This window comes from Phyllostomus hastatus, unplaced genomic scaffold (assembly GCF_019186645.2).
Source record: "Phyllostomus hastatus isolate PE091 unplaced genomic scaffold, TTU_PhHast_1.1 phas_scaffold_385, whole genome shotgun sequence".
NCBI classification, from domain to species: Eukaryota; Metazoa; Chordata; class Mammalia; order Chiroptera; family Phyllostomidae; genus Phyllostomus; species Phyllostomus hastatus.
This window is the reverse complement of record NW_025334026.1, coordinates 15,640,366-15,711,014: the sequence shown is the minus strand read 5'-3', so window position 1 is coordinate 15,711,014 and position 70,649 is coordinate 15,640,366. Positions and strand designations below refer to the sequence as shown.

Genomic DNA, 70,649 nt, shown 5'->3' with positions numbered 1-70,649 from the left:
AGCTCGTGAGCAGAGGGTAGCTCAGAGTGGAGAATTACAGCCGAACCTCCTGTGAGACAGCGCGAAGCTCAGGTCCGGAAGGCAGGAGCTGAATGCCTACAGTCAGCCAGAACCTTTCACAGACAGGTGAACCCAATTCCCACCTGCAGGATTACAGGCTCGGTAGAGCTGAGAGTTCAGGCTCAGGAGTTTCTTGCCATGTACATTTCTTCAGGGAAAAGAAGAAAAAATGCTGATAGGGCCCTTTGCCAGACACTATGTACAACACAGCTCCTCGTCCCGATCTGCTAAAGTCAGCAGAGCAAATACAGACAGGCACAGCAAGGTGCTATCTTCTCTCCTGCATAGCTGTTTAACATTCATGTGATATCCTTCAAGTTTGAGCATAATATGGCACCAAGTCTTATAATATATTTTATTTTAAATCTCATATATTGTTCTTCCCTGCTCTTACTCCATACCACCTCCTTCCTCCCTCTTTGTTTTAAACTCTTTATTTTCTCTCTTGCTACGACTTGTCCCTATCCCACACTCTTACTATTGCTCACCTCTCCAGCCTCTCAAAACCATTTGTGATTGTCACTAGTCACCTCACATTCCTTTTGTCATTCTTAAAATACCCTTACTCTCTCTCTCCACCTTTATCAATCTTTGCTCGTAGGTTGTGGATAGTAGGTTGTTGTTACAGCTCTTCAATCTTATTTCTAGAGTCACTATCTTTGTATTTCAAATCTTAAATTTTACCATTCTCCTCTCCTACTCCATTTTGTCTTCCTCCTGCCCTTTCCTTTTTTCATTTTGAAAATTAATCTTTCCCTGTCTTAGTTGGGTTTTCACTCCATACTCTTATGTATTCCTTCTCCTTCTATCCTCTCAAAAAAACTTCTCTTTCCTCTAGACATCTCTTAAGCTCTTCTTTCTTTCCTTTTTCCCTCTTATTCCCATCCCACCTATATAAATCTTAGCCCATTGGTTGTTGATACTCCTACGGGTGAGCTTTTCCTACAATTAGGTGCATATTATTTGATTTTTTTTCTTGTTATGGTTGTCTGTTTTTCTCTCATTAGATGTATATTTTTTTCTTTAAATTTTTGTTTCAGCCCTGGCTGGTGTGACTCAGTTGGTTGGAGTGTCATCCCATAATCGAAAGGTCATGGGATCAATTCCTTGTCAGAACATACCTAGGTTCAATCCCCTCTCCCTAATCCCCAGTCCAGGTCTGGGCATGAATGAGATGCAACCAGTCTATACTTCTTTCTCACATTGGTGTTTCTCTCTCTCCCTCTCTGTCTCTCTAAAAACAATGAAAAAAAAATGTCCTTGGATGAGGATTAAAAGAATTAAAAATAAAATAAAATAAAACTTTCTCTAACAAGTGCACATTATTTTTTAAAAATTTGGTTTCAACCTAATACTATATGCTTCTCTTCTCTTACTCCATTCCACCTTCCCTCCTCCCTTTGCTATTCATGAAGTTAATTTTATTTTCTTTCCCTCTTTGCCTTGTCTCTACTCCATACTCCTATTATTGCCCCTCCCTGTACCCTCACAAAATCTCTTTCAGTAAATCATTTCATATTCATTTTTCCTTTCATATAATAGTCTTAATCTCTTTACACCTTTATTAATATTGGCAATTTGCTGTTGATAATGTAATTGTGGGTGATTATTTTTGCAGGTGTGAGTCTGTTTCCTGGTCTGCTTGGTTTTTGTTCTGGCAGCACCTGAACAACAGTATACAAGATGTGTATACTCTCAGAATGACTCTCAGTCAGTCAGCTAGAGGGAAGAACCCACCAAAGAATCACCCAACAACAACCAAAACCCAAATACAACCAGAGAGCCCACATAAATGGTATAAAAGGCAGCTTAAGGGCATCAAGCTCGGGTGATCAAGGAGACTGCACCACAGAGTCCCACAGGTCTCCTATCACAGAAGATCACGTGAAGACAGGGAGTCAAAGAAGATCAATCTAACACAGAGAAATAGACAAGATGAGTCACCTAAAATGGGGAGACAAAGAAACAACCTTCAATCAAAAGGGAAGGAGGAATCCCCAGAGAGACTGCTAACTGAAATTCAGACAACCAAACTATCAGACACTGAGTTCAAAAATAATGGTTATAAGGACTCTCAAGGAGCTCAGTAAGAACCTCAAAGAACTCCAGGGAAGCTTGAAGGAACTTACTATGAAATAAACCAGCATGAAAAAGGACATGAAACTATCAATAAGAGCCAGGAGCAAATGAAAAATACAATATCTGAAATGAAGAACACAGTAGAAGGAACTAAAAGCAAGATAGATGAAGCAGAGGATTGATTCAGTGAACTGGGGGACAAAGTAGAAAAAAATTCCCAGACAGAAAAACAAAATGAAAAAAGACTCAAAAAGAACAAAAGGGGTTAAGAGAGCTGCAGGAAAAGGTTAAACATAATAGTATCTGTATAATAGGGATACCAGAAGGAGAAGAAGAGGAGCAAAGGAGAGAAAACCTGTTTGAGAAAGTAATGACAGAAAACTTCCCTAACTTGATGAGAAAAAAAGTCACACAAGTCCAGGAAGCACAGAGAGTCCCAATCAAGATGAACTGAAAGAGGCCCACTCCAAGATACATCAAATTAAAATGGCAAAATTCAAAGACAAATAATCTTAAAGGCAGCAAGAGAGAAACATATAGTAACATAAAAGGGAACTCTGATAAGGCTAACAGCTGACTTCTCAACAAAAACACTACAAGCCAAAAGAAAATGGCAAGAAATGTTCTGAGTAATGAAAAGCAAAGGCCTGCAACCAAGACTATCTACCCAGCAAGGCTATCATTTAAAATGGAAGCAGATCCCTGACTGATGAGGTTCAGTGAACTGAGTGCCAGCCTGAAAACCAAAAGGTCACTGGTTCAATTGCCAGTCAGGGCACATGCCTGGGTTGCAGGTTAGGTCTCCACTTAGGGGCATGTGAGAGGGAACTAATCGATGTATCTCTCACACATCGATATTTCTCTCCCTCTCTTTCTCCCTCCTTTCCCTTCTCTCTAAAAATAAATAATGTTTTTTATAAATAAAAAACATTACATGTAAACATTGTAAACATGTATGCACCCAATATAGGAGCATCCAAATGTATAAGAAAAACCTTGGAAGTCTTCAAGAAAGATATAGACAGCAACACACTAATAGTAGGGGATTTTAACACCCCATTGTCAACAATGGAGAGATCTTCCAAGCAAAAAATCAGCAAGAATATTGTGGCACTGATTGACACTCTAGATCAATGGACTTAATTGATATTTACAGAACATTTCACCCCAAAGAATGAAAATATAAATTCTTTTCAAATGCACATGGAACATTTTCAAAGATAGACCACATGATAGAACACAAATGAGCCTCAACAAATTTAAGAAAATTGAAATCATGTCAAGCATTTTCTCAGACCACAAGGACCTGAAACTAGAGACCATCTTCAAGGAAAATAATCAGAAACAGTCAAATTTATGGAGACTGAATAACATGTTATTATACAATGAACAGGTTAACAATGAGATCAAAGTAGAAATAAAAAAAGTTTCTGGAAACAAATGAAAATGAACACAAAATAACTCAGAATGTATAGGACACAGAGAATGCAGTTCTGAGAGGAAAGTTCATAGCAATACAGGCCTACGTAAAAAAAGATAAAAAATATTCAAATAAACAACCTAATCCTACATCTATAAGAACTAGAGGAACAACAAACAAAGCCCAGAGTGAGTAGAAGGGAGGAAATAATCAGATCAGACTAAAAGAACAATCCAAAGGATCAATAAATCCAGGAGCTGTTTCTTTGAAAAGATAAACAAAATCAATAAGCCTTTACCAGACTCATCAAGAAAAAAAGAGAGGACCTGAATAAATAAAATCAAGAAATGAAAGAGGAGAAATTACAACTGATACCACAGAGATACAAAGGATTGCAAGAAGTTACTATGAACAATATATGCCAAGAAGTTTGAAAACCTGGGTGAAATGAACAAACTTCTAGAAACATATAATCCTCCAAAACGGAGTCAAGAAGAAGCAGAAAGCCTGAATAGACTGATAGCAGCTAGTGAAATTAAAGCAGTAATCAAAGAACTCCCGCACACAAAAGCCCTGGACTGGATGGCTTCACAGGAAAATTTTACCAAACATTTAGGGAAGAGCTAACCCCTATCCTTCTCAAACTATTCCAAAAAATCCCAGAAGAGGGAGACCCCAAACTATTTTTATGAGGCCAGTATTATCCTAACTCCAAAGTCAGATAAAGACACAACCAACAAAGAAAACTACAGGTCAATATCACTGAAGAACATAGATGCTAAAATCCTCAACAAAATATTGGTAAACTGAATCCAGCAATACATTAAAAAGACCATACATCATGACCAAGTGATATTCATCCCAGGGATGGAAAGATGGTACCATATTCATAAATCAATAAATCTAATACATCACATAAACAAAAAGAAAGACAAAAACCACATGATCATATCAACAGATGCTCAAAAAGCATTTGAGAGTGGGAGTAGAGAGAGCATAACTTAACATAATAAAGGCCATATACAAAAAACCTACAGCCAACATCATACTCAACAGGCAAAAGCTAAAAGCTTTCCCCCTAAATCAGGAACAAGACAAGGGTGTCCTTTTTCACCCCTTCTATTCAACACAGTATTGGAGATTCTAGCCACAATAATTAGACAAGAAAAAGAAATAAAAGGCATCCAAATTGGAAAAAAGGAAGTAAAACTGTCAGTGTGTGCAGATGACATGATAGTGTACAAAGAAAATCCTATGCACTCCACCAAAAAACTACTTGACCTAATAAGTGAATTTGGCAAAACAATGGGATAGAAAGTCAGTATTCAGAAACTGAAGGCATTTTTGTATCAGAAACAGAAAATAGGAAAAAATCCCATTTACTATAGCAACAAGAAAAATAATGTACCTAGGATTAAACCTAACCAAGGAGGTAAAATACTTATATTCAGAAAACTACATAACACTGAAGAAAGAAATTAAGGAAGACACAAAAAAAGTGGAAGTATATACTTCCATTTGTGTTCATGGATTAGACTTAACATCATACAATGTCCATACTACCCAAAGCAATCTATAGATTCAATGCAATTTCTACTAAAATACCGATGGTATAATTTACAGATCTAGAACAAATAGTTCAAAAATTTAATGGAATCATAAATGACCCCAAGTAGCCTCAGCAATATTGAGAAAGAAGAACAAAGTAGAACTGATCACAATACCTGATATCAAACTATATTACAGGCCACTGTAATCAAAACAGTTTTGAACTGGTTTAAAAACATATACATAGATCAATGGAACAGAATAGAGAGCCCAAAAATAAACACATGTCTTTATAGTCAATTAATATTCGACAAAGGAGGCAGAAGCATAAAAAGGAGTAAAAATAGCCTCTTCAACAAATGGTGTTGGGAGATCTGGACAGGTACATGCAAAAACATGAAACAAGACCACCAACTTATACCATACACCAAAATAAACTCAAAATGGGTAAAAGACTTAAATGTAAGTCATGACACCATAAAAGTCCTAGAGGAGAACATATGCAGGAAAATTTTAGATATCCCATACAGCAATATTTTCACCAATATGTCCCCTAAGGCAAGGGATATAAAGGAAAGAATAAACAAATGGGACTACATCAAATTAAAACCTTCTGCACGGCAAAAGAAAACATCAACCAAATGAAAAGAGAACCAACCATATGGGAAAACATATTTGCCCATGATACCTCAGACAAGGGTTTGATCTCCAAAATATATAAAGAACTCACATGAATCCACACCAGGAAGACAAACAATTCAATTAAAAAATAGACAAAGGACCTGAACAGACACTTCTTTGAGGAGGACATACAGAGGGCCCAGAGACCTATGAAAGGATGCTCAGCATCACTAGCCAACAGAGAGATGTAAATTAAAACCACAATGAGGTACCACTTCACATTGGTCAGAATGGCCATCATTAACAAGTCAACAAACAACAAGTGCTGGTGAGGCTGTGGAGAAAAAGGAACCCTAGTGCACTTTTGGTGGGAATGCAGACTGGTACAGTAAGATGCAGACTGGTGCAGAAAGATGATCTCACCTATAAGTGGAACCTAAACAACAAGACAAACAAATGAACAAAATAGACCAGAGACATGGAAATAAAGAACAAACTGACAGTGACCAGAGGGGAGGGAGAGATAATGGGGGAAAGAAAGGGAAGGGTCTAGTCAAGGAACAGGTATAAATGACCCATGGACATGACGACAGGGTGGAGATTGACTGTGGGAGTGGGGGGAGGTTTGGCGGGGCAGGGGAGAATGATGGGGGAAATATTGGGACAACTGTAGTTGAACAACAACAACAAAAAGGCAAGCTCATCAACAACACTTTAAAAATCTCCTGAATTTCTTGCCTTCCCCTTACGTCTTCAGTCTGAGGTTAGTGCCTCACTTGCTTCACTGTGATCCTGGTCCCACATCTAAATATATTTCCCAGCCTCTCTTACAGATGGGTGGTGTCATCCAACTGATTTCTGGCCAATGTGGTGTGGGAGGAAATGATGTAACCCCTCTGTGGAATCTTCCACACTCTCTGTCTCCCCATTTGCCAGAGGGATGGAGAGGACCCTAAGGAACCAAAGGAGGTGAAGCTATGAGACAAAAAGAGTCTGGGTCCATGAATTACTGATTGGAGGTGAATGCCCAAGAAGCCCTGGACCGAGGACGTCCACTAAAATGTTGTACAATCCAGGACTGGACTTCCAAACCACGGGTATTGGGAGTTGTTTGTTACTGTTGATGGACCTAAGGTCCAAAAGTGAAAAAATATATAAGATAAATTTATTTGGTTGACTATAAACCCCCTTTCCTTCTGTCTACATTTCTCAGGCTACACTGTAGCTTTCGAACAAAGAGCCACTGAGCACATCTCCATTCTTAGCCACCACACTTCTGCCAACAGCACATTCACACTCCACCTGCCTCTGTCAGGTCGGGAAGCAGGGTGGGTCTTGACTGGATACATGACTCTCTCCACAAAGGCAATTAGAAGAGAGCCCGAGAAAGGGAGTGTTATAAAGGGGTGGGCAGGGTGCAGGAACACTACAACAGACAGTGTGGTGACTCAAGGCCAGCCCAATGAGCCTGCTCTTTTCATCTGCAGGCCTGAGAGAGTGGTTACCAGAATCCAGACACAGAGGGAGGGAGGGAGAGCTGTGCAGAGAGGGCTGCTTGACAGGCACTGGGAACAGAGTCAGGCAAGAGGGATCCTACTCTGACCCCAGGCTCTAGAAAGTCTTGAACATAAACACTCAGGTGAATTTATGAAACACACATGAACTTCCGGATCACCTGGATTCCAGCACTCCCATGCTGGCCCCGCAAAACTTGTAACCTGTAAAGAGGGCTCTCGTGACTAATATCCTTCCTGCCTCACAGAAGTGCTTCTCCTCACAGCCTGACCCATGTCCTGACCCAAGGGGCCTGGACCCAAATACTGTAAGGCTTGGGAAGGCTCTTGTTGATGGAGAAGCCTGTCTTTGCACAGGCCTGTGTGAAGGAAATGAGCAGAGGAGGTAAAGGTGTTACAGAAAAGACAAATTAATTAACTTGTTAAGTCTTTCCCTCAGATAACTGGAATGCAATAGAGTTTTGCAAACAAACAATTGTGTCCTGGTTGTGTCAGCACCCACTTTCTCTCTTCTCTTCGTGTTCCAGTTTATGGTTCCAGGTACAAAGCAGCATGTTCTTCATAACAGCTGCACATGGTACTGTAGCACTTTAAACAATTCTTATCACATGTCTACACATGTGCATGTGTGTATATAACATTATACATACATGTTTGTTATATATGGGTTTGACATATCATGCATGATGCATGCTACCAATATTGCTTTATAAAGTGGTTAAAATCATGATCTAAGTGATAACAAGTCAGGTCATGAAATTAAAATATTTTATAATATTTTCTACAATAATAAGTTCTCATACATAACCTACCACAAGTGAATATGTTGTGTAAGATGCATGACATTTCCAAATGTAAGTATTGCTGCAAGAATTGTATTCACAATTCCAGTTTGTGCCTTAGCAGAGATATGTTTCCAAATAGGAATTTATAATAGAAAACTACCTCAGAACTACAATGAACCAGGAAAGGTTGTCTAATTTGGCATTACTGTCAGTAAAAAATGAATTATATGAACATTTTTATTACAACAGCATATTTAGTGATTTTGCTGAAATAAGGTAAAAAGGTAAATTTTACATAATAAATATGTAGTAATTTAAGAATTCCTTATTTAAGTGTCCTGCAAATATCACCAGCCCATTAACAGAGAGAACATCCAAGCTCATGCAATAATTAAATACAGGCATCTTTATTTTGTTAATTTTCATTGATATAAAAACATGTATTTCTCACCCTGGCTGGTGTGACTCAGTGGATTGAGCACCAGCATGTGAACCAAAGGATTACTGGTTTGAGTCCCAGTCAGGGCACATGCCTGGGTTGCAGACCCAGGTCCCCGATAGGGGGATCATGCACAGCAACCACACATCGATGTTTCTCTCCCTCTCTTTCTCTCTCCCTTCTGCTCTAAAATAAATTTTAAAAATCTTTAAAAAAACATGTATTTCTCAATTTTGTATTATGACATATACCCCTCAGGACAGAGAGAGAAAGCATCTGTTTTGTAGTAGACAATGAGCTTCATTGATAATGCTTGAATATTTTGACACAAGGCTCCTGGGCCTCTGGCCCAGGTTTCACAGTGTAGGAAACCATTCTGCGTGACATGGGCCCAGCTCCCACTTGGAGATGCACAGGACCCACACCCATGGATAGGTTCTCCCGTGGGGAATCAGGCCTGCAATGTGCCTAGACCACTTTGAGTCTTGCTCTCTTGCTCTTGCTAAAAAACTCCCTCACTCTGAATTGAGGACATTTACTGCAAAGTAACTTCCTAAAATCCATGCTAAACCTTCCAAGGATGAGTGTAACCAGTTCAACTACTTTTCCCTTTTCATTTGCAAATATCCCTCTTCAGTGATGTGATTAGTAGCATTGGCTCCTTTGTTTTCTATAAAAGGTAACCACCTGAACCGAACTTGTGCATAGTAAATAAGGACCATATTGTAATGTGCTGAAAAAAACAAAAAAGGCTGGTCATGGCAAGGGCCAAGGCTTTTGCTCCCCTTGAGAGAAAAGCCACGCTATCTCTTTTCCTCCACCGGACTCAGTAGTCTGTGTGAATGTCTCATTTCATCCATAATGACATGGACACTGTGGACCAGTGTCTGCATCATCACAGTTGGTAGGAGCAGGCCCATCACCCACAAGGAAGGAGGTCTGCCTGCACTGAACTGACCACACCCCTGCAAGGCAGCCCAGGCAGGGGGCCTGGAGACACGGCTTTGGGATCTCACCATTCTGCCTCCCTCTCTCTATTCAGGATCTCACTGCAGCTCCCATTGTCTAAGCACAGTGAAACCTCAGTCAGTCAGCCTTTGGATAACAGCAGGGGGGAGCAAAGTGTCCTGTCCAGCAGGTCTTGGTAGTGTCATACAAGGCCCAACAGGAGCGCGTGCCTTATTTTGCTGCAGAAAGCACAGCTCTGTTAAAGTCTAGCTGATTCTTGCATCATCTCCTCTACCCTTAAAAACAAAATTCACCAATTTGCACTGAGGAACACTGCTTTGGCTTGTACCAAATAATTATCCACAGAGAGTACAGTTTAATAAAGGCCAGGGATAGATTATGTACTGGGGACAAGGACTACAAGTATGCTCACTCCAGATTTTCAGATCCCAGCCCCAACCTCCAAGAATCCTCTTCCTCCTTTGGTCCCTTGTGAGGAGTCATCCCACTCACTCACTCGTCTCAGCAAATAGAAACTCTCCCTGGGGTCTCACTCACCGTTACAAGCTTGTGCTATCTGCAGTTCAGGGCTAAATGTTTTCATCACAACTTTTATCTACCCTCAGTGAACCCCTCCAGAGCCAATGGTCCACGTTTGTGAACTGGGAACATAGTGATGCCCAGTCTTGCCCAGTAGGCGTGGGAGGTGGAGATGGGGTGATGCACCTACCAGCCAAGGAACCTGGGGCTGCTGGGGCTAACAGGAGCTAGAAGAGGCAAGGGAGGATCCTTTCCCAGAGCCTAGAAAAGGAGGACGACCCTGCCGACACCTTGATTTTGGACTTCTGTCCTCCAGAACCATGAGAGAGCACATTTCTGTTGCTTTAAGCAAAAAAAAAGTGAACAAACAAACAAACAAATACCATGGGCCGGGAACGTGCAATGACATGAAGTCTGTGGGCTGAGACGAACTGCAACCTGTGCTCAGAACCTTGGCTGAGGTATTCGCCCATTCATTATGTGCCATTGTTAGCACCTGCTCAGCCTTTGAGAGCAAAAACTACTAAAAACATATTTTTAAAGGAAAGAAAGAAAAGAAAAATGATTTGTGTGTCAATCATAATTCATCTTAAATTTGAATTCTGCGAAGTGCACACAAATTTCCTAAGCTATCTGAGGACCACTTGGGAGACCCCACAGATGGGGCATGTAGCATTGATTATGACATTTTGGGGAATGTCATGAGCCTATTGTCAAACACAGCTATTATTAAAAATTAAATAACATACACACAACAATGTAAAAGTATTTAATGCCAGTGTACTGTACACTTACAAATAGTTAAAATGGTAATTCTTATGTTACATATATTTTACCACAATGAAAAAATTTTAATAAAAAATAAATATAAAATTACAAATAAATTATATCAAAAATTAAGGAAGCTCATCTCTTCCTGTAACAGGGTGCAGCCAAGAGGGGGAGCCCCAGATAGGGATTTGGAATGGGGTCCAGAACTCAGGGTGTCCAGGAAATATTAGAATGTCCTCACCCCGCCCCCACAGGTGTGAGTTGGGGGAAGGGACAAATGGATGGGGCCAGTGAGAGCTGTTTTGCATAGCAACGGCTTTGCAGTTAACCTCTGGTGTGGTCATTTAACATATCTATAACCTTTAACTGGTCACGTAGATATGTTAAATAGTTGTGGCCCTGCTCTGAGCCAGGGGAATGGAAGTAACTTCCCCACCAAGACGTAACTGGGGGGCAGGCTCCCCAGGTTACAGCACCTGTGTGGGAGCTTGGAGAAGACTGGCTCCATGACATGAGGCCACGCCTGCCCAGACTTACAATGGCAGCCCAGCAAAGCTGGAAGGATATGAGAGTGCTGGCAAGTGTGGTCAATTGTGGGAGGAGTTGGAAGTGGGGCTGCAGAGGAAGATTGGCACAAGGATTTAAACCCAGATGTGGCATCCATTGGAGGGAGAATCACTCGGTCTTTAGCAGAGTGGGGACTCCCGCAGCCCTGTGAGAGAGAATCACCATGAGGCTTTAGCAGAGAACCGCCACTCGGCTTGGCAGAGTGGCGATCCCCCTCCTCGCAGCCATTGAGGGGAGAGAACCACGTGGCTGTGGCAATATAAAGGAGAGCCATGTGGCTTTGCCAGAGTGGGGACCCCCACAGCTTTAGAAGGGGGAACTACCACCTGGCTTAAGCAGAGATCCTGGCGACACAGCTGGTGGCGCCGGAACTGAGGGAGGCCTACCAGCTGAGATGGATTACTGGGAAGAACCAGGGGCTGCCTGAGCCACGGACTTCTATTTCTTCTCCTGATATATGGTACCCCAGACTGGGCAAAGGGGGAAGGAAGGACTGTGTGTGTTTGTGGGTGTTTTAAGGGACTTGGGAATTTTGGTGAAGACATTAGGTCACTACTTTAAGTCTGTACAGCATTAAATAAATATTTCCTTTCCTTTTCACGAATCTCTGGCATTGAGAGATGTCTTTCCTCTGGCAGCAGCCATAACGAACCTGGGGGGGGTTCCTTTTGGGTAATAGTACATCACCTTTGGGCCCCCCACTGTTGTTCTGTAACATTCCTACATATTTTACCATATGTTAGTATTATCTCTACACTTGAGGTTATTTACACTGTTGCACATGCATAGTGAGGACACTGTATAATGACTGCTGCATGCTTCTTCCCAACTCCACATTCAGTGACTTCACAGTGATAGTTATATTTGCCTGTCCCATTTATTCATCTTCTTTAACTCCCCTCAGCAATGTTTTCAGTGTTCAGATCTTGCACATCTGTCATATTTATTTCCAAGTATTTCATATTTTATACTATTGTAAATGGTATTGTTGTGAGTTCAATTTCCAATTCTCTGTCAGCGTATAGAAATGCAACTGATTTTTGTGTATTGACCTTGTATCCTGCAGTCTCACTTCACTCACTTATAGTTGTAGTGGCTTTTTTGTAAATTCCAGTGTATCTTCTACATACACAATCAGGTCGTCAGTGAATAAAGACAGTTTTTACCTCTTCCTTTCCAATCTGGTTGACTTTTGCCTTAATGGCTGTACTCGCAGGATTTTAATTTATAAAGATGACTGAATGACAGGTCAGAGAGGCTAATGCCATTGACAGTTTTTATTACTGACATTTCCCAAGAGGAGGGGTGGGCCAGGCTGTGCATGGGCACCAGTGTCAGTCAGGAGACAGGACCAAGAACAAGAGGAAAGCACAGGCCACAGTTGTGTTTTCTGCAGGAAAAGCAAGGCAGGGCAGGGGAATCAGTGTAGGATTGGCTAGTGTGTCTTAGGGCAAGGGAAATAGGGGCTTGATGTGTGAGAGTTAGATAAAAGAGGTAGTTGAAGATGGTGAGTTTGCTTATGAGAGGCATGCATCCAGAAGAACCCTTAGCTATCTCTAAGAATTGGCTAGCCCTGGGAGGGGCAGTCTCCCCCAGTCAGGGAGGCTGCAAATGACAAAGCATCAAGCATACAGAAAATAAGAAAATATACAAGGTCTGTCCAGAAGGTATCCAGACACATAATATGAAAAATAGAGACATTTACTGAAGAAGATACCAGATACAAGAAACATCATACATTGGACAATGATGCCTCAGTCCCCTTCAAAGTAGACTCCTTGGGACCTCACACAGTTCTCTCAATTGCCATCAGCTGTCCCATCATATTTTCATGAATCTCATCAACAGTCTGAAATCTCTTCTTTTTCAAAGGTGATTTTAGTTTTGGGAAAAGCCTCAAGTCACATGGCACCAAATCTGGGCTGTAGAGGGGTTGAGTCACCTGGGTGATTTCATGTCTCACAAAAAAACTTTGCATGAGATGTCATGCATGAGTGGTTGCATTGTCATGATGAAGCTGCTAATCACCAGTTGCCCATAGCTGTGGCCTCCTGAATCACCCAAATACTTTCCATGGAGGAATGTTTAAGCTTAACGCAAAACTTGATGCAAATTCATTATTCTACTCACTCAATCATTTTTAATGTGATGGCCACACAGTACACATGCTTCCTCAATGGTGTTTACCACCTCCACTGACTAGTACAGTGAAGTCATCATTGTTCACACATGTGCATTCCAATACACTCCTTGGTTTCTGAGTTACATCAGTGTTGTTCAAACTGTTCCCATTATATTAACACTGGCTGGACTTTTCCCAGACAGACCTCATAGTTAGAGCCCTGGCTGAATAGCTCAGTTAGTTAGAGCAGCAGCCTCCAATCTTTTTGGCACTAAGGGCTGGTTTCATGGAAGATCATTTTTCCATGGATCTTGGGGGTGGGGTTGGCTTCAGGATGACTCAAGTGCATTACGTTTATTGAGCAATTTATTTCTACTATTACTACATTGTAATATATAATAAAATAATTATAAAACTCACCACAATGCAGAGTCAGTGGAAGCTCTGAACTTGTTTTCCTGTGACCAGACAGTCCCATCTGAGAGTGATGGGAGGCAGTGACACCTGAAGTGCTTATGTCCAGTCTACTCTGTAATCTCATTTTGGTGGTTGTCACTACAGAAAACCCTGCTTCACGAGGATAGGGTGCTGGAAATGGAAGCAGGCTTTTCAGTACTTTTGTGGCAGTCTCAGGATATTCCGCCTTTATTTTAATCCAGAATGTATGGAGATGTGAAGTGGTCTCAAACATACTTTTAAGGCCACTGTCCTTTACGATCTCAAGCAGTTGATCCCCTTCTAGCTCAGACAAAGTCCATTCACCAGGCTTATTCACAAATGGGTTGTGGATCCATTCCTTCCCAGTTTGGGGGTCTTTTGTGTTTGGGAAGTAATGCCCACACTCTTGAAAGCTGGGATAGGTGAGCATGAACCAGCCAGGAGAAAGAAGGCCCTGGCTCAGTCTCTTTCAAAATTTCTGCTAATGTTTGAAACATGTCAGAAATCCCAGTATTCACTCATCGCCCCCATAATTCCAGTTTGGTTCTGAATGCAGCCACTTTATCTGCCAACTTGAACACAGTATCATTCTCCCCAGAAGTGACAGATTGAGTTCATGTGTGCTCTGCATGCATCTCTTCACAGAGCTGTGTGAACAGATGTGAGTTAAGGACATGTACTTGAATGTGGTTGATGATTTTAATCACATCCTGCAAATCATTTTTTAAGTTCAGGTGACATTTTTCAGCTAGCCAGCATTTCTCTATTGATGACACAGTGCGTAGACTCACATTCAGAAGCGACCTCTTTGACCCAAGCAGTGAAACCAGAAAGCCGTCCAGTCATGGCAACCACTCCATCTGTGCATATAACAACACAAAATGACCGATTCCGTTTTCCTGATATGAAAGACTTGAACAGTTCTGCAGCTGTGGTGTTAGTTGGCAACAAAAGTGTGCATATCCTCATGCACATCCTCCTGAAAAATATATCGCACAAAAACAAGCATTGTTGCCTTCTTGTCAATATCTATAGACTCATCAACTTGGATTGTGTACCACGGTGACTCATTAATCCTCTCTAACAATTGTGCCTCAATATCCTCTGCTATTTCATCAGTTTGTCTAGCTACGGTGCTAGCTGAAAGAGGAACATGGGCCTCTCCTAAAAGTTCACAACAAATGTCCGTAGCAGCAGGCAGGATCACTCTTCACCAACAGTAAAGGGCTTCTTAGCTTTAGCAATGCGGTTAGCCACTGAGAATGATGCTCTTAGTGCAGACACATTTGATGAAGACGCAATAATTGTGTCTGTTCTTTGTGTTCACATTTTTTTCTTTTGAAAAACTGCAAAGCCTTGTCTTTTAATGCAGGGTGTTTTGTCTCCATGCGGTAAAGCAGTTTTGAAGTTTTCATAGCTTAGTTGGATAGCTGGTCCCCACATATTATACATAGCAGTATTGAAGAATGTGAATCATCTGTTGCAATGAACCCATAATTTAAGTAGGACTCCTAGTGTTTTCTTTTAAATGCAGCTTTCTTCTTGTTGGCAGTCTTAGAGTCTTCTGCTGTGTCATCGTTGGGTCTTCCCCCTTTTCAAAGAAGCTCTCCAGTGATGTTTGTTTTTCACTCATTTCAGCTAGGGTTAGCATGTGGGCTCACCAAAACTGTGACTGAGACAAGTGCACGTGCGGGAAAGAGGCATGGACGGAAGTGGTCAATAAAATAATGGCAGGCCACGTGCAGACTAAAATAAGTGTCAGATTCTGACTTAAAGCCTTCCATCAGATGCAGCTGTACAATTGAAGCACATCAACTCACTTGCCACAATAAAGCCTGCCACCAGATGCAGCTTAATTGTCACTTGCCACTCACTAATAGGGTTTTGGCATGAGTCTACAAGCAACTGATTTATTATGTTCTCTGTGGTCAAACCTCTCTGCTAATGATAATCTGTATTTGCAGCCGCTCCCCAATGCTAGAATCGCCACCTCAGCTCCACCTCAGATCGTCAGGCATTAGATTCTTATAAGGAGCATGCAACATAGACCCCCTAGCATGAGCAGTTCACAGTAGAGTTTGCACTCCTATGAGAATCTAATGCTGCTGCTTATCTGACAAGAGGCAGAGCTCAGATGGTAGCGCAAGCCATGGGTAGTGGCTGTAAATACAGCTGAAGTTTCACTCACTGGCCTGCTGTTCACCTCCTGCTGGCAACCTGGTTCCTAACAGGCCATGGACTGGTACTGGTCCATGGCCTGGAGCTTGGGGACCCCTGAGTTAGAGCATGGTCTTGGTACACCAAGTTTATAGGTTTGACCCCCAGTCAGTGCACATACAAGAATCAACCAATAAATGAATAAATAAGTGGAACAACAAATCAATGTTTCTCTCTCTCAAAAAAATCAATAAATAAACATATTTTTAAAATATATATATAGCCCTGGCTGGTTCAGTTGGTATAAAGCATCATCCTGTAAACCACGAAGTCATGGGTTCAGGTCCCAATTGGGGCACATGCCTAGGTTGTGGGTTAGATCCCTGATCAGGATGTGTGCGAGAGGCAACCAATCAATCTCTCTCACATTGATATTTCTCTTCCTCTCTTTCTCTCTTCCTTCCTTCCCCTCTCTCTAAAAATCAATAAGCATGTCCCCAGGTGAGGATTAAAAAAAAAAAAGGAAGAAAATGTAGTTAGTGTACTTGGCCCTATGATGACTGGATGTAAAACAAATGCAGGATCTAAGAAAATACAGTTAGAACATTTTATTTACTTTTCTTTCCAATTGCAAGGGATGGAACCTCCAGCACAATGAGTGGGGTAGTGAAAGTAGATTCTTTGCCTTACTTCTGATCTTGGGGGTAAAACAGAAGGAGGGTGAGGTGGGATGGAGGGGCAAATGGTGGGACAGTGGTGGGGTGACCAATGAAGATGGGAGAATGGAAGCTCAAGAAAACTTGGGGAAGATTTAATGCAGTGGTCCTCAAAATGCGGTTCATGGCTCATTATGTCACTGCTGTCCCCTCCCCCATGGCCACTTGCTGCATTTAGGCTCTGCCCATCTTTGCATCACAAAACACCAGGCCCTCCTCCTCCCACAAGCCCCCTCTGTGAGTGGAGCCACAGCTTGAGGCTGACTCCCAGGCCCTCTCATTCTTGTTGAGGGAAGAAAGGATGAACAAATCTGGAGACCACATGCCATCTCTAAACAGAAATCACATCTCACAATTCCTAGCCTCAGGGTGATCCAACTGGGTCAGGGGACTGAACATGACAGGAAATGTGCAACTTGCATCTAGGGAGGCTGTACAGGGAGCCAGCATGGCCTGAGGGCACCTGCACAGCAGGTTCTCTGCAAAAGTTACAGAGTCTATTTTGTAAAAGTTCTGTGCTGCCCAATGAAATGAGCAGTGACACCCCTGATGGGGTCCCCCTCCTCAGGCAGCCTGGCAATGAGGAGACTGGCCAGCCAGGTCTTATAAGTAGAAAAGCAAGGCGAGAATGAAACCCAAATATCACCCCACAGACAAGGCAGGCCACCCTCTGGAGGTCCTGCCAAGAAGCCAGTGGGTCCCCTGTCCTCTCATCTGCCCACATTTCCAACTGTCATCAATTCACAAGCATCTTTCACAGCCCAGAGGACTAATGACCTTAAGGCTCTGTGGCCTCAACTTCCCCATGGGTAAAATGGAGATAACAGTACACCCACCACAGAATGCTGTAAAGTTGAAAATGAGACAATGGATGTTTATTGCCTGACTCAAATAAGAAGGCTCCATAAAATTTGAAACCCCTATTCTCAGGCCTCGGAGGAGGGTAAGAAAAGCAGACACAGAGGCAGACAGGAGCTGTCTGACTGGCCTTGGGAGAAGTGTGGGAGAAAAGTGCTACGATTGGGGAAGAAACTGATAAAAAAGGAAGTTGGTCTGCTGCTTCCATCCCCAGAAAACCAAGGCCACTTCCTCTAAAGAAATCATAGCCATTCACCCACATGGTCTACTCAGTAAGTTGATGCCAACCTCATTCTGGGGGAGGGATGGGCGGAGCCTCCTGTGAGTCACCAAAGCTCCCAGTCCCCAGTCTCTCACCCTGTTCACCACCAGTCATAGGCTGGCACTGATGGTCCCAGGACTGTCCCTGGGGTGACCCATTTACTGCTCTGAGTCTTAATCCCCTCTGACCAGGGACCACTCTAGATTGGCCAGGGTCTCACAGCTGTGGATGGAATCACCTAAGGAATATTACAGAAATGCAGCCTCCTGGAGCTCAGCCTCCAGAGCTGTGCACCCTATGCCCAGGCCTAGAGATTCTGTGGTGCAACCATGTAGAAGCATCCAGAAGGGACAGAAGGTTCATGGACTTCACAAGACTGGAGTTTGAGCCTTAGCTGGTGCGGCTCTGTTGACTGGAGCATCATCCCATAACTAAAACATTGTGGGTTCGATTCTTAGTCAGGGCACATGCCTGTGTTTAGGGTTCAATCACCAGTTCCAGGTATGTGTGTGGCAACCAATCAATGCTTCTTGGATCAATGTTTCTCTCCCTTGCTCTCTCTCTAAAAGCAATGAAAAGATGTTCTGGGGTGAGAATGAAAAAAAACAGAGACTGTAATTCATGTCCTGGACCCATGACTTGAGAGTCATGGACTTGGGGCACTCCCTCTCTGAGTCTTGGTCACCTCAGATGTGAAGTGGAGAAGACAGATGACCCTGCAGACCCAGATTTGAATTCTGTGGGTTAGGGCATGGCCTCCAGACAGCCCTCTCTGGGGAGATGGAAGGGTAAAACCACTCTGACCTCTTAACTTCAGAGAGGGCGTGAGATGCACAGAGGGAACAGAATGGGGGCTGTGGATCTTGTTTCTGCCTGGGGACTTCAGGGGAGGGCCAGAGGCCAAGAGCAAGCTGGATGCACCTGGGGCTGGAGCTGGGGACTGAGGGTGTCTCCATCAGCGTCCCTCCCTCCTACTCTCTCTAAGGGGCTGTAGCTGGGCAGAGACTTCAGGGCTGCTTTTCCTCTCTTGGAAGAACCTGAGCTGGCCCTGCTGCCACCACTTCCCCTGGATTGAGAGAGAGAAACAGAGGCTGAGAGGCACCCAGAGAAGCAGAGAAAAGGAGGGAGAGAAAGACAGAGCTGGAGACTGACTCAGGAGATGAGCAAGTCCCTGGCAGAGACAGGCAGTTGAGGTGGGAGGGGGGTGGCCCAGGCAGCCAAAGTCAGGACCACACATTTCAGTGTGAAGATGGGGACTGGGGAACCTTTATTATGGTTCTTTTTCACTGACAGCAAGGGAGGCCCTTTTGCAATATAGGAAAAGAAGAAGCCAGATGGAGGAAGGAAGTGCTTGTCACTCTGGGGCAGGGGTGTTTGAGGAAGGATCCCACCCTCCCTCAGCCCTCTGAAGGAGCCTGATCCCGCCCCTCCCAGTTGTCAGACCACCCCCAGGGCAGCCTCTCCCTGGGGCTCCCCTCTGGCCTAGAGGCTCTGCTTGTCTTCTCACCCCCAGGAGGAGAGCAAGGTGATGGGTCTGCCCCTGCTGCTGCCCCTGCTGCTGCCCCTGCTGCTGCTGCTGCTGCCAGCATCTCTGCAGGCTGGTGAGTGGCCAGGACCGCCTGGTTCTGTCCAGGGTTAGGGGGACAGGGAAGCCCCCCACCTCTGGCCTGTGGCCAGGCATCTGGAGAAGGGGTCTACTGGGGTAGCCAATTAGGCCTCCGACCCACAACAAGCAATGGGGTGGTCTGGTCTCACAGTGCTGGGTCCCCCACACCCCTCACTCTCCTTTCTACCCCAGGCCTGGAAAGGGGGACACACAGCCAGAGAGCCAGACATACCACCTGTCACACTTCTGCCCATGGGTGAAGGCTCCAGGCAGTCTGGGGTTATGTTTTGGTCTCTCCAAGTGGCTTCAAAGTCTCTCCCTCTTTCTCCTTACTCCAGGTGGCTCAGCAAAATGTAAATCAGGCCTTGCTTATGAAGTCGGCCAACCAAAGCACCTCTCAGCCTCTGTGGGTGGTTCCATCCACATCCCCTTCTCCTTCTGTTACTCCTGGAAGTTAGCCAGGGATCCCAGGGTGAGAATATCCTGGAGAAGGGAACACTTCCATGGGGAGTTCATCTACAACTCAACCCCGCCTTTCACCCATAAGGATTACAAGGGCCGCCTCTCCCTGCTCTGGACAAAGGGCCAGAGGAATGGCTCCCTCCAGATCTCGAACTTGCGGAAGGAGGACGAGTTTGAATACTTCTGCCGAGTTCAAGTTCATGTGAACACATGGACAGGACGACCTGTGGAAGAGTGGCAGTCCCGAGAGGGGACCAAACTCACCATCACCACAGGTGAGTCCTGCTGCCCCAGCCTCTGGTGGCCTCCTGCCCCAGGACTGGTCCAGGCACCTCTCTTCCTGACCCTTCTCTCAAATCCTCTCCCTGCTCTTGACACCTTCCCAGGCCTCTGCCAGCTTTACCATTCTCACCATAATCTCCCCAAACTTGGGCAGCCTTCCTTGCCCACCCCCCCTCACTGTCCCCTTCAGATCCAGCCCCCAGCCCCGTCCCCAGTCTTCAGCCCCTTCCTGGCTCCCTGGTTGTCCTCCCTTCTTGCTCCAAGATGGGGCTCCAGCCCTGCCCCCTGCCCTGGCCCCAAGTCCTGCAGGTGAACTTGACTTTTCCAGGATGTGGCCTGCCTTCCCTTTGTCATGTGCCTGTGTGTTGAGCCCCAGTGAGCCCCATGTCTATGTCTCCCCACAGCCATGAGCTCAGCCTGGCATGCACAGGAGATACCCAATGAGGGTCTGAGGACACCCCTGGCCTGGCCCCTGTTAACACCCCACCACCTGTTTCTCTAACCTCCCTGCTTCCTTTCCCTCCTCTGCTCCCCAGGACACGGCCCTCAGTGCTCTCACCTCAGTGCCATCTCTTTCCTCTCTTTCCCCATCTCCATCCTTTGTGCCCTTTTTCTCTCACAGTGACCCCCGAGCCCTCACCTCCCCCAAAGAAACCCCTGTGTGTACCCTTCTGCCTCTGTCCTGGTCATTAGAGGCCCCTCTGCAGCAGCAATAAGGGCAGCTCCCACTTACTGTGCACCGCATCCCGACTGAATACTTTGGCATGCATCTTCCTAATCAATCTGCACCACACCCCTCAATAACAGTAGGTACCACTATCGTCTTCCTGTACCAGAGGAGCAAACCAAGGTTCTCACCTGCACAAAGTCACCATCACAGCACAGGTGGAACCTGAACCCAGTTTAACCCCACAGCCTTCTCTCCTAACCATTAGCCTCTCAGTCTCACCTACTGACTTTATCATCCTGTTGTCTTGACCTATTTTTAACCTACTATGGGGTTGCTGCATTAACAGGTCTTCCTTAACTGCTCACTGGGGCATGGGAACTTGAACCTGAGCTTATCTGTCTCCAGGGCAGTGGAGGAGGGGCTCTCTCCAGGCCCAGGCATAAAGGGGTGCAGTGTAAGTTGATTTACTTTTTATAATTGCTCATGCTGGCAACTCTAAACTATGTCAGTGATGAATCACTCCTTCCAGCCTGGGTAAACCACTGCTATGTCTTGACCACAGAGCTGGTTTTAGATCAATTATAAAGTGGCTCACAACCTGAATTAAGCCAACAGTGTTGGATTTATACTTCCGGCACTTCCCCATAGCTTCTTAAATGGCCATTTTTAAGTGAGTTGGTCTCTTTTTAGATCCCTCCTCTTTCTTTCTTTTTTTTTTAATTTTTAAAGATTTTATTTATTTATTTTTAGAGAGGGAAGGGAGGGGGAGAGAGAGAGAGAGAGAGAGAAACATTAATGTGTGGTTGCTGGGGACCATGGCCTGCAACCCAAGCATGTGCCCTGACTGGGAATTGAACCTGTGATGCTTTGGTTCTCAGCTCGCGCTCAATCCACTGAGCTACACCAGCCAGGGCCCTCCTCTTTCTTAATTCTTCCTTTTCTCATTTTTCTGTTTGAGTCGCATTTAGTTTAAGTTTTTATCAGTAAATTAATTTTTCAGTTCATGCCATTAATAAGATATTCATGCTCATTATTTAAAAAAAAAACACAAGAAAGTAATTAAAAGAAATGTTTTTAATCCAAATACCATAAAGTAAAGACATCACACTGCCCTGACTGGTGTGGCTAGGTTGGGCATCATTCCTCAAAGCAAAAGGTCACTGGCTTGATTTCTGGTGAGGACACGTGCCTGGTTTGCACATTCCATCCTTGGGCACACAGAAGAGGCAACCAGTTGGTGTTTCTCTCACACACTGATCTTTCTCTCCCTCTCTTTCTCCCTCCCTTCCTCTCTCTCTCTAAAAATAAATGAAATCTTTTTTAAAAAACAGATATCACACTAAAAGAATATTTGCAGTAAATATAATTGATAACTTTGTGGTTGGCTTATTAATTTTATTACATACAGATGTTTTCTTTTATAGTGAAACCTAATAGTATTATCCTTTGTAATTTTTTAATTTCATTTCTAAGCCCAAAATCCCATATGCCTCTATGGGTTGAAAATATTTTAATTTCTTCTAACTTTTGTATGTTTTTTTTCCACAATAAAATGCTTTAATATAGTGAGAATTTATTTGGTATATTATGGGAGGCAAATAATTAAATTGATCTTTATACCAAGAAAGTACTCAATTGTCCCAATCTAATTTTTTGATTTATTGAATATTTTTTTCTCTTTTTCATTGATTCATAGATCTGGCTTCTAAATTTGTTTGTGGGATAACATGCATTTCTGGTCCCACCATTCTGCTTCACTGTTTGTTTTTTGACAGGGTCATTTTTTTAAATTTATTTTTTAATCATTTTTAAATTTTCATTTACAGTTGACATACATTATTATATTAGTTTCAGGTGTACACCTCAGTGGTTAGATATTACATGACTTACTAAGTGATTATCCTGATAAATCTCACACGCATATGACACCATATATAGTTATTAGAATATAATTGAGTGTACTCCCTATGCTGTATTTTACATCCCCATGACTATTCTGTAATAACCAATTTGTACTTTTTATTCCTTCACCTTTTTCATCCACCCTACCAACCCTTCTCCCATTTGGCAATGGTCAAAATGATCTCTGTATCTATGAGTCTGTTTCTGTTCTGCTTGTTCCTTTATTTTGTTTTATACATTCAATTTTGATAGATATGTATTTATTTCCATTTTATTGTTCACATTTTTTATCTTCTTCTTCTTCTTCAAGAAAATCCTTTAACATTTTACATAAGACTGGTTTGGTGGTGATGAACTCCTTTAGTGAGGTTCTTTATCTGTCCTTTGATTCCAAATGATAGCTTTCCTGGCAGAATAGTCTTGGTTGCAGGTCCTTTCTTTTCATCATTTTGTTATTGTTGTTTTTTATGATGAAGCAAATATCAATTTAATACAATCACACTTTAAGTTTTTACTAATTTAAAGAGATATCATCTAAATACTATAGATATTATGTAAATACTATGGATTTTTTTAAAACTTTTTGTTGTTGTTGCTCAGTTACAGTTTTTCTGCTTTTTTCCCAATTGGCCTTTCCTGCCCTGTCCCCCCAACTTCTACAGTCAACACCCTCCCATTGTCTCTGCCCATGAGTCCTCTATCCACGTTCCTTGACTTGCCTCTTCCTCTTCTTTGCTCCATTATCTCCTTCTACCACCCTCTCTGGTTATGTCAGTTTGTTCTTTATTTCCAAGTCTCAGGTTCTATTTTGCTCATTTGTTTGTTTTGTTGATTAGGTTCCACTCATAGGTGAGATCATATGTTATTTGTCTTTCACTGTCTGGCTTATTTCACTTAACATAATGCTCTCCAGTTCCATCCATACTGTTACAAAAGGTAGGAGTTCCATCTTTTATTCTGCTGCATAGTATTCCATCATGTAAATGTACCAAAGCTGTACCACAGCTTTGTGATACATTCATTTACCGAGGGGCACTTAGGCTGTTTCCAGCACTTGACTATTATAAATAAAGCTGCTATGAACATTAGGGTGCATAGGTTGTTTTGAATTAGTGATTCAGGATTCTTAGGGTATAATTTCATCAGTGGGATCAGTGGATTGAAAGGCAGTTCCATCCTTAGTTTTTTGAGGAAATTCCATACTGTTTTCCACAGTGGCTGCACCAGTTGGCATTTCCACCAACAGTGTACCAGGGTTCCCTTTTCTCCACAACCTCACTAGCACTTGTTCGTTGATTTGTTTATGATGGCCATTCTGACCGGTATGAAGTGGTATCTCATTGTGGTTCCAATTTGCATCTCTCTAATGGCTAGTGATGACCGCCAACTTACACCATACACCAAAATAAACTTAAAATGGATAAAAGACTTAAATATAAGTCATGACACCATAAAAGTCCTAGAGGAAAACACAGGCAGGAAAATTTCAGATATTCCAAGCAGCAATATTTTCAGTGACACATCCCCTCGGACAAAGGATATAAAGGAAAGAATAAACAAATGGGACTACATCAAACTAAAAAGCTTCTGCATGGCTAAAGAAAATGTCAACAAAATGGAAACGGAATCAACCATATGGGAAAATGTATTTGCCAATGATACCTCAGACAAGGGTTTGGTCTCCAAAATATATAAGGAACTCACATGACTCCACACCAGGAAGACAAACAATTCAATTTAAAAATGGGCAAAGGGCCTAAACAGACACTTCTCTAAGGAGGACATACAGAGGGCCCACAGGCAGATGAAAAAATGCTTTTCATCACTTTGAATATTTCTTGCCTAATCCCTTCTGGCCTGCAAAGTTTGTGTTGAGAAATCAGCTAAAAGTCTTATAGAAACACTCTTGTAAGTAACTAACTGCCTTTCTTTTGCTGCTTTTAAGATTCTCTCTTTATCTTTAACCTTTGGCATTTTAATTACGATGTGTCTGGGTGTGGGCCTCTTTGAGTGCATCTTGTCTGGGACTCTCTGTGCTTCCTGGACTTCTGTGTCTATTTCCTTCACCAAGTTAAGGGAGCTTTCTGTCATTTTTTCAAATAGGTTTTTAATTTCTTGCTCTCTCTCTTCTCCTTCCACCATCTCCATGATGTGAGTGTTGGTACACCTGAAGTTGTTCCAAAGACTCCTTACATTATCTTAATTTTTAAAAATTCTTTTTTCTTTTTGATATTCTGATTGGGTGTTTTTTGTTTCCTTGTATTCTAAATTGCTGGTTTGATTCTTGGCTTCATCTACTCTACTGTTGATTCCCTGTCAATTATTCTTCATTTCAGTTAGTATATTCTTCATTTCTGACTGGTTCTTTTTTATGCTGTTGGAGTTCTCTCTAAGTTCATTGAGCATTCTTGTAACCAATATTTTGAACTCTCCTCTGTAACCAAACAAAACAGAGGTTAGCTGCCTGCCACAACAAAAGCCAAACTCATGAGGCAGGTGCTGGTACAAAAGAAAAGATTTATTCAGGTGCCACACAACCTGAGAGAATGCTAGACTCATGTCTTGAAGACCATCTCCTCTTCCTGATCAACAGTCCTAGCCCACAGTTCTGCTAGGAATTAGGGAGGGGAGTGCTTTTTTTTTCCTACCCAATAATCTTGCTACCTGTTGGCATGCTCAGTCTTATCCATTTATATTTCTAGCTTTTGGCACACTTGGGCCAGCCATAGCTTGTGTTTTGCCTGTGTCCACCCAGCACAAGCCACAAAGCAATCTGCAGATGGCTGCTACTTGTGCTAGGCTTGGAGGTTCCCAGGCAAGGCCAGGCCATGAACCAAGTCTGGCTGATGCTAGTCCTGGGCCAAGACCAGCTGCTGCTAGTACAAGAGGTATGGGGCACACTGAGGCACACTGCTTGTTTGAGAAATTTCGGGAGAACCTGAAGCATGAGCCAAGACAGGACATTTGTATGGAAAAACTACTGGAAACAGCTTGGGTGAGCCCAAAAGTTGGGTGGAGGAGTGCATCAGGGAATCAAGAGGGCAGGGACAACAGTGAGAGCCAGGTTGATGGAATCCCAGATATGGTGCCCACCTGCTAGGTCTGTGTGGGGAGGGCTCACAAAAGGAACAATGGTCTGTGTCAGCACTTCCTCCTGGGGGAAAGTCACCCCCCAGCTCATGTCCTGATGCAAGATAATTCAGTTCCTCCTCATATGGTCTCTGTTGCCTTTCAAGCTACTGCCCCAGTGTTGGAGCTCTGAGAGAGAGAGTCCAAGTAATTTCATGTGCAGTCCCTGTCAGAGAAATTGCCTGGGACTCAAGAAACCCTCTGTCTCCCTCAGCCTCAATCCCCACTGGTTTTTATATCCAGAAGTTATGAGAACTTCTCTTCCTGACACTGGAACCCTGGGCTGGGGGACTCGGTATGGGACTCGGACCCCTCACTCCTCAGGTGGGACCTCCACAGCCAAGATATCCTTCCTGATTTTTATCTGCCACACATAAGTGTGGGGCCAGCACATTCCAAGACTCTGCCCTTCTTACCAGCCTCAGTGTGGCTTCTTTAATTCCCTAGTTGTAGGACTTCCATTCAGTCAGATTTCAGGCAGTTCTGAATAATGGTTGTTCTGTAGTTTAGTTGTAATTTTGATGTGGTTGTGGGAAGGAGGCAAGTACCACATTTACCTGTGCCACCAAACTGACCAGCAGTGAGGGTCAAATATTTTTAATGTTATTTACAAGTCCCTCTTAGCATGCTAACTTATTAATTTTTTCCATTTTTACTGAGGAATAATTAATATGCATCACTGTATAAGTTTAAGGTATATAGCATGATGGTTTGATTTACATATATTATGAAATGATTGCCTATGAAAATACCAGTGGCGTGTTGCACAGAACTAGAACTAATAATCCAAAAATTTAAATGAAACCCCAAAAGACCCCTAAATAGCCACAGCAATCTTGAGAAAGAACGAAGTTGGTGGTATCATGCTATCTGATATCATGATAAACACAATAGCATGGTACTGTCATAAAAACTAATATATAGGTCCATGAAACAGAGTAGAGACCCCAGAAATCAACCCACAGCTATACGGTCAATCAATATATGACAAAGGAGGCAAGAAAATACAATGTGGTCAAGACAGTCTATTCAATAAATGGTGTTGAGAAACTGGACAGATAGGTGTGAGAATAAGCTCAAAATGGATTAAAAGATTTACATGTAAAACCCCAAACCATAAAATTTCTAGAAGAAAACATAGGCAGTAAAATGTCTGACATTTCCCTTAGCAATATCTTTTCTGATATATCTCCTCAGGCAAGGGAAACAAAAAATAAACAAATGGGACTACATCAAACTAAAAAAATTATTGCACAGCAAAGGAAACCATCAACAAAACAAAAAGACAACCTACTGATTAGGAGAAAATATTTGCCAATAATATATCTGATAAGGGCTTTATGTCCAAAATTTATAAAGAGCTCATAACAACTCAACATTGGAAAATCAATCTAATTAAAAAATGGGAAGAGGACCTGAATAGACTCTTTTTCAAAAGGATATACACATAGCCAATAGATCTATGAAAAGATATTCAAAGATATAATTATTAGAGAAATGCAAATTAAAACTACAATGAGATATCACCTCACACCTGACAGAATGGCTATCATCAATAAATCAACAAACAAGTGCTGGTGAGGATGTGGAGAAAGGGGAACTCTCATGCACTGTTGGTGACAATAAAGATTGGTGTGGCCATTATGAAGAACAGTGTAAACGTTCCTTAAAAATTAAAAATGGAAATAGACATATGTATCCACTTCTGGGTATATAGCCAAAGAAACCCAATATGCTAATTCAAAAGAATAAATGCACCCCTGTGTTCACTGAAAAATTATTTACAATAACCAAGATATGGCAACAACCTGTGTCCATCAATAGATGAATGGATAAAAAAGTGGTGGCATAAATACCAGTATATAATGGAATATTACTCAGCCATGAAAAAGAATGAAATCTGACCATTTGTGACAGTATGGATGGACCTATAGGATACTATGCTAAGTAAAATAAGTCAGACAGAGAAAGACAAATACAATATGCATTCACTTGTGTGTGGAATCTAAAGAGCAAAATAATAAACCAACAAAATAGAAACAGACTTATAGATACAAAGATCAGATTAATGATTGCCAGATGGGAGGGAGGATGGAGGACTGAGTGAGAAAGGTGATGGGATTAAAAAGTACAACTTGGTAGACCCAAAATAATCACAGGATGTAAATGACAACATAGGAAATAAAGTCAATAATCTAATAACTATGTATGGTGCCACTTTGTAAAGCACACAATTGTCTAACCACTGTGCTGTACACCTGGAACTAATATAAAATAATACTGAGTGGCATCTATCCCATTGTAGCAATGTATCATAATTTACTTAATCAGTTTCCTATTTAAAGACATTTAGGTTGTTACCATATCGCAACAATGCCGCAAAGAACACACTTAAACACAGACCTTTCAACACTTGCACCAGCATTTCCATAGGACAAATTCCTAGCACCGAAATCACTGGGTCTAAGAGCATGTGTGGGTATTTCACACTTTGATAGACATTCCCAAATGCTTTCCCAAAGGTTGTGTCAACTTTGACTCCCATTGGGTCAATACTGGGTATTTTCCCCTACTCAGATCAGTTTTTTTTAAAAAAACAGCCTTTTGTTTTAATACTCATTTTTTTTTAATTATGAATGGATAAGAGTTATCATTTTATGTAATAAATGAGAATTGCAGTTTTCTGTATTACTCTATGTTCTGGAAACTAATGTCTAGGAATTATCCGTTCCTTAAATTTTTACTAGAGTTTACCCATAAAACCACCAAGCTTAGAATCGTAATGAAAGATAGTTCTTTAGTAGCATTCTCACTTCCTTGTCTACCCATCAGTTAAACTTTACTACTTATAAACCCATTTTTTACAAAATTTTGTTTCCAAAAATCATCCATTTCAGTGTTGTTTTTTTTTTAATTTATCAACCTATAAGTGGGCATTCACTCACTCACAACTTAAACAAACTCTTATTGTTGGGTTTGCAAGAGTCTTGTCTGTTTTCTTGTTTTTTCCCCTAAATAACCACTTCCTAGATTTTTTAAACCTTTTGCTATTCTGTTTCCTAATAAATTTATTCTGTCATATGTTTCCATTACTTTCAAACTATGAGTTTCCTTAGGGCTCACTCCCCTCTGTTTTTGGTTATTTTTTTCTTTAAAAATTTCATTCATTTAAAAATGTCTTCCCATTTTAAATAATGAAAGCATTTAGCACTATAAACTTAATATTAGACTGCAGCTTTAGTCATATTCCAGTTTTTCTTTTTGAAATATGTATTGCTCTGGCTTTTTTAGAATTTATTTTTACCTTTTTATTGAATTTATTGGGGGACACTGGTTAACAAAATCATACAAGTTTCAGATGCTCTGGTTTCCCTTTTCTAAATAGCGCGTTATTATGTGCGGGGTCCGGCAGAAGCAACTCTTGCATGAGTGTGGTTGGTCAGGCACGTGAATGCCTCTCTGGAGGTGGACAGCACTTTGAACATTTCACCTAAAATGTCACATGGTGTGCTTGAGTGTGCTATTATGTTACAGAATTACATGCTTGCGATTTTGTAATAAAAAGGGGCGTTATTTGTGCTGGACCCTGTATATTTCTTTGCTAAGAATTTAAAATAGTTTATCTTAGTTGAGAGATGGTATTTACCCTTTTATTACTAATTACCCTTTTATTTCTAACAAGAGTGGACAGAGAATCTGGTCCATGGTAACCTAAAGATTTTATTAGAATTAGAATTTTTTTCTGTGGCTTAGTTTTATGTTATTTTTTAATGGTGTATTAAACATCTAAAAAGTACAATCTGTAGGAACTAAAGTTCATGAACTTTAAGTTCATGATATGAACTAAAGTTCATATTAAAGTAACTTTAAAAACATATTTCAAATATGTATTAAGTGCTTTACAGATGTTTTCTCACTTATTAAGACAATCCTATAAAAGGACAAATATTATTTGATCCCAGGTATGTGAGGTGTCTAGAGCAGCCAAGTTCATAGAGACAGAAAGCAGAAGGGCGGGGGGGGGGGGGGCGTGTTCCCAGGGCTGGTGTGAGGGTAATGGGGAGTTGTTTGTTTAATGGGGACAGCATTTCGGATTGGGAAGATGAAAAAGTCCTGGAGGTGATGGTGGTGATGATTGTACAACAATGTGAATGTGCTTAAAGCCGCTGAACTGTACACTTAAATATGGTTAAAGTGGCAAATTTTATGTTATATGGCTTTTGTCACAATAATTTTTTTTAATCCTGTGATCTAGTTCTCTATTTGTAGGTGATGCAGTGAGGTTCTGAGGTCACAGCACTGATCGGTGGTAGAGTCAGGATGTAAACTGAGTGATGTATATTCTAAGCCTTCAGCCTTTCACCCTGTTAATCCCCTGCTGTGTGAGAGCCTCAGAGGATTGCTCCCTGAACCCAATATTCCCCGAACTAGGGAGCAGGATGTGACAGTTTCACTCAGATACCTCCAGTTCTCCAAGGGACGATTTGCTTATTTCTCATGTCTTCTCAGCCACCGAGAAACCCACAGAGGGGCCCACCAGCACCATCACCTCCACCACAGATGGCGTCAATGTCTCTGAGAAAGAGAGGAGCTCAGGGTCTTGGCACTTGACTCCAGGAGCTATAGTTGGGGTGGCAGTGGCCAGTGCTGTGCTCATAACTGCAATTTTGGGAATGTTGGTCTGCCTCAGGTGGAAGAGAAGGAAAGGTAAGTTGTCGAAGATCCCACTCTCTCCCCAAGCTTCCCAACCAGGTGTTTCTCTGAACCCACCTGCATCGGAATGACCACAGGTGCCTGTTAAAAAGGCAGATCCCTGCTGGGGGGTAGCTCTGGGCTTGGGAATCTGCATTGTTAACAGTCTCCTCAAGTTGTGTCTGTAAGTGACCAAGGTCGAAACCAGTACTCCAGACCGACTGCTTGCCACAAGTCTGATCATTTTTCAGTTCTTGTTTCTTGACTTAATCAATTTTCATCAGTCCTCGCCATTTGGTTCATGGAGAGGGTACAGAAGGGACAGGCACTTGGCTCAGCTCAGCCAGCATTAGTGGGGTGCCCTTTCTAGTCCTGGCTTGTAATTGGAGATATAAGCAAATAAAACAGAGGCCCTGCTCTCACATAACTCTGAGGGGGCATGAGGTGCCTCATGGGCTGATTGCCTCACTTGGAAAGAGCCATGGTAGGTTGGGAGGAAGGAAAGGAAGCAGGGAGGACTTCCCAGAGGAAGTAACACTGTCAAAAATTGTCAAAGAATTAAAAAAAGAATTAGCCACAGAAGTGGTGAGGGTGTTGTAGAGATCTCTGTTCCTCCAAGCAAAGGAAACCATTCTGGTAACCATAAGTAGCTCAGTGCTATGAAGGAGGTGCTACGATGGGAGAAGAGGACATGAAGCAGCCAAGAGGCAACCTCACTTTGCCTTGCAGATATGCAGATCTGCAGAGAGAGACGAATTCTGGAAAAGGTTAAGAGGGAATCAATCAGTGAGACTTGGTGATTGGATTAATGTAGGGACGGGGGAGCAGGAAAAAATCTCATGTTTACAACTTGGGTGAACAAGGCTATAATGAAACCAAGTGAATTAGGGAACTTAGGAGTTCAAAGGCCACATTTTAGGGGGAGAAAGACATTTCCTCCAGATTGGGGTATGTTATGTTTGAGATACCTGTATGGCATCTGAGTAGAGATGTCCATCAGAAATTTGGATGTATGTGTTAACAGCTCAAAGAGAGCACAGTTAGAGGCATTAATTATTTATGCCCCAACAGCATCAAAATTGATTTGAAATTACTTTTAAAAATTTGCTACAAGGTTTCCCCCATTAGATATTAAAGCACAAAGGTGAAGAGCATAGAATCTGACTGCCTGCCATCAAATTGGCTGGGTCAGCTCTGGAGGTGCTATTACTCTGTGCCTCAACCTACTCATCAGTAAAATAGGGATAATAATAGTAATTATCCTGGGGGTTGTCGTGACAGTTAAACATAATGCATTTAGAATAGACCTTGGCACAAAGTAAGCACTAGATGAACATTAACATATAATTTTTAAGCTACAATAATTAAAGTGATGCAACACCAGCATATAATAGATAAATATATAACAGATAAAGTGATGGAAGAATAGAAAAAACTCTAATATAGACAAGATAAAAATAGACCCAAATATATGAAGGAATTTAGTAAATTAAAAGGTAAAATTTCTAATTAATAGAAAAAGATGAGTAATTCAATACGTAGTGCTGAAACCATTGTATAGAGATGACCTCTCAAAGCATGACATAAAACTGAAAGGCAATGAATAAAAATACTGACAAATTCAACTTCATAAAAATTGAGATTGTTGCCCTGGCTGGTGTGGTTCAGTGGATTGAGTATGGGCTGCAAACCACAGGAGCACCAGTTTGATTCCCAGTCAGGGCACATGCCTGGGTTAGGGGCCAGGTCCCCAGTACAGGGTGCCCAAGAGGCAACCACACATTGATGTTTCTCTGCCTCTCTCCTTCTCTTCCCCTCTCTAAAAAAAAAAATGAATAAATAAAATCTTTTTATAAAATGAGATTTTTTAATACTCTATAAAGAAAACACCACAGTGGTTTCTTCTAAAAGTAAGGATAAGGATCATATACGAAGAAAAAATGTGACATAGTCACCAACGAAACAAAAGATTGTAATTAACAGATTTGACTCAGATAAGAAGCCATAAATCTGTAAAAGCATCCTTGCACATGATTGTGTTTTTCCTCGGCAGTATTTAACCATGCAGTTTAGAAACCTTTAGGGCTTATTGGTTAGGGCTTGTGTTCACCAGTCAGCACTAGAGACCACGAGTAACAATGGTTTAAATAAGACAGAGGATTCCCCCCCATACACACACTCCCCCGTCTATAAAAGGATCTGGAGGCAGATTGCAGAACCCACTGTCCATAGGTACTTAGGCTCCCACCTTTGTCCTCACTGTCCTGAAGGTTGTTTCCTTGTGGTCCAAGGTGGCTTCTAAGATCCCAGCCATTATTTCTGAATCCAAGCAGGAAACAGGAGGAAGGAGGAAAGGACAAAAAGGCTATGACCCAATTATCTGTCCTCTAGAGAGAAAGGGTGAGGGTTGGAGAAGAGAAAATGTACTAAAGTCCAGGAGCCTCCCTGGAAGTCCTACCCGCATGTCCCCTTATATCTCATTGGTTAGAGTTTAGTCATATGTCCCACACCTATCTGTAGGGGAGCACATGGCCACTCCAAATAAAATCAAGGTTCTGTAACTGAGAAAGAAGAGGTGAATGGATACTAGATAAGCAAATAGCATGCCATGCCAGAGACGCATGCAGGATCGGAGGTTTGCCGGCTCAGTGTTGCAGGACAAGGGAACTCAGGAGGTCAAGGAGCTGGTAAAAGGGTCCAGACGGAGAGTGGAGGACTCGCAGACATTCTAGGTAACCTGAAAGAAAGTGCATTGTCAGGGGACAAGAGCTCAGGGAGGTCAAAGCACGGGTGTAGGGGGAAGGTGACAAAAGAGAGCTGGGAGGAAAGAAAGTTGCAGCATAAAAATGACACTAGCATGTAGTTTTAGAGTTCTCATTCGCAGTGATTAAAAAAATAAAGGTCAGGGTATGGCTGAGTGAGGTGGAGGTCATTGGAATTGGGGGGGAATGAGTGAGTCTGGCATGTTAGAGGACTGTCCCTGTGGGTGATGACACCTCCCAGGGAGGGTGGTTGGTAGTGGACAGGATGTGTGTGAACCAGGGACCATATGCCTGGGGAATGCTGTAGAGACTTGAGGAGGATCTGGAGGGGGGATAGGGTGTTTGTGGGGCAGGGGTAGAGGGGTCGGCTAGGTAATAGAGTCCTCAGTGGAAAAGAGGAACAGGCTGCAGGGCAAACACAGATTCCAGACATGAGGTTCACAAGGTGGGAAAGAGAAGGAGCCACCACTCAGAAGGAATGACAAGAAGCTGGTTTGTCAGGGCAGGAGGGAGCGATGGTGCCTGTGACAAGAGAGGGTAGTGAGGGGTGGGTGGCCAGGGCTCAGCAGTGGAGGGAGCAGGTTGGGGGATTGCAGGGAGGTCAAGGAAAGGGGCAGGAAACAGAGAGAAAGTTAGGGAGACGGGCAGGGTGAAGGGGACACTGGGTGCAGAGAGCTTTCCTGATTTGGTGTTGAGGACAATAGCAAGACAGGAGTGGGTGGCTTTAGGGTGCCAGCTGGGTGCTTGCTCTGAGTCCCAGGCCCTTTTCACATGGGTTTCAGCAGAGCTGCTCTGCTGCCCTGGTTTATCCAAGGGTGGTGTCAGAGTAGGACAGAGCAGAGAAGACAGGAGGAGAGATACTGTTCATGTATGACGCACTGACATGCTATCGATTCCTCTACAGCTCTGCAGACTAAAGCAAGAGCCCCAGACACGTAAGTGCTTGTCCTCTAAGTGGGGGGCACTGCTCTGGGAAACAAGAGGTGTAGTTATGAGAACAGTGAGAGAGACCCTTTCACAGCTGCTCTCATCCTTGACTTTCCTAGTAACATCCTCATACATCCCTAACAGGCTGGGCTCTTTATTTCTGGAGGCTTCGGCTCCTAAGAACAAGCAAAAAATAAAAATAAAGAACAGTGGACCTAGGTGTTCCAGCAGTTTCTCTGCTTCTTTCCCAGAGTGTCTCCCAGTTCTCTTTCTGTAGTATCCCCTTTTCTCCTCCTTTCGTGGCCAATTCTCAGCTTTTCCTTCTGTTCATCCTGTTTTCTTTCCACCTTGAACATTACCCTTTCCAAACGCATTTCCCTGTTCCACACTTTTCCCTCTTTCTTGCTCATTGTCCAATCTGCCTTTCCCTGCTGAGGTGCCAGGAGGGGCCACGGGATTCGTGGCCTCCATCACCTCTAACATCTGCCTTTTCTCAGAGCACCTTCCCCACCGAGCTCCCAGCCTGGCCTCCTCTCTGTGCCCTTCCCGTCCTCTTCTCCCTCCCACCAGTTTCCTTTGCTCCATCCTTCTTCCCATTTCCACATTCACCCTTCTCCCTCTCTCCTTTCTCTGCCTCCCTGACTTTTTGCCAGCTGCCTTCCTCGGCTCCCCTCCCAGGATGGCATCTCCTCCTGGGGACCAAGGCCTGAGCACCCAGCCAGAGGCCATGACATGAGCCTCCTGGTTTTCCTTCTCCAGTCTTAACCAAGGCAGGGCCAGCACAGGGGACAGGAACTCACCCTTCCAATTTCTCCTCCCGTGCCCCCTTCCTACAAAAGTGGCTTCCCTAGAACAATCCTCTTCCTGTTGGCACTCAGGGACCTCTCCTGGGCTGCACCACAAATCGCCTTTCAACGCTCTTCCAGGCATTGGAAGAGCCTCCAATTCTGAGAGCCTCAAACCATTGCCTACACCCTCCAAGTATGTCCAAGCAGCTCGCAGAACCTCCCACAAGAACACCAGCCAGGTGCAGGCCTTAGCTCTTGTCTGCTCAGCCTCTGACACATTTCCCACCCTCTCCTTCCCATGCAGGGGATCCTTCCATAACACTGAGGAGAAGTATGAGAACATTGGGAATACAGGTCAGTTCTACCACTGTCACTGCCCACTCTCCACCTTGGCCCTTCCTTCTTCCCCACACTCTCTCCCCACACCCTTCCTCTTTCCCCTGCCTCTCCCATCCCTCCTGTGTGACCTTGGTCCTAAACTGGCAGATGACCTCACTGCTGAGCCCTCCACCCACTTCTCTACCCTGGCTGCTGTGCCATTGACCCTGGCACATCTTGATTTTTTTCCTAGGACAACATGAAGACCCCAAGCTGGACCCAAAGGTAAGCAGCTCAGACTAGAGCCTGAAAGAATTAGAGGGAAGCTTGGAGAAGGTGGGGTGGACATATAGGGGGACTGTGGTACCGGCAGGGCTCTTAGGTGTGGGATCACTGTTCTCAGATGGGGTCAGCTCCCCTCCACTTCAGCCCCTTCTCTTTCTGTTCTCACCCAGGTTGATGGTGTCCTCTATGCCTCCCTCGTCCATGCCAGCTCGACCTCACCATCAGCACCTCCCTGCCACCCTGTCCACAACAGCCCCCAGGAAGAGACCCTATACTCTATGCTAAAGGTCTAAGGAGTGGGACTGAATGATGACCTCCTTACAGAAAGCTGCTCACAGGGATCACCACTTCCCATAATAGTCCCAGCCAGTCACAGATGACTCAGAAGTCAACAGACATCAAAGGCCACCAAGGACCTGAGAGAAACAGCCATCTGCTCCAGTTCCCTCTTCTTCTTGCCCACAAAAATAAAAGAACATGTAGGATTTATCTAAATGCCATCTAAGGAGAAAAATGATGTCACCTTCAACTTCTGTCCTTCTCACCAAAAATGAACTGTAATAGCACACACCCAAGATCCCTCCTCTAGTTCAGTGATTGCCTCAGGCCTGGAAACAATATAGTAAGTCTCCCAAAACTGGTAGGCAGCTTAGAACCCAAGGTCTCCCCCAATCTAACTATTCTATTGTCCTTACAATAATAACTGGCATGTATTTTCTTATGCACCACCTGATTTAAACATCAACAACCCTGTATGTTATTGGATGTGCTCATTTGAGACATAAAACAAAGAAACAGAATGGTTACAGTGCTTTTCCTAAAGCCACACAGCTAGTAAATGATGAGCCAGGTGTGAACCCAGACCTGCCCTTCTCCATGTCCCTCTCCGGGAACTCAGGTGCCTTTGCCTTCCCAGATTCCTATGCTGCGCAGTTCTCCTGCCAGCCACAATGATGTGCCACAGTGACATGGAGGGAGAGAAGCCAAGTTGAAGCACATTATTAGAGACAAACCAATTAAACCAGTAACCTATTTTATTAACACATAAAACATACAACTCTGACTTTAGCCACTTATTAATCTTGTAGTCAATGACCAATCTAAACAATTCTCTGGGGCCCTCTGAAAGGCTCTCCCTCTTGCTCCCAGGGAAGAGGGGATAGAACACAAACACAGAACTACTCCTCAAAGAAGGTAAACTCCTCTGTGTCATCTCTATGCTGCAGCTCCACCCCCTGCTCTGTGTTTTTCCTAACATCTTCCATGAGTTGCTCAAGGTCCAGGCCACTGGAGGTTTCATCATCAGAGGGGAAGCTTCCAGCCTCCTGTAGTTCCTGAGATCCGGGCTCTTCTCTCCCCATGGAAGGACAGGCCCCGTGATGGGTTGGTAGGATCAGGCCCTTTGGCACCATTCTAACCTCCTTTCTTTCAGACAAGCTGGTTGCTGACACCTTGCTTTGGGGAGCTTTAAATTTCTTCTTAGGACCTAAATGAAAAAGTGACAAAACTGAGAGTCTTATTTGGTCATCTGTCCTTATCTTTTATAAATCAAACTTCTAAATTTCTATTCCCAAAAAATCTCTGGAAAAGATTACTTTTGTCAATAGAAAGAAATGGGCTTTGTAGTCAGAAAGACCTGGATTCAAGCCATGGATTGACCATATGCTAGACACATGAGTCCTGAGTAAAGTTTAAACTCTTTGAGCTTCAGTCTAAGGCCTTATTGTCCAAATGGCAAATATCCATTCATAGAGATATTGAAAAAATTAAAGGGAACTGGTATGGACATATCTATGTAGCCAGTGCATAGCAATACTCAATAAATGTTAGTTCCTGCCTCCTTACTCTTCTCGGTCAAATCCACAACCATTATGTTTCTATAGTGTGTACTGCATTCTACAGTCTGAGAGATGCCCTTTTGACCTAATTTTTGTTCTTTTTAAAGTAATGAAAATATGTCAGAAAACTGTACTTGAACAATTAAAATTAAATATATATATATATTTGATTATGTTTAAAAAATAAATGAAAATCTGTAGAATTGTTTTAAAATTATTCAGGAGGACACATACAGACATAAAGACTATTTCCCCAAACTTTTTTCCAAGAAGAGTTTTACCTGGTTCATCAGGATCTGAACTTCCGTGTACTTCTTTCCTTCCCTTTATGGGTACAGGGACAGCTGCAGGTTCATTTCCCAAAGGTCTATTCATCGACTTCCCTTGCTGAGCCCCGTCTTGTCCATCTGCTGTGCCTACATCACCCCAACCCCCAACCATGAAGAACATTTGTTTACTTCTCTATTTTTTTTTTGCTTTTTTTTTTAGGTTCAGTTACTGATAGTGTGAATTTGTTGCCATTTGATCTTTTTTTAAATATATTTTATTAATTATACTATTACAGTTGTCCCATTTTCCCCCCTTCACTCCTCTCCCCCTGTATACCACCTCCCATGCACATTCCCCCACTTTAGTTCATGTCCATGGGTCACACATATAAGTTCTTTGGCTTCTACATTTCCTATACTATTCTTAACTCCCCGTCTATTTTCTACCTACCATTTATGCTACTTATTCTCTGTATGCTTTCCCCCTCTCCCGCTGACAACCCTTCATGTGATCTCCATTTCAGTGATTCTGTTCCTGTTCTAGTTGTTAGCTTAGTTTGTTTTTGTTTTAGGTTCAGTTGTTAATAACTGCAAGTTTGTTGTCATTTTACTGTTCATATTTTTTATCTTCTTTTTCTTAGATAAGTCCCTTTAATGTTTCACATAATAAGGGCTTGATGATGATGAACTCCGTTAATTTAACCTTATCTGGGAAGCACTTTATCTGCCCTTCCATTCTAAATGATAGCTTTGCTGGATAGAGTAATCTTGGATATAAGTCCTTGGCTTTCATGATTTCAAATACTTCTTTCCAGCCCCTTCTTGCCTGCAAGGTTTCTTCTGAGAGATCAGCTGACAGTCTTATGAGCACTCCTTTGTAGGTAACTGTCTCCTTTTCTCTTGCTGCTTTTAAGATTCCCTCCTTATCTTTAATCTTGGGTAATGTAATTATGATGTGCCTTGTGGTGTGTTCCTCCTTGGGTCCAACTTGTTTGGGAATGTCTAGGCTTCCTGGACTTCCTGGAAGTCTATTTCCTTCACCAGATCAGGGAAGTTTTCCTTCATTATTTGTTCAAATAAGTTTTCAATTTCTTGCTCTTCCTCTTCTCCTTCTGGCACCCCTATAATTAGGATGTTGGAATGTTTAAAGATGTTCTGGAGGTTCCTAAGCCTCTCCTCATTTTCTTGAATTCTTGTTTCTTCCTTTTGTTCTGGTTGAATGTTTATTTCTTCCTTCTGGTCCACACCATTGATTTGAGTCCTGGTTTCCTTCCCGTCACTGTTGGTTCCCTATACATTTTCCTTTATTTCGCTTAGCATAGTCTTCATTTTTTCCTCTAATTTGTGACCATATTCAAGCAATTCTATAAGAATCCTGATTACCAGTGTTTTGAACTATGCATCTGATAGGTTGGCTATCTCTTCATCACTTAGTTGTATTTTTTCTGGAGCTTTGATCTGTTCTTTCATTTGGGTCATTTAGTAAGGGTGTTCATGCCTTAGGTGTTCACCAAGGTGGAGCAACCCACATTGCTGCATTCTGACACTGTATGTGGGGGAGAGGTCCAAGAGGGAACAATGGCACTTGTTCTGCTCTCTCCTGGTTTTCAGTCACTTCCCCTGCTAACCACAATCAAATTGGGCCCTTCTGGTGCTGATTCCTGGGTGGGTGGGTTTATATACTTTCTAGGACCCTGCTGATCTCTCCAACAAACTCTCCTGTGAAGTAAGACATTTATCCTGTCGGCTCAACCTCCACAGGTGTTTTCAATCAGAGATTTGAGGCTTTATTTCTCTGTGCTGGAACTCTGGGTTGCACAGTCTGTCTCGTTCCCCAGTTGTGTCACCTGGTTTATCTGCACGCAAATGTGGGACCACCCTGTCTGCCAGCCGCCACCTCTCCAGATCCACCAGCCTGCCTTGCCTACCCTGGTCCTCCAGTCACTGCCTTGCTGCAAGTCCTCTCCACCTGGTTGCCTGTCTCCACCCCTTCTACCGGTCTAGATGAATATTTCCTCTTTAACTCCTTGGTTTTCGGGCTTCCATACAGTTCGATTTTCTGTCAGTTCTGGTTATTTTTTGTTTTTAAGTTTGCTGTTGTCCTTCTTTTGGTTGTACAAGGAGGCACAGTGTGTCTACTTATGCCTCCATCTTGGCCAAAAGTCTGTTTACTTCTCTTTAAATAACAGCTTGTCAAGGGTCCATGTAGTTCCCACATTTAAGTCTCTGCCCTGCATCTTCTACTAATCTTAATCTAGTAAATTCTCTCAGTTTCTTTTTTTCCCAAATACTTACCCCTCCTCTCCTCTACCCCCATCATCTTCATTTTATCGTAGTCCTCATAGCCTGCCTTCTCCAAGAAGTCATCCTTCTTGGCTAAGAATTTAAAACATTCATTCCTAAGAATTTATAATTCAATATATAGGAGGCTACCGCTTCTCCAATGACACTCATAAATCCTGCCTGTTTTCTCAGGTTCTGGAGCTGAGACAGTCAATAAGTTCCCAGCTACCTGCAGACCCCTTACACTCTCTATTTCTCCCCTGCCTTAACTGTAGTACATGTCCCATTTCCAGATGGCTTGCTTACCTCTTGCCTTGGGTTTTTTTGTCTGAGTTTTGGCTGGCTTGGGAGTAGGCAAAGTTGGGCGCTAAGGATGAGACAGAAAAATAAGAAAATAGAAATAGATTCACCTAATTGTGTTTTTTAAAGAGTGGTATGCTATAGAAATGATGAGAAGATGAGCCACAGACTGAGCAAAAATATTTGCTAAAGGTACATCTTATAAAGGACTCTTACCTAAAATATAAAGAACCCATAAAACACAACAATAAGAAATAAACAACCCAATTAAAAATGGACCAAACACCTTAATGGTAACCTTACCAATGAAGATATACAGATAGCAAATAAGCATATGAAAAGATATTAAACATATGTCATCATGTAAATGCAAATTAAAACAATCAGATAATGCTACACATCTATTATAATGTCCAAAACCCAAAACACAACATCAAATGCTAGCAAGGATGTGAGGAAACAGGAACTCTCATTTGCTGCTGGTGGGAATGCAAAAATATATCAGCTTTTTTGGAAAACACTTTGGTGTTTTCTTACAAAACTGAATATACTCTCACCATATGATCCAGCAATCGAGCTCCTTGGTATTCACCCAAAGGAGTTGAAAACTTAACATGTACATGGATATTTATACCAACTTTATTCATAATTGCCCAAACTTGGAAGCAAACAAAATATCCTTTAGTAGGTGAATGGATAAACTGTGGTACATCAAAAAATGGAACATTATTCAGAAAATAAAAGAAAAATGAACCATCAAGCCATGCAAAGACATGGAAGAACCTTAAATGCATTATTCTAAGTGAAAGGCAGTCTGAAAAGGCTACATACTATGTGATTCCAACTATATGACATTCTGGAGAAGGCAAAACTATGGAGACAATAAAAAGATCAGTGGTTGTCAGAGGTTGAGGGGTATTAGGGAAAGAGATGAATAGGTGGAGAACACAGGATCCTTAGGACAGTGAAAATACTCTATGATACTATAATGATGGATACATGTCATTGATACATTTGTCCAAACCTATAGAATGTGCAACACCAAGAGTGAATCATAATGTAAATTATGGACTTTGGGTGATTATGATGTGTCAATGTAGGTTCATTGATTATAGCAAATGCACCACTCTGGTGGGGGATGTTGATAATAGGGGAGGCTATGTATGTTTAAGGAAGGGGGTATATGGGAATTTTCTGTACCTTCCTCTCAGTTTTACTGTGACCCCAGTACCACTCTAAAAATCTCTTTATGAAAAGCAAATCTATATTTCATGTGCCTGAGAAGAGACTAAGGAAACAAGTGAATGAATATCCTAAGTGTCCACATAGTAGGAAGGAAGAGTAAAGAGAAGCAACCTGGTATTCTCTGAAATTGCTCCAGTAATAACCAAAGAACTACAGTAGGAATTGAGATGGTAATCAAGAAATAAGTTTCTAGCCCTGGTCAGGTAGCTCAGTTAGTTAGAGAGTTATCCCAATACACCAGGACTACAGGTTTGATCCCTGGTCAGGATACATACAAGAACTGTATTAGCCAATGAATGCATAAATAAGTGGAACAACAAATCGATGCTTCTCTCTCTCTCAAGTCAATCAACCAATACAAATTTTTTAAAAGAAATAAGTTCTTAGAGGTCTGATATATTAGAGAGAAAAACCAAGGATACAGGAGAGTGTCCTTTGCTTAAGACCTCTATGAGATAAGACCAGTCAGGACAGTTCTTTAGGAAATAATAAGACCATGCCAACCAGATGCCCTGTAGGAATATCCTAAAGGGAGTCCTAAAGATCAATCTTACTTTTTTTCCTTCCTCCTCCTCCTCCAAGTCTGAGTCTTCCTCTTTCTCCAAGGAGAGATCTGGGCCTTTAGCCCCAGAAAGCATTAAGTCTAGAACAGGAATAGGAAGGAAAAGCTAAATCATTTATTCAGTAAAATAGGTGATGAGTTAGTTAATAGAACTGATCCCAGAGAATTAGTCTTCTAACCCCGCCCTTCATGTCCAAGTAGTATTTTCTCCATAAAACATGACCCTAGGCCCTGGCTGGTGTAGCTCAGTGGATTGAGCGCAGGCCTGCGAACTAAAAGGTCACTGGTTCGACTCCCAGTCAGGGCACATGCCTCGGTTGCAGGCCAGGTCCCCAGTTGGGGGAGTGCAAGGGGCAACCACACATTGATGTTTCTCTCCCTCTCTTTCTCCTTCCTTTCCCCTCTCTCTAAAAAATAAATGAATAAAATCTTAAAAAAAAAAGAAAAACATGACCCTAGATTATCATGGTTCAACCCTTTTCTAAGTCCTATCATTATTCAATGTGTACCCTTCCTCCCTGTCCCCTTTTCTCCTCCATTCCTCTCTCCACTCATCCATCCATCTATCTATCCCCAACACTGGGTCAACAGTATTCATGGAAAGCCTACTATTATAAAATCAAGAACTAGGCTGATGACATTAGACATAAAATAAAGTTAAGTTTCAGTTGCTGGCCTAATGAAAGAATCCCTCCTCTCCCTCTTTAGTCCTCATCCTCCTACATATCCTACCTTTTCCTTCCCTACAATGGTCAGATCCATTGTATCTGCTCCAGAAACCAAACAGTGTAACCCGATCCTGAGAGAACCGAAAAACAAAAGCATCATCTACTACTCTCCCAGTTACTATTGTTGCCCTCTGATTTCAAGATTTAGTTATGGAATGTAAATTCATATTGCATACCATTTTCACTTGAAATCTCACAGTAGATTCATCTAGATTTTTGTGGAGATTAACTATTATAGTATTATAGTAAAATAATATATAATTATGTAATATATCTTCACTTTCCCAGTTTATAATTCAGTGAATAATTGGGAAGGGGAAATTCACTGTTTGTCAGACTTCACCCTACCCCTAAAGGCCGACTGTGAGGGTAAAAACTGACTCTGCATAAAAGGGAAGTTAGGGTACATACATCTGAGGCTTGAAGTTAGAATAGAAATGGAGGATGCCCCCTACCACAAACTATGTCTGGGCTGAGAGAAGATCCCATTTGTGCAATGGCAGGTAAAAGAAGGGATGAGTTAAGGAATCAAGGGAATTTGGCTTGGTAAAAAAAAGACTACATAGTTCTAAAACTAAGACTGTGTAATGGGGAAGGACAAACTGGATTTCTGCATAAAGAATGTATGGTTTGCTTTGGATCTCAAGTCCCAAAGAGGAGCTAATATGTGGTCTAAACACTCTCCCACCTGAATACTGATCTGTTCTGCCTCTTGAGCCATTATCATGGCTACCCGCAGTTTCTGGCAATAGTCCTTGTTCCTGCACTTTTTCTGAAATGGAAGATTAGAGTCATGATACAAGTTAGAGAAGTGACCCCACCATACTGCTGTTTACCAGACATTACCTTTAACTGCATTTACTTTTGGTTCCTGATATTGATATGATATTTTTATTAATCTTTTGGGTTCAGGAATGCAATTCCCTCTTAGCCCACAACAAAAACTCTTCTCCAATTCTCAGCAATATTTTCAATCAACAATTTGGTGTCCTCTCCAAAGTAAATTCCATGGAAATTTGAAAAGGCAAGATTAAAGGAGTTCAGATTATTACACTTTCAAGCTTCTCACAAATTTCTTTAGATCTAGGTGCTAATACTCACTGCCTCATTTTCTAAGGCCCCCGAGCTGCTGGACCCCTGCTCATTTGTAAGGCTGGCCAAACCCAAAGTGGTTATAGGGAAGAACTATCATTTAGTTAATGCAGTGATTCTCAGCCAGGGGAGGTTTTGCCCCCCAGGAGACATTTGGCAACATCTAGAGACAACTTTTTGATTGTCACAAACTGGGAGTTGCTACTGGTTAAGATGTCAGTAGAGCCCAGGAATGCTGGTAAACATCCTACACAGCACAGGACAGTCCTCAACAACAAGTAATTCTCTAGCTCAAAATGTCAGGTGCCTAGCCTGAGAACCCTGAATTAATCTGTGCCCTCCTTTCTGCCACATCTGCTATGGCTAAACTGTAGGAAACCAGAGTCTTCAGGAAACCCTCCCATCTGAAGGCAGGGAAGAACACTAAGAAAAAGCATTATCCTGTTGCAATCCTGGTAGAAAGAGTCCCTCATGAATAACCTCACTCTTGCACACTTGGTCAGACATGGGACTTTCTCCTGACACAGCTCTCCCTGGGAAAAAATCATGTTTAATAAGGGGAAGATTTAGCTTTCAAGTTTTCTGTATTACAATTTTGACCCCCAAGGTTGCTCACCACTCCAGTTAGCTCCAGAGACAGCTCCTGGAAGTTCTTTAGCATGTTGACTGGGATCCAAGCACGAGAGACTGTTTCTCCAAAAAATGTCACATGGTACTTAGACTGAAATAAAAAATGGTTATGGCCCTGGCTGATGTGGCTCAGTGGATTGAATGCTATCCTGAGAACCAAAAGGTTGCTGGTTCAATTCCCAGTCAGGGCACATGGCTGGGTTGTGGGCCAGGTCCCACAGTAGGGGGCACACGAGAGGCAACCACACATTAATGTTTCTCTCCCTCTCTTTCTCCCTTCCTTCCCCTCTCTCTCTAAAATTAAATAAATAAAATCTCTTTTAAAAAATGGTTATGCTATGGACTCTTGTCTTTCTCCTTGCTTTGGCCCTCTAGCCAGAAAAGGCAGGGGAAGAACTGAGGAGTCACAGGAAGGAGGTGCTGGGCCTCATCTGCTCCCTTAAACCTGACCCATCTTACCTACCTAACTTGTTGTTCTCCCATGTGACCTCAGGAATCCTAACCAAAGCATATTTATGAAAACAATAAATGTCCTAACAAATATTTAATTAGATACAAGCTTATTTCTATATGTGAGTACTTATTTCTGTTTGTCACTCTAGCTAATTGTCTGTTTCTGCTCATGTCGACTGGCTATGACTATATTTCTAACCCTGTACATTTGTTAGAATGAATTTGGTCATTACTTTAGCCCGACCACCTACTGAATCAGGAAAACTCACCGGCAGGGAATCAAGATGAGAAGCAAAAAGAAAATATTCCCCCAGGTCAGGATCACATTCTACCATGCCTGGCCACCTGGAGAAGAAAGATGGATATAGGAGACAGAAGAGAAGGGGTTAGATGAACAGAACACAAGCTCATCAATATACATGTACAGAAAGGGGCAATGTTTTGTAAACAAAGGATCCCAAAGACAGAAGCCCCTGTCAATCCCTCCCAGTGTTCACTACCAAATGACTGAAGTGACTTCCAAGAATGTACGAAGAGGCTTAGCATCTGTCTTGTAAAAAGTATCTTATCCTTAGGCCTTCCAGAAACTCTGAGAACGAAGTCTTCTGACTAAGGACATCTCCAAAGAGGAAATTACCCATCCTACTCTCTGTTCTCTTTACTTTGTCCTTAATATCTCAGTGTTTTAAAAAATGCTGTAGAGCTACCCTCCTCTTTCTACCCACTCAGGGTAGAATTATCAGATCCTTTTTCCAGGAAGATATCACCTCCACTGTGAAACTCTAGAAAACATGCTCTTTCAAAGCCTCCAAGCTTGGTACTTTATCTTTTCCCTTACCCCATGCTCTTTCTAAAACAGGTACCATTTCCATTGTAAATGCTTTCAATTTTCTTCCCTTTCTACTTGAATCTACCACTTCCAAATTCATGAAGGATGCTCTGAGTATGCCATGGTGCCCTACCAGGGGTAACCATATTGCTTGGCCCAGATGATGGATCCTGGGATGTAGGAGGCATAGGCCACTTCACTCTCAGGCCCTACCCAGGTCTCCTCAGGGATATCACAGCGATTATACTCCAAGTCTGAAAAAGAGAGAGAGAGAGAGAGAAGGAATGGGAATGAAGGGAAGGAAACAGCTTGGATGACAGCAGGAGGTAGGACAAGAAGAAATTGATATAGGTAGCAGGTGAGACCAAAAGGGTACCTGGGAGATGGGCATGGAGGACTTGCCAGAAGTTAAGAGTGCTGCCTCCTTGTACTCTAAAGAAAGAGATTCTAGACTTCTCCTATATCCCACATTGTCCGACCCTGCTTCCATCTATGTAACATCATGATGATAATTTCCATGAGACTCTGTTTTCCCATCTGTAAAATAACTGGGCTGAACTAGAACATCATAATCTCTTTGAAGTAGTTTCAAACATTCTAGAATTCTAAGCCACTGAATCTCTCACCTGCTTTTCCCCATATATCCAAATTTCCTTCCTATCCACCAACCCATTGCCAATAATATAATCAGGACTGACAGGATTGACAGGGTCAGACCAATGATGCAAAAGATGAAATTTGCTCAGAACATACGTTTGGATTCCATGACCCACCCCATAATACAACTCTTCAAGTTGTCTTCTTCTAGCCCATTATGCCAAATTCAACTTCATATGACAGGAAGATCCTTTTCTCTCATATGCTGCAAGGACCCCTGGAATTGAAACTACACCCACAACATAATTAATTTAAAGGATATGTGCAGGAAAAGAAAGGGTGGAACAATAAAACTCCCCCCCAAAATTTCCACTCCATTCTACCTGTATTCTGGTCACAGGACCAAGTATCTGGAAGGACTGAGGGGTCAATGTTCCCACGAAGCTGCCTCCACTTCTCACAGTTTGGGGAGGAACACTGGACCCAGACTAGACATTGACCTGTGACAGGAAAAATACTGAAATAAGAGACTCAAAAATACGGTCTTCCTTCTTCAATCCAACTGAAATCAATATACTCCCCGCCAGAATCACGTAGCCTTAGAGATCACCCAGTCCAATCCCTAACTTATAAATGGAACCAAGGCTGAGAGAAGATAATTGACTTGCTGAAGTTCGGTCTAACTTTGTGGCAGAGCTGAACTTAAAATCAAGGACCTCACATTTCAGTCTTTTACTATATACCATGCTATCATCTCTCTTTCACCCTGGGCAGAAAGGAATGTTTCCTGTATTGACAGTTCTTAAAAAGGGTGGATTCCATCCTTCTGGCTAGTGTCTTGTTCTCTATTAGCATGTCAGCACTGAAAAGTTCTTTTGGAGAACTACCCAGCATCTTTTGTGTACAACATCCAGAGTTCCTACCTGAATGTTACTGATTTACCTGTCACCAAATCACCAAGTTGCAGCCTTTGGGATCAATATAGCCTTGAGTTCACCCCCCTCCAAATGACTCAGGTCTAAGTCCACCATTTCTCAATCAACTATTTACTTCAGGCCCTGCTGAAAAGCAACGCATTCCTTTTATCCATTACCTACCAAACTTTCATCCCCACCTTTCTCTATCCCCACATTTTCTAAATTGATCCAGTATCTCACACGGCCTCTCCTCTTTCCCTTCCAAATCCTTAAACTGTGTGTGTTTGGGCAGGGGAGGGAATCCCAGATAAGAGCAACAAAAGCCCACAGATCCTCAACCTCTTATCTGAACCTCTATCTCCTTTTTGAAACCTGGTGATTAATTGACATTGTCTCTACCTGACCCCACCCCACCCACAGCCCTCTAAATAGAGTTGGTTCCTTCTCATACATCTCATGTCTCTCATGCCAGAAAATGGGTTCAGCATCATCCTTATTCGCTATTGCCACTTCCAGACCATTATCATCCTTCTTCCTATAAAAACCCTTCCTCCCTTGAGGTCCATGCCATGGAACTACCCTGCCTTCTCATCTCCCTTGAAAAGATGCTGACATCTGGTTCAGCCTTCTCCTCTCCACCCGCTGCCCTCATTCCAGGTGACACTATTTCCAGAAGGGTAACTCAAAAAAGCATGCCATTCTTTGAGTTCCTTGACCTTTTCCTCCATGCCACTTCAGGAACCCACTTCTACCCTTGCATGCCCCACCCAGGCATCTGTAGGGACTACATACTTCCCTGAACCACTTACCCAAACACCCATCTCTGATAAAAATTTTCCATCCTTGCACTTTACTTGTTCAAAGACCCCTACAGCAACTTTCACTTTATATAGATCTCTGATCCACTGGCCCCTACCTTCCCCTCAATCCAGTAGCAACCTCTTTTCTTTATTCTGCACTTACTCAGATTTGATTCCTTAGATCCACTCTACCTTTTCTGTGCCTACATTCATTAAACTGAACGTTGCCTGAGAAAAATCACATAACCATGCACATAGGAGTACTATATATTCACAATATATTTCCCTAGTAAGTTCACTCTCCCACTGTCAAATTTTACCTTAAATGCCTGATAAGGAATACTCTTCATCCCATCAAAATCATCCATTAGAAGAGCATATTATGGGTCACTTTCTCAATTACTTAATTTTGAAAAACAAAGTACTAATTGAGAATAATGTATTATTCTGAAAAGACAGCTGCCAATGGTATTTTTGGATGTTTGTAGAGATGACCTAGCAAGACTAGAAAAAAAGAATGGGAAAAGGAGCTGGGTACCATAAAAGTAAACACAGATCAAGAAAATAAATGGTTGGTTTTCAAAATACTGAATATTCATGAGGAAATGAGTGAGGTAAAATATCATCCTAATAACATAGAACTTGGGTTGGGATGAAATTTCCAATGACAATACAAACAGTTCTTTTAAGTACCCTTTCAAACAATGCAGAAAGGAAGATGATGTGTTTGAAAATTGTATTTGAGGCTCACAGCATGGCTCTGTGATAATGAAGATTGATATCATAGACACATAAGATCATGTCGATTGACCACTCGTTCTTTTTTTTTAAGAGTTTTTTTTTAAGGTTTTATTTATTTATTTATTTTTCAAGAGAGGGAAGGGAGGGAGAAAGAGAGAGAGAGAAACATCAATGTGCGGTTGCTGGGGGTCATGGCCTGCAACCCAGGCATGTACCCTGACTGGGAATTGAACCTGCAACACTTTGGTTCACAGCCCACACTCAATCCACTGAGCTACACCAGCCAGGGACCACTCGTTCTTGAAACACTAGTTTCTTGGGATTCTGTGATCCATTCTTCTGTTCCTCCTCCTCTTTCTGGCAGCTCCCTCCTCAGTCTCTTTTACTGGATTCTCCTTGTTCTCCATCCAATCTCTAAATGTTGGGCTTTCAAAGCCTAATTGTGGATGTTTGCTCCCAATGTTATACTTTCTCCTAAGGCAACCTCTCCCATTCCCATAGTTTTGAAATACATTTTCATTACCAACAACACAGAGATGTATACTAACATCCTTTGTTCTGAGCTCTTTGACAACTCTGTTTGGATGTCTCACAATGATCTCAAACCTAATGGGCCCAAACCCAAACACTTAATCTTATTCCACAAATCTGCTCTTCCTCCACCTCTCCTCACCTCCTTTCATGTACTCCTCAAGCCAGGAACAAATCATCCTTGACATACTCTCTCCTCTCTCACACCCCCACCCCATATCCAAGTAATTACCAAGTTGTGACAAAGTTACCTCTAAAATGTATTTTACAACCATCCATTGCTCTGTCTCCACTTTCATCGTCCTAATCTAAGCCACCAAAATATGTAATCCTAGCACTAACTTCTTAACTTGTCTACTCGTGTCCTCCCACCTCTCTACTTCATTCTCCAACTGGGTCCTTTTAAAACATTAATTTGATGATGTCACTCCCCTGGTTAAAACCCAGGGGACTTCCCACTGAACTTTTGAAAAAAATTGTCACTTTGTAACATGGTCTTTGATTTCATCACTACTTACCTCTTTACATTTATCCAGAGCCACTTTCCTTCCCTGCTTCCCCTCTCTCTCTGAATTTCAATCACACCAGCTTTCTTTGAGTACCTGGAGTATGCCAAACTTCACCCTACCTAAAACTCTTTCTCCAACTCTTACCTTTCCTTCAGGTTTCAGCTTAAATGTCATTTCCTTACAAATACATTCCCTGACTGACCCAGTTTTAACTAGGTCTTCATTATTTCCTCTCATGACACTCCACTTTTTTTCCTTCATAGTACTTAACACAAACTGATTGTATTTATCAGATACTCCCCTTTCAATTTCCTACTCTAGGAGGACTCATCTCTTCTTGGCAACTGTAAGAAACAGAAAGAGTAGTTCTTTTATAGCAAAAGGCTTATACATTCACTACAACCACAATCTGACTCATAAGCACTGCCTAAGGAGTGAACTTCCATCTTTCAGTCTAAAGTCCAATCCCTTCCCTAATACTGAGAAGTTCAGGAGATGGATCAGTACCACCCAGTTCACCCAACTGCCCAAATTAGACGAATACTTCCAGTTCTTTATATTACCATGTCATAATAACATGAGAAGTGGTCTATTGACCAGGACTACCTTGTTGGTGCCTGCATAGTCTTGCTGGAGTCTTGCTTTTTCTTTCAGTATGTATAAATCATATTATGCTTCCATAATTAAAATTATATACATACACACATACATGTTAGACACAAGCTGATTGTTTATTCCATTGTTCCTTACACTTTGGGTTCTGTTTTGCCTGTGTATGTGTGTGTGTGCAAGCCTGGTTTCCTCCAGATTGTTCATGCTACTTATTTTCAAAGTTTTAAACATATGTACTAATATACTGTATGATCTATTTTACTTCTTATCCTTAAATGTCTCAATATTACCAAGGTTACTTCATATAAAATATTTATTATCTGTCCAGTACACTAAAACGGTAAATCTATAAATTCAGGGGTTATCTATTTTGTTCACCACTATATTTCTAGCACCTAGCACATTGCCTGACGTATAAAGCATTGATAACTATTGTTAAAAGAATAAATAAATATATATCCATCCTTATCTTTCCTCCATCCAAACTCAAATTCTAAGTTGTCCTTTCTAATTAAGAATAAATTCTCTGGTTCTCTTCTCATTCCCTTCAATTTCTTCCTTTCTATAAACAATTTTCCCTGAGCACATAAATATGCTAATAATATACAGGTCAAGTCTATTTCTTTTCAAAGAAAGTTAAAAAAAGAAAAACATTACCTCAACTTTACACTTACTTCTCCCTTTATTTACCATTTTATCCCTCCTAGTTTTCACATCTAAACTAGTTTAAAAAGTATTTACTCTTCAGCCAACTATAGCCTGCCATTTACCCTGATCAACCCATATAAGGGTTCTAATCAAGACCCTAATGACTTCCCAATTGCGATATCCCTTAAGCATTTTCAAATCTTTATCTTTTGATGTCTCTGTAGTAGCATTTGACAAGCCTAAATACTATATATATATATATATATATATATATATATATATATATATATATATATATATATATATGACTTTTTAAAACTCCCTTCCTTGAAATTCTATTCTCCCCTGGCATCTGTGATAACACTCTACTAGTTTTCCTGCTACCTTTCTAATTTTCTCTTAGTTCTTAGTTTTTTTCCCTGGGCAGCTAGCTCTTCCTCTGCTCAATCTTAAACATTATGTTCCCCCAGCATTTTTTATTATGTTCTCTTTTCCTTCCCCAACTTCTTCTTGGAAAAATTTCACCCATTCCTACTGAAGAAGATAACTTCCAAATTTCTATCTCCAACACAGACCTCTTTCTTGAGCTCTAAATCTCATCAAAGACCCCCTAACTTGTCCAAAGCTGAATTTACCAACTTAAACTTACTCTTTCTTCTATATTCTCCATTTTAAAGATGTATTTATTTATTTGTTCATTTATTTATATATTTAGAGAGGGGAAGGAAGGGAGAAAGAAGGGGAGAGAAACATCTATCGGTTGCCTCTTACACACCCCAAGTGGGGACCTGGTCCACAACCCAGGCAAGTACCCTGACCAGGAATCGAACTAGTGACCTTTCGGTCCTCCAAATGGCGCCCAACCCACTGAGCCACACCAGTCAGGGCTATCTTCTCCATTTTAGATAATACCTTTTTTTAGCCACTCAGTCACTCATGCCAGAAAACAGGATTGTTCTAGAGGCTGAGACACCCCTCTTCCTCAGTTCTCATAACTGGCTGCCATAGCATGTTGATCCTGCCTCCTAAAAATCTCAAATTTGTCTCTTCCTCTTCACTGCTATTGTCCACTTTCCTTGCTTGGAAGAATTACTATTCTGTGAGTCTAATCTTTCTGAAAATCCATCTTCCACGCTACTGCCAAAGCAAGCTTTCTAAAATGCAAATCTTATCAAGTTTTCCCTACATAATTTCAATGGTTCCTCTTTACCTGTAAAATAAAATCCAAATTCCTTAGCTTCACATGTAAGGCCCTTTATGATTTGGCCCTTGCATGCCTCTAGCCTTATCTTCCTCACCCCTGCTACTTCCTACTCCACAGCACACCCAAAAGCTGCAAACATTAGCTCTCTTCCATAACTCTGACAATAATTATCACTCTGATCCATCCCCATTTCCACCTTGGTTCATCTGACTAAACTATACTTCAAGTTCTTGTTCAAGCAATATCTTATCTTAGAAACTTTCCCAGGTCTACTTCCAACTTGTAGCTTTCTTATCTGCCTTCTTTAGAAGCCTATCTCCCTTGTGGCAGGCTTATATTCATTTCTTCTGTACTCACCCAGCACCTCCTAAAATGCCTGGTATGTAGTAGGCACCCAAAAACTATGGATTATATGAATGAATAATTGAATAAATTAAATATTTCTCTCTTCCTCAGCAGCATATTCTACAAGTATCTGTGAGAAATTAATTATAATATTTGCAGAATTCCCTCTAACATTCTAACCCCTGCCTCTCTACTCCATCTCCAGTTTTCAAGCCCAAGTAGTTTTTCCAAACCATGACTGAACTCACCAAAGCCACTTTCCTCTCTTTTTTGTTGGTCCCTGATCTGAGAATGATCCTGAACCATTTTCTTCGGTTGATCTTTCTGTCTGTGCTCATACCCACTTTGGGCTTTCTTCATATTCTCATCTTCTGGGAAGATAAAACATTTGTAGGGTAGGGAGATGAGGAAGAGATTCTTTATAGATAATAAAGCAGGAAGAAGGATGAAGGAAGAAGAATCATAACATGATAGTTTCAAAGACTTAGGTTTGAAATTTTCAGCCTGCCCACTGTCCAATTCTCTAATTTCATGGATTAAGTGCAATACTTGAGCCAGATATCAAATCTGACTATACTTACGAGCTTTCTTCTTTCTTTTGTTCAAGGAGAGTTTACCGAATTTCTTCTCAGAGGTTGTAGGATCTGGCTGGCCTGGCTTAGATGTCTTTGTCTTAGGAATTATTCCATCTTCCTGAGAAGCTGAAATCTCTAGAATATGAGGTCCCATTACCCTCTCTCTGAAATTAAGATTTTTTTTAATGAAAAAGTAAAAGAATCCAAGGAAAAGAGTTAAGAGCATAGAAGAATCCTAGGCTCCCTAAGGCCTCCTGAGGTCATTTTATCTATCTACTTGCCTAGTTTTCCCCATTCAAACAGATATCTTCCCCAAGCTGAGAGAAATCTACAGAGATACAAACAATGACCAGATAGGCCATTTGTAAATATTAAGTCCACCTTGTGATCAACCTGCTTCACAAGGATAAACTTACCTATTAGCGTTACCATTATCAGTAGTAGAAGAAGCATTTCCTGGTTCCTTGTCTAACTGGGTACATCTTATGGGCTGGACATAGGAAGTCTCTGCAAAATCAAGGCTAGATTCTATCACCACCACCACCATCACCCCCACCCCACCAAAAACAAAATATTATAAGCAGAGAAGTAATTAAAGAAAATAATCACTCCATTATTTTCAAACTGTAACCTCATATTAAAATATCTTCTACCTGTTGCCTGGAAGAGTCTACTTTTGGAGTTTTGTCATATCATAAAATTGTAAATCTTTAAATTTTCAGGAAAAAATACAAATCTATGTCCTTCTGAATTTCCAGATTGATCTGTCTCATTCCAGGATAACCAGGAAAATTTTTAATTTGCTTATTTTAACTTTTATTTTATGTACTATGTTTTATATCATTTGTTCCTCAAACTTTCTTCTAGAAATTGAGGTACACCTAAAAATAGCTGAAAATGTCAGACTATTCTTCTTAGCCTCATGACCTTATGCAGAGGGTCTTGGGGCCTACACTATGAAGTGCTTTGTTCTAAATATCAAATCCCTAACATATGTTGAAACAGTGTAAGAAATAGAAAAATTATAAGGGTAGATGGAAACTAAGTTCTTCAAACCTGGGAAAAATAACTGATCTTTTCTAAATAGATTCTGAACATATAAAAATGAATTTAAATTACATTTAAAAAATTTAGATGAGGCCATATTTACATTCTTAAGTCAATGTAATCTACTTTTCTAAAAGTCTGTACCCCCATCTAAGGTGATTTAGCTACAGTCCTGCTGATAGAAGATAAAGTATATTAAAATATTTCAAAGTCCTATCTATAAGGTCTTTTAAAATATTCCAAAGTTGTATCTAATATTTTCTTACTTAGAAAGATGGAGGGAAGGAGTAAAGCTGTCAACATACTCTATACCTCAGGTAACAGTGTCTCTGCCTATCTGAAACTATTTTTCTCTCACCACAAGCCATAACCATGCATTGTTGGAGGGACTTCTGGAGCACAGTCTGGACAATCTCCTCAAATTCTTCATCGGTAAGACTTGATTTTTCCTGCAGAGACAGGAGTAGGGAAGGAAAACTGCTTGTCTTTTCGCAGTTCTCCTCTCTGGCTGATCAGAAAAGCCTGCTTTACATGAGGCAGTAAATTCACAAGGCTGGGAGCATGAAAACAATGATCATACATAAGGACTCTATAAACTCTATCCCAGATATATTGGAAATAAAGGAACGAAAGAAAAGAAAAAAGTTTATTAAATTTCTATCCACCTCTATTTTCATCTCTATCCTACCTCAGGCCCTACCTACCTACCAACCCATTATTTCCTGCTAAATGCTTTCATCAAAACATTTTTGACTTCTTGAAGAAAAAAAAAATGGAAGTTCCAAAAAAAGAATAAAAGACTGCAACTACAAGATGAATTTCCCCAACATGAAAAGATTCTGTTTGTCCATGGCAGATGACTAGAAGAAACTGTCCCTCTAGAGCCCAACAATATAACTGATACCTTCTCTTTCTTCTCTGCTTGCTTGTTGTCTTGAGCCTTTATTCTTTCCTCCTGGCCGCTGCTTGCACCGTTCTCTGTGGTTGCTTTCTCCTCCTTCTTCTCTAACCTGGCCTTCAGAAGGTTCAGCCTGGCCTCTGCCTCTTGGGAACTAATCCCCAGAGTCTCCCCTTTGGGTGAGTTAGGGCTATAGGGCATCAGGCTATGCAATTTTTGTGCAGGAGGGGCAAAGGGTTTTTTTGGTCCTTTCCCACATTCTGAAAGAAATTTGATCATCAAATGGAATTTATGAAATATAAAGCCTAGCACAGAAACTGCTAAACACTGCCCATTAACTGACCATATCAGAATTATCTGGAGAGTTAAACAGACTCAAATTTCTAGGCCTCTCCTCACCCACCCTCACCTCCCCTGCCCAGAGATTTTGATGAAATATTTTGAAATTAGGCCTGAGATCTGTAATTTTACAAAACTATCTAGATGATTCTGATGTACTTCCAGGCTTAGAAACCACTGAGTAATTTAAAGGTAATAGATATGATAAATATAAACATGTGGGAAATTGAATTATTCAGACATGAAAAATTTTTTAATTTATTTTGACTTTGGATAAAATTTATAGAAAATTAAGAGAAAATGAAAAAAACTAATCAAAATCTACAAATGACATAATGAAAATTGTAGTGATTCTTCCAGGTATAAGTAATATCTCTTTCTTTCTTCTATAACACTTTGTACCTGTCTGGTGGCATTCACCCCATTCACATTTATGTTATAGATATTACAATGTCTTTTCTCTCCCTACTAGTTCATACATTCCTTGAGCAAAACTGTTTCTAAGATAAATATTTCACTAAAAGTATCTAGAAACATAGTAACTTTAACAGAGTGAACACAAAATATATGTGACTTGAACTTCCCTTTGGTGAGAATCTGAACCTCTTGGTCCAGATGACCAAGAGCTGAGACAGAAGGGAAAAATGAGAGAAATGTATAAAGGAAACCTCCCTCACTTTTAACTCACCATCTTTACTGTGCAATGTTGTCATCATTCAGCTCAGAAGCTACACTTTCTTTGTGCCTGTTTTTAAAAAAAAAGAAATTGACTACTATGACTCTGATTGAACTTGATTTTAAAATTTCTTCTCTTCTATCTTCTTGGGTTCAGGATTTCTTTAGGGCATAATTAGCTACTATTTTAAAGATTAGCAATAGTCCTTAGTGTTTTAGGTGCTGAAGAGATAGCTATAAGACATCTGTGGGCCAGCAGACTGCTGAAACAACTTGTGGGTGATGTTCCAGTAATTTATACATTTTTCTTTTTTTTATTTTAAAGTGTTATTTCTTTTTTAATATATATTTTTAAGATTTTATTTATTTATTTTTAGAAAGGGGAGGGAGGGAGAGAGAGAGAGAGAGAGAGAGAGAGAGAGACATCAATGTGCAGTTGCTGGGGGCCGTGGCCTGCAACCCAGGTATGTGCCCTGACTGGGAATTGAACCTGCGATGCTTTTGGTTCCCAGCCTGCACTCAATCCACTAAGCTATGCCAGCCAGGGCAATTTATACATTTTTCCAATTTATACTTTCCACTATTGATATTATTTCTACTGAGCTTTTTGTTTTAACAGCCTAAACTCATAATCCTCTACCCAGTTTTATTTTTGTAACAGTTACAATTAAACACTGTAAATGTGGTAGGGTCTTTACAGGTCATGAAATGCCATCTCCCCTTTTTACAGATGAAAAACATGCAAAGAGAGGTTACATGGCTTGCCCAAAACTTCACTGTTAATACATGGTTGAGCCAAGTTGAACCCAGGTCTTTGGCTTTCAAATCCTACTAATACCACATCTGTTCTTCTCTATGATCTTATTTCTGGCTGTTGGTTTTGAGTACTTTGAAGGCCCTAGACTTGAAACACAATCTTCCAACTCTGCCATCTCCCACCCACACTTTCCCTCTTTAGGGACCCAAAAGCAGCATAAAATGGGCCTTTTGGTTCACATACAGTTCCCTGTAAAGGATCTGAAATTTTTAAGACCTTCAAATGTTCAAGCTATAGTAAACACTCAGTTGTTCAGAATGTAGAGTTCCTCTCCCTGGTTCCTAAGATAAATTCAGAAGGTGTTGGGGCTTGACTTAGTGTGGCCACAACACAGCTGAATGTAAAGTATTTTTAAATTATCTTTTAGTACTTTTCTGTTCCTTTTCTTAATTCTATAAATATGGATAATTTTGATGTACTGTTCTGTAATAACTACTTTTTCTTCATACTAGGGAGCACATTTTCTCACTTTTTGCATCATAACTTACCACCATCAACACCAAAATTTACTTGCTTGAAGAAAAAAAGCAAATGGGAAATTGGGAAGAGAAACACTACAGCAAACTGGTCTCCTTCTTTTTAGATAATCCTAAATAGAAGTTAAAATACTGAATAAAATTGGCTGCAAAAGGAACATTAATTTGACTGCAAATGAAAAACATGTATCTTCTCCCAGATTCCAGAATTCTAAAAAATAATAATGAAAAGTCTCTCATTCTATTCTAAAAGTCCCTCTAAAAGATTACCCTTTAGAGGGTAATCTAAATTACAAAAAGAGCTATACTAAATTGGAAATGAAAATTAGTGTATTTGAGATGACATTTGATTTATAAAAATGTACATCTTTATAATATGCTTGTATATCCATAAACCATCTCTGGAAGAACACAAGAAATGGACAAAATTGCCACTAGAGAATGGAGCTGTGTGGAAGGGAGCTTTGTACTGTACCCACTTGTGCATCTCTAGCATTTTGTAACATACACATATTATCTATCAGTTTAAAGGTGATTTTTTAAAATTATAAATTCTTTAAATAAAGAGTACTTAGATCAACTTAAAATGCAAAAGTTTTGCACTGGCTGGTGTGGCTCAGTGGATTGAATGCTGGCCTGTGAACCAAATAGTCACTGATTCAATTCCCAGTCAGGGCACATGCCTGGGTTGTGGTTCAGGTCCCCAGTATGGGATCTGCGAGAGGCAACCACATATTGATGTTTCTCTCCCTCTCTTTCTCCTTCCCTTCCCCTCTCTCTAAAAGTAAATAAATAAATAAAATATTTTCTTTTTATTTAAAATTTTTTTAAAAAGCAAAAATTTCTGAGTTAGGTTCAAATCATTATCTAAGCTCATAGTGACCTCTCTAGGCAAAAGTGTGTTACTAAAGCTACAACCAACTGGATAAAATTATGGATCATCACTGAGTTAAAAACTGTTGTAAATCTATAAGCAGTGATATATAATAGTTCCCTTTTAATCTAGAGTGGGAATGTGATAAAGTACTTTTCAAGAAAATCTTTAACTTGATCAATAGAGAAAGGAAAGACAAGAAGTCACTGACAACTCAAGTGTTTGTTTCTCTGTTCCAGACTAATTATTTTCTTCCACAACAAATATTTAAATGCAGTTCAGAGAGAAATATTTTAAAATAGTTAATAAATACACAAAATACTACCACTTTTCATCTGACCAGCTACTAAATGACTGGGGACTCCAGACCCAAGAATAACAATTTCAGTTTTAATCTCTCTTTTCTTAGATTAAAGGCAAGAGAGGGGAGAAAATCCGTTTAATCTTCATTTTTGAAAGTAAAAGAAAGTTCCATAACTCAGATGTTACTTATCCAACATAAAAAAGAAAGATAAATAAGTAAGGAAGAAGAACTTAGAAACAATATATACAGGGAACCAAGAGAAGGTGAGCAAGGTATTCCAAGAAATAATTTTTTTTTCATTTAAACACTAAAAATCATCACATTGGTTTTAAGATAAAAACACCTGGCTAAGCAGAGTTCTCAAAGTGTGATCCAAAGACTCTTGGTGGTCCCTTCCCCTTTCCAACTGCTTATCTGTGTTAGGCTAGATTTTCTCTGATACTTCAACCAAAACAAGATATCAGCATATCTTGGAGATATTGTGGGTTTGGTTCCATCCAAATAACCACAATAAAGTAAGCAGTAATCTTTTTGTTGGTGGAAGGTCTTGCCTTTAATTTGTTTTAAAAAACACACAACACCTGTGAGGTGCAGTAAAGGGAAGTGCAACAAAACGAAGTGTGCTTGTATTATAATAGATTGAATTCAGAAACAGATGAAAATCCAGCTATCCTCTATTAAGCCAGACATGAGAGACATTGCAAAAATGTAAAACACCATTCTTCTCATTAACTTTCCTCTCATATAGGAAAATACATTTTTCATTAAAATGTCATGTTAACATGTAATGGATTTACTCTTGTTACTTTAACGTAATGTTTAAAATTTTCTCCATTCAATTTCTGCCTTTCGGTCAGATATTAAACACTCCGTATAATTTCTAATGTATTCACACCAAAAATATATAAATAAATATAAACCAATCTCTGGAGTCCTTTAGAATTTTTAAGTGTGTAACATGTTTGAGAACTAGTCTAGCTAAATAACTTAATTCAGCCTTATCAATATTTTACAAAAAGTATTAATTCTCCCCCTCCTCCCCCCATTTAGAACGTGTTCACAAATTTCTCCCTCCTAACTGCCCGATTCTTCCCTCCTTATACTGTTCCTGGAATCCTTGGTCCAAGAGAATAAAAATAAACTCTTTTAACACAGACTCAGTGAGCCTCAAAAACCTGTATTTAAAGACTACATTTAAAATCTCCTTTAAGCTGGAGTTGGATTTCCTTTTGGCTTTAATGTCTAATGGCATGCAGACCTCTGCTTATTTACATGCCTCGATTAGTAATAGTTGTTCCCCCCTCCCCGTGTTCAGTGAGCATGATTTAAAACATTTAACAAGACAAAAAGATTCCTACTACCCTACTGCTTGTACTAGACTACCTGACAAGACACTATTGTCATAACTACTGTATTTGAACTGAACCTTTTACAGAATCTTATAAATTAACGGTGAACTAAAGCTTCTTGGTTTAGAGAGTGTAAGGAAGCACACAAATATAGCCACTTGTCACAAAAATACAGACTCATTCGAGACTCGGATCTTGTTTTTGCTATCTTCTCTTGATATGGACTGCCAAAATTGCTTCCACGTGGGCCCATTACGACCTTCAACTAGCCTTTCTGTGTTGTTTTCGCTTAAAGGAGCACATCTCCATCAATTTCCAGATCCTCGCACCATTTTCCCTCTCACGGTTCCAAGGTTTGACACAGTGTAAGGACTTAATTCCACCTTTAAAACGTGAGGTAAGAATTTTTGGCGACCGCCATTTTTCCTCGATCTACCCTCCCCAAATCTTTCTTAAGGACAATTAAGACCCGAGGTATTACAGAGTCAAAAGTCCTTGACGCTCCTCACAGAGTAAAACAGTGTCCTTCTAACATCTCTTCCCCATCCAGAAGCCCACCGTGACAGAATTTCCCCTCAGCTGTCCCTCCCGCTGAGGCACCAGGATCCTCACTCTGGCTCAGACCGTCGTTGCCCACCAGTTTGAATGTATGGGGTTACTTTGCTTGTTGGTTGGGGATGAATCTGAGGTTAGAGGTTCCAAGGGGCAGGAGTAAGTTGATTGTCGCCCTCAAGGGAAAATTTCTCAGAGGAAATCTTCCGGGAATGGCCGCGCATAACACCTTCATTTGAAACCGAAAAAGAGCTAGCTACCTTCTGGAGCGAGGAGGACCTAAAGACGAGGAGCAGCAAGAGCTACTGCAGCAATTCTGCAAGCTCCTCCAACCTCGACCGACTTTTCCCGCCACCAAGAAAAGGCACGAGGCCACACAGAAACTCCACAGTTCCCTCAAGCGGCGAACTCTGTGACGAGACACATGCGCAGCTGGAGGATGCGTTTGCGCTTGCGCAGCTGAGGGAGTGCCACCATCTTCCAATCGAATGCCCTCTAAAACTACAAATCCCATAATCCTGGTTGGGCTCGGTTTTTTTTTTAGGCGGCAGGAGCAGCGCCTGATCGTTAAGGAACTGCACCGTTCTCTCACTAACTTTTCTCTATCCCAAACTGCCTTTTTCTTCTTTTCGTTCCCTGATTCCTATTCTTCCTTCTAGTTTCCCTCGCACTTTTATTTTAATATTTTGTTTGAGACTTTCCATAACGCCATTCTCGCCTCTACTGCCTTCTCAGCCACAAGACCCGCACCCCAAACATCGTTGGCGGGGAGAAGGTGCCACCTAGCATCCAGTAGAAAGGACTTCGAATAGCTTCCCATTGGCCGAGGCAGCGGCCCCAGCAGACCTAACCTCTTCCCCACCCACTCTTTTTTTCTTTAAGGCGGCGCAAAGCCAAAGACCTAGGGAAGGCCTTCATGCGAGATGGTGGTGGTTGTAGGGTCTCAGTCCACGGGCTAGGGGCTTGCGCGTTGGCGCTGGGTGGTGTGCAGAGGCGTTGGTGTCGGGGATTTGGGTGTGGAGGTAGAGGTAAGGGCGTGGTGTCCCCAGGTGATCGCGCTTTGGAGAACTCTGGAGAGAACAATTCGGCCATTTCGAGAAAGAGGAAGTTGGACCACATTGGCTGTTTTGGTGCTGATGTTTTGTTTTTTCAGTTCAGCAGAGAATATTTTCCGGGGGGAGGGTAGTTAGTTAAAATGACCTATCGTATTTTACTGAGAATAGTTTGTTGGAAGACGGTCAGTACACAACGTTCCTTCCCTTACTCTACTTTCAATGTGCACCACTTCACCCCTCCAAAAAACATAAGTAGGTGGGCAAAAGGGAACGACCATACAATGAATAATTCATGAGGACCACCTTGTTCCTTAGCCAGGCCCCTCCGAGTCGTGCTGACGCAAATTACGTGTGTACCAAACCTGGGGAAGCACGTAACAGTCCCCGCCCCTAAAACGGAGGGCGGGGCGTCATCTTCAGCACGTGCTGCTCCTACCCGCGCAAGCCCAAAAGGGTGTGCGCAGGCGCTTCCCGCTAGGGGGAGGAAGGAGGCGGGGTAGAGAGGTTGTTGGGTTTAGAGCCGGGCGGAGACCGCTGAGACTCATTCCTCAGGAACAAGGGTCGGGTGTCAAGGAGACCTTTTCACACCAGCTCCCCGTCCCCCGCCTACGGTGGGTGGGTTCGCGCGGCAGAGACAAAGGATTTCAGTAGGCACGAACATAGCTGCGAAGGGAAGTCGGGTGTCAGTTTGGGGTTGTGGGCTTTTGGGGAGGATTGAGGGGGGCTATATTTAAACTCCCGGAGCCGTTAAGTTGGTTCGTACTCGGATGCGCGCGCGACCTGGGTGGTGGCAGAGTGCGCATGCGTATTTCTGGGGCGAGAGGAACGCGCTCCAGTACTGCGCGCTCGCGGCGAAGCGGTAGTGGTAAAGGAGAAAAGGGTCGGCGCACGCGCGTTTGCTTCCTCGAGTTCTTCGGGTGTCGCGGGCATCTTGTTTTGGTCTCGCGGGCGAGTGGGGCGCGCTTCGGGGGCGGCGCTTGGGCGCGAGACTAGGGGAGAAGAGCAGAGCTGCGCGCGCACTCGGGAAAGGGGGGGAAGGGAGCGGGGTCTAAGGAGGGGGATTAAGCCCCTGGTTCCCCCCTCGTAGCCCTCGACTGGGACAGAGTAAGGGGAGGAAATGATAGAGATGGCGGCGGAGAAGGAGCTGTTTCTGGTCCCTGCCCCGCCGCCGCCACTAAAAGAGGAGTCAGGCGGAGGGGGCAGCCCCTCAGTGCAACTGCACCGAGAGGCCGCCTCCGGGGAGCTCCGCGGCGGGACGCAGCGCGGGCCGGGCCCACGCGCACATTCAGCTGGGGTCCCGGCTTCTGGGTCGTGCAAGGGGAGCCCCAGGGCTTCATCCACCCCTCGGGGTGGCCAGTCGCAGCAGCAACGAGGGGGCAGCCCCCAGGCGCACGGGGAGGCCCGCTTGTCGGATCTCCACGGGCGAGCCGCTCCTCCGGACGTGGGGGAGGATCGACGGGGAGGTGGCGGAACAGAACTGGGCCCCCCTGCCCCGCCTCGACCCCGTAATGGCTATCAGCCCCACCGGCCCCCTGGGGGAGGTGGGGGCAAGAGGAGAAATAGCTGCAATGTAGGGGGAGGTGGTGGAGGCTTCAAACATCCGGCCTTCAAGAGGCGCAGGCGGGTTAATTCGGACTGTGACTCTGTATTACCCTCCAACTTCCTCCTGGGGGGCAATATCTTTGATCCATTGAACCTGAATAGTCTTCTGGATGAAGAAGTGAGCCGCGCACTCAATGCAGAGACCCCTAAGTCATCCCCACTTCCGGCCAAGGGGCGAGATCCAGTGGAGATTCTCATCCCCAAAGATATTACTGACCCGCTCAGTCTCAATACTTGCACTGATGAGGCCCAAGTAGTGCTTGCTTCACCACTCAAGACTGGTCGGAAGCGGCATAGACACCGGGGACAGCACCACCAGCAGCAGCAGGCAACTGGAGGGAATGATAGCCACTCTGTGCTGCCCACAGCCCCCCTCACGCCCTCACTCCATGGGGAGGGGACCACACAGCAGCAACGGCATAGGGGCCAGAACCGAGATGCCCCCCAGCCCTATGAACTCAACACAGCCATCAACTGCAGGGATGAGGTCGTGTCTCCCCTTCCGTCTGCCCTACAGGGTCCCTCAGGCTCCCATTCAGCTCCTCCAGCTGCCTCGGTTACCTCTGCACTCCCGTCTTCCTCCTCACGACATCGAAAACGTCGCAGGACTTCCAGCAAGTCAGAGGCAGGGGCTAGGGGTGGAGGCCAGGGTTCCAAGGAAAAGAGCCGAGGGAGCGGGGGAGGTCGCCACCACCTCCATCAACTACCTGCAGCAGGTTTCAAAAAGCAACAGCGCAAGTTCCAGTATGGGAATTATACCAAGTACTATGGGTACCGGAATCCTTCCTGTGAGGATGGTCGCCTTCGGGTGTTGAAACCTGAGTGGTTTCGGGATCGGGACGTCCTAGATCTGGGATGCAATGTGGGCCATCTGACCCTGAGCATTGCCTGTAAGTGGGGCCCATCCCGCATGGTAGGCCTGGATATTGATCCCCGGCTCATCCACTCGGCCCGCCAAAATATCCGACACTACTTGTCTGAAGAGCTGCGTCTACCACCCCAGACTTCCGAGGGGGACCCAGGGGCAGAGAGTGAGGAAGGGACCACAACCATCCGAAAGAGGAGCTGCTTCCCAGCCTCACTGACAGCCAGCCGGGGTCCCATTGCTGCACCTCAAGTGCCCTTGGATGGAGCAGACACATCAGTCTTCCCCAACAATGTTGTCTTCGTCACGGTAAGAGGGTCTTGGGATAAGGGGCAGTTATGAGGATGAGTTTAAAAGAGAATGAGGCAGGAGAACATCATGAGCCAGAGGGGTTTCTGTGCATGTATTCCTCACCCAGAGAACCAGATCATCAAGAGGGGTCTCAATCTGCAACTAATTCCACTGGGTGTCTCTCTTACAATGTGGAAAGGTGGGGGCTCTACCAGGGCTCCTTTCTCATGACTGCTAGCCCCCAAATGGGATCTGACTCCTTTTGCCCTGATCCCTTACGTGGACTAATCCTGACCAATCTGCCTTTTCTTGGGGGTTACTGCTAATGCTCTGTAGAGAATTTGGTCCATATGGAAACTTGCCCTCCAGCAAGGTATCAGACATTGAATGTCTTGGGGTAGGGGGAGAATTAGGGTCTTGGCTAATATTTACAGTTTCTGTCCTTTGATAGGGACTTTGTGTTAGATACAGAGTTTGTTGAAGAGTGTCATGGTCAGGAACCTAGGTTGCTTGGCTTTGGATCATCTCCACATTGACCCTAGATTGTGGAATGGAGAAGAGTCAGAGTCCTCTGCATGAGGGGAGAGTAACATGTCTTCAGTCTAACCTCTGCTCACATAACTCCTCATAAAACATCCCAGTTGCACCATCTGCGGTAGTATTGGAAAAATGGACTTTCCAGAGGATGGTAATGAGCTTATCTGGAAAAGGTTTTTTAAGGGATGGGCTCTTCACTTCTCAGGAAGAAAGAACAAGCTTGAAACCTTGCCAGCCCTAACTACTGAGAAGGAACCAGCAGTTAGGTCCCTTTGTATAACGTTGAGTCACTCAGCTTAATGAACAGGGTCTTGGAGGAACTCCAGCATTCTTTCTCTGCAGTTTCACCCCAACCGTGGAGATCTCATGGATACTTTGCTCAATTTTAAACTACCCAGGCTCCTTTTTGTTTGGTTTACCAATACCATACAAGAAAATGAGACCGAGGGTATCACAGATGATTGTGGCCAAAGGTTAAAGTGAGGCTATAATATGAATTGGGCGGGGGGGGCAGTGGTGCTTTTAATGTGTCTGTTGACCTTGATGATCCCCAATTCTTGCCCTCAGGGTAACTATGTGCTGGATCGAGATGAGCTGGTGGAGGCCCAAAAACCCGAGTATGACGTGGTGCTTTGTCTCAGCCTCACCAAGTGGGTGCATCTGAACTGGGGAGATGAGGGGCTGAAGCGCATGTTTCGCCGAATCTACCGGCACCTACGCCCTGGGGGTATCCTGGTCCTGGAACCCCAACCTTGGTCCTCCTACAGCAAGAGAAAGACTCTCACAGTGAGTTGGAGTTTCAGTGGAAGTTGGGGGTATTCTTCATTTAGTTAAGCAAAAAAGTCCTCGAGGAATCATAAAGAGGATTTTCTAAACAAGGTGCAAAGTATCCTTCTCCATCAAGGGAGAAGGCAGCAAGCTGAAATGATCCCGTTCTTCTCCCTAGGAAACAACCTACAAGAACTACTATCGAATCCAGTTGAAGCCGGAGCAGTTCAATTCCTACCTGACATCCCCAGAGGTGGGCTTCTCCAGCTATGAGCTTGTGGCCACACCCCACAACACCTGCAAAGGTAAAGCTGTCTTATTTTGTTCGGGAGGAGGGGAGACTGGTCCTGGTCCTGGCTGGGAGGGTACAGACCCTGTGGAGTCATGAAGTCCTGTGATACCCTCCTGATTGCATACTCTCCTCTCAGGCTTCCAGCGTCCTGTGTACCTGTTCCACAAGGCCCGTTCCCCCAGCCACTAAACGGCACCCTGAAGAGAGTGTGTCAAGAAGCTGCCTGCTGCTCCTAAGGACCTGGGAGAAAGAAAGTGTCCCAGTCTCTCCTTTCTGGCTCCAAAAAGTTTCCTTTCTTGGATCTGCACAGAAAGCTTATTCTATGTTGCTGCCCCAGCCTCCTCCCTATACTTATGGTACCTAAGCAGCAAGCCCAGCTGTGCTGGGGTTACCATCTTCCTCTCTCCCAGCCCACTGGGCTGAATGGCATGGACTGTTTGCCGACCTCTGTTCTCCTAGGGCACAGGAGATGGGAGTTACCAAGTTCTCTAGCCTCTTCCTCCTGTTCTGCCAAGGGGAGATTCTCATTCTCCTCAGCCCTTGTCTCTAGCTACGTTTCAGTGGACTATGGGTAGATGGACTGAGGCCTGTGAGGGGGAAGCTTGGTGGGGAGGCACGCAGGTACTGTGAATATCCCTCTGCTGTCCCCCATTGGAAGAGGGGGTTGGGTTTGGAATGTAAGAACAGCACAATAAACTTGTTTAGGGCAGTGGCCCCCACACCTATGTCGAGCATTTTTAGCTGCTGGGAAGGGGTGGTGCACCAGTACCACCTGTGCTGCTTCCTCTCTGCCCAAACTAGTTTCAGGGTTTTTCAGTGGTTGGGAGGATAATGGATTGCCAGATCTACACATAACTTTATAGAACCCTAGTCAGGAAAAGGGTATAATGCAAATTTTGATGTGAAAATTAAAGTTTTCCCCCACACCTCCATAATGAAAACCCATTGACAATTTTTTTTTTTTTTGTGGAAGTTTTGGCAAAAGGCTAACTTTGGTGGAACTTAACAGTGAAGTTGACAGAGCTAGAAAAAGGCATTTTGGGTCAGACCACCTCCCTGCTATAGGACCCACCTACATGTACCCTCCTGTTTTGGTGCTCTGGAACCAGACTGTTAGGCAGTTTAACTTAATATGTAGCTCTTCAGCTTGTCAAGTGTCCCTGGAGCTTTGGACATTTAACAGTGAGTACTCTTTGGTCAGGTGTAAAGATGGGCAAGGCTCTTGAAGGTAAAAGGGGATAATTTAAATAACTAGGTGCTAGTAACTACCTGACAGGCTCCCCGAGTCAGGTGGGCCGAGACCCGCCTGTTAAAGTGATCAGAAACAAGTAGTGCAAAGAAACAAGTGGAGTGTTATCAAAAACAAAGGTGGTAGGTGTGACTAGTCAGGAAGATGGGAAGAAATGGCTTCAACCAGTTTTATACTTGTCATTACTGAGTTCATTAAAAAAAGGAAGGGCAGGGGGCAAAAAACTTCCAGGCAGCTTCCAGCCTGCGGCTTGACCCCACCTTAAGCTTTCAAGAAAAAGTCCCATTTATTAGCAAAACCACTTTATTCTGATACTTATTAACTATAGCAATTCTGTGAGCCTCCAGGTCTACACTTCCCATCGCCTCAGTGTCTGATGCATGAGAAAGGTATCCTCTGAAGGGCGCGGCCGGAGTTGAAGGCTTAGGGAGGGAAGGCTGTCCAGGGTCAGGTGTGGAGATTCATAAAATAATGTTTCTGGGTCACACAGCATAGTCATGTCTGGCCCTGGCCCAGGTGCTTCCTGTTGGAATTGGAGTCCAAAGCAAGGTTACACTCGGGAGAGAAGAACCCTCGGCAAAAGATGGGAGGGAACACGGAAGGGGGTTCAAGACCAAACCCCTCACCTTTGGGGGCGGGGCTCGAGCATGGATTGGCAGCAGCGCCAACCTCTCCCTTAGCGCAGCATTCAGAACCTGTTCCTCCGGCACCTGCAGGCTCACCAGGTCCCGGAAAAGCCGCTTGGAGCGGGGCACGTTCAACCCTGAGACCGCAGGGGGAGTGGGGGTGAGCCGCGCCTCTCACCCCTACTCCCGCGCCTGGCCAGCCGTCTGTCCCCCTCACCCTCTGCTACGCTCTCCTCCACGATACAGCGGGTCTGGAACGACTTTCTCAGCTGTTCCTCCACTGCCTTTGTGGCATCGAACTGTTCCGCGGCTGCTGCCCGCGCAGCCTGCAGCTCGAGGCTCAAAGCCAAGCTGCTGTGCTGCGCAGGCGCACCCAGGTCCTGCGGTGCCACAGGCTCCTCGTTAGGTGCTGCGGTGACCGGCTGCGGCTCGGATCGGGCCGGGGAGGGTGAGGGTGGCGCCAAGCGGAAGCGGACCTGGTAGCAGAGAGGAAGGTGGTGAAGAAATGGGTGCAGGATCCTTGGCAGGCTGCCGGCCAGGCCTTACGCCAGCTCACCTGCCGCCCCTTGCGGGCCCCGCCCCACTGGTTTGCCCCCCAATTCCGCCGCCTCGGGCTGCAGGTCTGCCGCTCTGGGCTGTCGGACCGCGGGCTCAGGCTCAGATCCAGGCCGGGCTCGGGTACTGGGGCTCCGGAGTCCGGGGTGCGGGGTTCTGGAGGTGGTCCCGGGGCCACCACCGCTTCTTCCCCTTTCACCAATTTTATCTCTGACTCTTCGCAGCCCATCATCTTGGACTGGCTGCAGGGGGTTGCTGGGGCCAAGGGTCACAGGGCATGCGCTCACACCCCCTTTCCCCGGCTCCTCCCAAACACCATTACCGGAAACCATTCGTCCCTACGCAAGTGACACTCCTAAACGTCATTTCCCATTTCCGTTGCTCCTCGTGTCCCTAGCGGGCTTCTTACCGCAACCTCGGCTCCACCCCTAGGCTGGGATTTTTAGGGCTGAAGCCTGTGGAAGTCCTACGGATCCTCATCAGCACCATTTCTCCTTTCAAAATCTACCACACGGTGTTCTTACCCATTGATCTCTTCACCGGGAGAGCTGCTGGAGTCCCATGTGTGTCAGCCCTCCCTGTCGAGATGCTAAATGGGACAGCTTTAACTTAACTGTTCAGCTTTCCTGTATTGGACCTCCCTACTCCGTGACTTCACAGCATCTCCAGGTTTTCTCTCCCCTCTGAGCTAGGACCAGGGCTTCCTAGTTTGAGGGCAGGGCTCACTGACCAGCCTCCTGCCCCATGGTTACCCAAGCGTTAACTGCCTCACTCAGCCATGAGGCTTTTTGACTTTTTCCTTTTCGTGGGTCTCCTAAACTATTTGTCTCTATAAAAATAGATATTTGTATGTTGCATACAGGTTTTTTGGAGGGGAGGAGGGGGTGTTTTTTTTAAGAAGGGTTTCGTGGGTTTATCCAACCCCTAGACTCCAAATCAGAAGGGTGGAGGTCTGCTCATTCCCTATGTTCCTTAGGCAGGTCCTCTCAATTCTATGAACCTCTGTTCAGGACTCCGAGGATCTACCAAAAACTAGTTAATAATTCAGCAGGCATGTTTGTGTATCACTTTTAAGTTTGAGAGTATTCACATCCTTTATCTTCCTGAGAAATGCTGTGGAAGATCAAATAGAATCGATAGCGTTGCCCTCGTTTTACAAAAGTTTTCGAGGATCTCGTGGTGAACACTAGAGGCTTACCTGCTGAAGTCAGTAATAAAGTAAGCTCATTCCTTCTACTCTTCATTTGTAAAAGGGAGTAGGGAGCTACAAATGTAAATAAATACATTTTTTTAATGGAAGTATAACATTTAAAATTTTCAATGGTTACTTAACTTGGAAAAGAGAGAATAGAATGAAGGGAAAAGAGGCAAGACTTTAAATATACTTTGTTCATTTGACTGTGGAAACATGATTTACAAGATTATGTGATAAAAATTAATTTTAAAAAATCAGACCCTAAAGATTGAAAGTCAAGTGAAACACATGAACCTAAATGTTTGTCTAGTTGGTGGCCTAAATGCAGAGAAGGGAACTCTTCTGAATGACTTGAAAACACACTGATTTAATTGTACATCCAAAGATCTACCCTAAGGATAAAATCAACTGCCATTTTAAAAAATTGCCATAAAATCTTAAATTGTATTCAGTAGTCATATTGTCAGGAATAGGTGAAATGTGTAGGCTAAAACAATTATGTTGAGATTACTTCATAAGTTATATGGTTGTCTGATCACTATGCTGTTCACCTGAAACTAGTATAGAAACTAGTATAGTATAGAAACTACTGGATGTCAAAAAAAGACAAACACTGTATGATCCACTAATATAAGGTATTTAAAGTAGTTAAAATCATAAAGACAGATAGTAGAATGGGTGGTTGCCAAGGGCTGGGGAGGAGGAGGGAGATATGGGAAGTTAATGGGTTTAGAGCAGGATTTTCAACCTTTTTCACCTCATGACAAACTTAAACTAATTACTAAAATTCTGCAGCACACCAAACTATATTTTTTTGCCGATCTGACAAAAATAGGCATAATTTTGATTTATTTGCACTAGACAGCTATCATTGTGTTGGCTGTTATCATTTTATTTGACAGTCTAA

General features: G+C 42.8%; 4 protein-coding genes across 4 annotated transcripts; 2 read left to right on the top strand and 2 right to left on the bottom strand.

The window, feature by feature from the left end:
- The first annotated feature begins 19,262 nt into the window (after positions 1–19,262).
- PILRA (paired immunoglobin like type 2 receptor alpha) lies at positions 19,263–36,459 on the top strand. Its single transcript, XM_045819659.1, has 7 exons — positions 19,263–19,446; positions 19,790–20,188; positions 30,406–30,603; positions 34,255–34,285; positions 35,370–35,419; positions 35,637–35,668; positions 35,839–36,459. The coding sequence occupies exons 1-7, from the start codon at positions 19,374–19,376 to the stop codon at positions 35,959–35,961; spliced, it is 906 nt and encodes a 301-aa protein (XP_045675615.1). The 5' UTR covers positions 19,263–19,373; the 3' UTR covers positions 35,962–36,459.
- Positions 36,460–36,600: 141 nt separating this feature from the next.
- Positions 36,601–61,101, bottom strand: ZCWPW1 (zinc finger CW-type and PWWP domain containing 1). The gene is made up of 17 exons (XM_045819658.1): positions 60,968–61,101; positions 56,349–56,405; positions 55,328–55,581; positions 54,782–54,872; positions 53,793–53,883; positions 53,383–53,540; positions 53,050–53,172; positions 46,878–46,994; positions 46,031–46,151; positions 45,338–45,413; positions 44,602–44,706; positions 43,582–43,665; positions 42,898–42,964; positions 42,158–42,246; positions 40,365–40,425; positions 37,788–37,922; positions 36,601–37,154 (listed from the first exon to the last, which is right to left on the bottom strand). The coding sequence occupies exons 2-17, from the start codon at positions 56,374–56,376 to the stop codon at positions 36,847–36,849; spliced, it is 1,908 nt and encodes a 635-aa protein (XP_045675614.1). The 5' UTR covers positions 56,377–56,405; positions 60,968–61,101; the 3' UTR covers positions 36,601–36,846.
- Positions 61,102–62,230: 1,129 nt separating this feature from the next.
- Positions 62,231–66,842, top strand: MEPCE (methylphosphate capping enzyme). The gene is made up of 4 exons (XM_045819623.1): positions 62,231–64,538; positions 65,625–65,843; positions 66,004–66,130; positions 66,254–66,842. The coding sequence occupies exons 1-4, from the start codon at positions 62,880–62,882 to the stop codon at positions 66,304–66,306; spliced, it is 2,058 nt and encodes a 685-aa protein (XP_045675579.1). The 5' UTR covers positions 62,231–62,879; the 3' UTR covers positions 66,307–66,842.
- An 809-nt stretch (positions 66,843–67,651) lies between these two features.
- Positions 67,652–68,889, bottom strand: PPP1R35 (protein phosphatase 1 regulatory subunit 35). Its single transcript, XM_045819547.1, has 4 exons — positions 68,549–68,889; positions 68,210–68,468; positions 67,993–68,129; positions 67,652–67,889 (listed from the first exon to the last, which is right to left on the bottom strand). Exons 1-4 carry the CDS (start codon positions 68,777–68,779, stop codon positions 67,716–67,718), a joined length of 801 nt encoding a protein of 266 aa, XP_045675503.1. The 5' UTR covers positions 68,780–68,889; the 3' UTR covers positions 67,652–67,715.
- Positions 68,890–70,649: the final 1,760 nt, after the last annotated feature.

Excerpts from the sequence above, each read along its gene's own strand:
- PILRA (XM_045819659.1), top strand. The coding sequence starts at position 19,374 with ATGGGTCTGCCCCTGCTGCTGCCCCTGCTGCTGCCCCTGCTGCTGCTG. Across the intron at positions 35,420-35,636 it reads TGAGAACATTGGGAATACAG|GACAACATGAAGACCCCAAG; the intron begins GTCAGTTCTACC and ends TTTTTTTCCTAG. Across the intron at positions 35,669-35,838 it reads ACCCCAAGCTGGACCCAAAG|GTTGATGGTGTCCTCTATGC; the intron begins GTAAGCAGCTCA and ends GTTCTCACCCAG.
- ZCWPW1 (XM_045819658.1), bottom strand. The coding sequence starts at position 56,376 with ATGATGACAACATTGCACAGTAAAGATG. Across the intron at positions 53,884-54,781 it reads ATGCATGGTTATGGCTTGTG|AGACTTCCTATGTCCAGCCC; the intron begins GTGAGAGAAAAA and ends TTGATTTTGCAG. Across the intron at positions 40,426-42,157 it reads AGGAGGAGGAAGGAAAAAAA|CGCCCAACTTTGCCTACTCC; the intron begins GTAAGATTGATC and ends TCTCATCCTTAG.
- MEPCE (XM_045819623.1), top strand. The coding sequence starts at position 62,880 with ATGATAGAGATGGCGGCGGAGAAGGAGCTGTTTCTGGTCCCTGCCCCG. Across the intron at positions 64,539-65,624 it reads ACAATGTTGTCTTCGTCACG|GGTAACTATGTGCTGGATCG; the intron begins GTAAGAGGGTCT and ends TCTTGCCCTCAG. Across the intron at positions 65,844-66,003 it reads GCAAGAGAAAGACTCTCACA|GAAACAACCTACAAGAACTA; the intron begins GTGAGTTGGAGT and ends TCTTCTCCCTAG.
- PPP1R35 (XM_045819547.1), bottom strand. The coding sequence starts at position 68,779 with ATGATGGGCTGCGAAGAGTCAGAGATAAAATTGGTGAAAGGGGAAGAA. Across the intron at positions 68,469-68,548 it reads GGGCCCGCAAGGGGCGGCAG|GTCCGCTTCCGCTTGGCGCC; the intron begins GTGAGCTGGCGT and ends CTCTGCTACCAG. Across the intron at positions 67,890-67,992 it reads CTCGAGCCCCGCCCCCAAAG|GAAGCACCTGGGCCAGGGCC; the intron begins GTGAGGGGTTTG and ends CAATTCCAACAG.